The sequence below is a fragment of the Apium graveolens genome, chromosome 4 (assembly GCF_009905375.1).
Source record: "Apium graveolens cultivar Ventura chromosome 4, ASM990537v1, whole genome shotgun sequence".
In the NCBI taxonomy this organism is placed as follows: domain Eukaryota; kingdom Viridiplantae; phylum Streptophyta; class Magnoliopsida; order Apiales; family Apiaceae; genus Apium; species Apium graveolens.
Genome location: NC_133650.1, coordinates 189,661,121 through 189,733,209, shown reverse-complemented (window position 1 = coordinate 189,733,209; position 72,089 = coordinate 189,661,121).

Here is a 72,089-nt window from a genome sequence, read left to right as displayed (position 1 = left end):
TGCCTGGTTTGCATCTACATAACGCGTGCAATGTAAATCCCCATTCTATTTTGCTCAGCTTCGTGTATCAAAAGAAGGAAATGCAATTGTCTTGTTTAATCTGTTATGTGAATGGAACAGCACATAGTGGGGGGCGCATCCAATTTCTCTACTCTACATCATGTTAATGCAAATAAAAGAAGTGCAAGGCTCCTGCTACCTTGAGTTATTCGCAAGTAAACATAGCAATTAAATTCTCTAAGGCAAAACTATACTCAACAGTCGCAGGTAACCCCTTACAAGGGAGAATAAGAGGTCGCAACTAAGTTTGATCAGTGTTGAGAGGAAAATAAACTAAGTGAAATGTACAGGAAATATCAAGGTCGCAAGTAAATGAATATTCATAATTTTTCTAAGGTACATCTACTCCCTTTCCTGTGTTGTATGGTTGCAAGAAACTTGAATTGTTTTTTTGTTCAGATCGCAAGCAAGTATACTGTGTGTGTACAGGGACGCAAGTAAATAATTTTACAGGTTGTATAAATTCAAACATTTGGTCCTGGTTAAGCCACGTGTACATCTTCTCTCTCCAGCCTATCAATCTATATAATCAACAACGACAAATTGAATTGAGTATCTGTTGAGTTATCACGTAACTGTTCATTCTGGCAGAGATTTGAAGAACCAAGAAAATGAAGATGAAACTACTTGAAGATCAGTTCAGTTCTAGAAGAACAAGCATCTTTCATTTCAGTTACTCAAGAAATCTGGAAATGCAGTATTTGATCCAGAAAACCAGTAGCATTATTTACAAGTCCTGGTACATTACTTCTTCTAGTTGTTAGTTGAGTTTTCCTCTCTATTTAATTTGTTTGTTAAGTTTAACAATCAAATAGGGGGAGATTGTTGGTGAGACTGCGTAGCTGTATGAACAGTTACGTGATAACTCAACACAATAACAACACTAGAACCAGACAGGTTAATAATACTAAGTCTACACAAGAAATCAGGAAGAATGAAGACAAGGCAAATATGAAGAATCAGAAGATTAGAAGAAAGCCTGAAGTCTGTCTAGAGGTCACTGAAAGAAGTTTATTAATATGATCATGCCTCAGTGAAGAACAAAGGTTAAAGACTTTTGGTTTCAGAAAGGTTGAAGATTCAGTATACAAGTGCTACCGGAAGATTTCAGTGTATTGGCATTGATTGAAGATAGACAGTGTTCGAAGCATAGGAATCTGAAGAATTGAAGACAGGGTATAGACAGAGGTTAATGAAGATGTTGTCTAAAGTACCAGAAAGGATTCCAGTGAAAGTACAGTTATTTTTGACAGTCAGTGTCTGAAGCAATAAAGTTGAGGCAAGCTTAACAATGTAATCAAGGCTATAATAGGAAAACCTGAATCGGGGTTAGTCGTCTGTGAACCAGACCAGTTGCACTAGGCGTCAACAGCTCGTGAAAGGAATCTGGGTATTATTTATAGAAGAATTGTTAAGTTGAGGAACGTACTTGGATTGAACGTTTATCTGTTAAAGTACGAGAAGAGGTGCGCGGGGTATACAACTCAACAGCTCAGGGGACTGGCGAAGCTTAAAGTTTAATTGGTAAATTAAATAAATTTTTTTAAAGGACTTTAATATAATTTATTTAATAAACTTAAATTGATTTATCTTATAAACTTTAAATAATTTTATTTTATAAATCTAAATTAGTTTATTAATATAAGTTATATTTAAGTTTATTTTATAAATTAATTTAATTACAATTTAAACTTAAAAAGAAAATAGAAAAAGAAAAAGAAAGAAAATAAAACAAAAAAAGGGAAAAAGAAAACAAAAAGAAAAATAAAAGAAAAAGAAAAGGAAAAAGAAAACAAGAAAAAGAAAATCAATAAAAGGATAAACAAACAAACGTTTGTTTAATTTTGGTTTATAAAACAAGTACATTTACATGTACTTGTTATAGTGAATGAAGTGTGTCGCCACAGGAAACACAGGAGATTCCCCCTCCCCCCTTTGTCGCCACACAGCCTGTCACCACAAGGGAGTTAGATTAATAAAAATCAATTGCTGATGTAATAGTAGTATCCTTGTCGCCACAGAGACTCCTGTCGCCACAGAAAGCTTGGTCACCAGAGAATCCTCAGCCACACATTTTATTGATAAAGTCTACACTTTGCAGCAGATGAGGAAGAGCCATTCATTCTGAATTATTTACTGTTCATCTTCTCTCCCAAAAGAGAAGTGAAAATGGCAGCGGAGATTTACAGAGGAGTTCAAGCTACTTGAATATCCGTTTAACTTCTCACCGGAGTAATGTTATAATGCCCGATTTAATTCTTGTATATTCTTAGAGGCATTATAATCATTACCCGGTAATTAAATCCTAGTACAAATAAAAGCTAGATCATTGTATAGGATTTGATTTGTAAATCTTTGTAGTAGCTAGGAACTTTATTGTTCTTAGATTGTTGCCGGTTAATTTATTTACCGGAGTGTAGCAACACCCTCGAGGATTTATATACGAATATATATTTCCCCGAATATCTTGTGTTCCTCATTTTTATCGTTCCAAACACTATTCCTCTCAAGAACACGAAACACTAATCGAGCACTAAATATTTTATCCGCTAAAGATTCGAAAGAATTTTTAATTTAGTGATTATCGTATTCAACCCCCCCTTCTATGATAATTCGGGACCTAACAGTATCTCCTCCATTTTTACAACAGTGCGGAGCTCTTAAAAAATAAACTCAGCACTCTTGAAAGATTCATTTGACAAGGGGAGGTCATGTCCAATTTGTTCCATACCTAAAGCCTTACAAACTTGTAACACTCATTATTTAAAGCTCTCTTGATTGTATTTAATACCTTTTGATAGGAGCTTTTGATTTTAGAGTGATAATAAGAACCCTAGATTTATAGCTTATTGCTTTGGTTCTTTTTACATTTGTTGCTTTAGATCTTTGTTTTTGGAGTTGTAAGCAAACCTCCAGGTATTTATAATTTTGAATAAAAAGAATATTTACCCATAATCTCTTTGTGTGTTTAATTTATTTTAATTTTGATATTCCGCTGTAACTAATTTTAGAAGACAAAGAACATACATTCACCCCCCTCTCTATGTACCTTTTGGACCTAACAATTGGTATTCGAGCCTACTATCGATATACAGATCAGATCCGTAATATTAGTAAGTTCTATATTGGTTTTGGTTATTGCGGAGTCTGGGAGTGCTTCTAGTGTGTAGATCTGGTTTGGGTTGATTTGTGGTCATAGTGTTCTTGATTGTTGTGTATTGGTTGATTGATTGGTATTGGTGGATTTTGACTGTTTGGGTTATCGTATTTTGAGACGTTATATTGCAGATTTTTTTATAGATATGAAATTATGAGTACTCGTACAGTTAATGGCATCAAGGTTCCTTCCTTCATTAATGTCAGTGAAAACAACTATAAATTGTGGAAAAAAAAGATCACTCTATTTATTTCAGTAGTAAACCGTGATTATAAGTGAATTTTAGAGAGTGGTCCATTTGTACCAAGAAAGGACATTTCTGTAACTACAGATTCAGACAGTAGAGTTCCTCAAGAGTTTATCCCAAAGGTCCATCTGAATACACTGATAGGGATTAGGAATTAGTTTCTTTGAATGCAAGTCTTCGATCAATTTTAGTTGAGTCAATGGATTCCAACATGCGTCATCGAATTAAGGATTGTGTTAGTGCTAAAAACATGTGGGAAATCATTGGAGCTATAGCAGAGGGAACTGAAGACAAGAACAGATTGAATTTTCTGATGTCTGAGTACAAGGAGTTTAAATCTCTTTCCGGTGAAAGTATCAAACAGTTGCTTGGAAGGTACACCCAACTTCTGGATGAAATGAGTACACTTTGGAGGAAATACTCACAGAAACAGATAAACATAAAGTTTATTCTTACCTTGCCCAGTCATTTGAAAGATAAAGTGTCATCCAACCAAGAAGGGCTGAACTTAAACACAATGTCATTGGATGAGCTTTATGACAAGTTGAAGTCCTATGAAGCTGAGGAAAAGCAGAGAAATGTCAACCATAGGTCTAAGATAGTGAACACCATGAACAAGACCATGAAAAAATTAACATGTCCAGTAGCAGAGGAATACAAAATTCCTGAAGAAAATGTTGAAGGATCACTAAATCTGGAAGCTTCTACAAGTGGATCAAATCTGACTGGAAATGAAGAAGCTACAGATGACTACTATACTTTGGAAGAGCTTGAGAAATTAGAAGATCAAACTATGTTTAAGATGGCTTCTAAATGTAGTGCAATTAAATTCAGAAGAAATTCCAAATATAAGGTTAAGTCATCCAGTGGAGACAGTCTAGATCTTGAAAATGGAGAATCTACAGAGTCGGTATCCAGTGAATGCTACAAGGAATATTTGATTGGAAGAAGCACACAAGAATTGTGTTATGATAAAGAAAAGGGACACTCTAACAGTGAAATGGAAGAGTTCACACAAGCAAATGAGAAAGAAGCTTGTCTGAGAAGGAATGGAGACAGAAGAAGCATCAGGATAAAGATTTAGTCAATGATGAAAAACACTGGAATGGTAAAGATGTAGAGGAAGAAAAATGCAATGTTCCAACATCAATGGAAACCTCTTCATCGCAGGTATCTTTTGAGACCACTACTAATATATCCTGGCATGATTGCAAATATTGTGATAAGGATAAAAGAGTAGAATTGTTTCAACTTCATGCTAGTGTGATCAGCTTTAAAGAGGAAATATATAGAACAAAATCTAAAAATAGATTGCTGCTCACTAAACAAGAAGAACTAGGCCTACTTATTGTTGAATTAGATAAGCTTAAGAGACATAATAAATTCTTAGAGAACATGGTCAAATCCAGTGAGGATTTAGATGCTATCCATAGGAGTCAGATTGATGAGTTATAATCTAAATTGAAAGATTAGCAAGACTCTACTATTAGTGCAAAGAAAATTATTGACAACCAAATTGGTGGAGCCATAATTGACATTGGATCCAGTGATGTTGGACAAAATTATGTGATAGAATCAGAGAGTATTGATAATGGTAAATCAAACTCTTCAAATACATCACAAGCTTCTGAAAAGGCCAATAATTTCTTATGCAAAAAGGCCACTCCTGATTCTTTCAATGAAGATGAGGTGCTTGTTGAGGATTATGTCTCTACTGATGAAGAGTCAATTATAGAGTCATTTGAGGAGTCAACTTCTAGTGATGAACCCAAAATTCACTTAGATGATAGAGATTTTCACAAGGCTAAAAAGAAAAATAAACGCAATAGAAATGGGAAATTAGGTGTTTGAAATATAAATGAAGATTTGCTAAAACCTAATTCTTTTAGGAAGTTATGCTTTAAATATAATTCTGCTTCGCATCTTGCATATGCATGTACTGTGAGTAAAGTAGACAAAGGTAAAGTTCATAATAAGCATAACATGCCTACCATGCCTAGTTCTTATTCTTCATGTCATAAATCTAAATGTATGCCATGTTCTTTTAATACCTTGTCATCTTAACTTAACTTGATGCATTTTCCATCCACTACTTGTAAGCATAATGATAAGAACACGTGTATAAATCATGATAGGGCAAAAACTGTCAGTCCTCCTAAGGTTAGGAAGGAAACTCCTACTTGGAAGCCTAAAGGCATTCTTAAGGATTCTAAAGAAAAGAAGGAGTCAGTCGATGAGAAACAAAAGCATGTTAAATTTGTATCTAATATCGTTAAAACTGTGAATCTCTCTAAGTCCCCTGGACCCAATTCAGTTTGGGTACCAAAGAAAACTAGATCCATAATGTAGATAGGGAAAGCAAAAGTGAAGCGAACTATATGGATTTTGAACATTGGATGTCTAATACACAAGAGTTCGAGGATAGAGCCCTTCTATCAGAAATGGACAAGTGAGATGGCCCGGTAGTTACCTTTGGAGATGACAGCAAAGGATTCACTACGGGATATGGCGTGAAATAAGGAATGTCATCATTACCTCAATATTTAAATGCATATATATGTTGAATATCTATTACAGTTATTTGTTGAGTTTAGAAGGATCACACCTTTGATAATTTATTTTAATGGTTTGTGATGAGATTAGTAGCATTACACCTCTGATAATCTATTTCAGTGGTTTGTGATGAGTTTAGTAACATTACACTAGTGAGAATCTTTTTCAGTGGTTAGTGATGAGTTTTGTAGCACTATAAACTTCTGATAAATCTATTAATAATTCTTGTTGATAGTTTTATCACTAGTTAATGGTGAATTGTGTAGTACTACATACTTGGATAAATTTGTTGACAAATTTTGTTAATATTTTTATCATAAGATAGTGGTGAGATTTTGATAATAGTGAGATATTTTAAATTGCTTTTTCTGAAAAAACTCACTAAGATCAAAATCATGTGTGTCGCATAGTTGGACATAATTCAATTTTCATGTAGTCTAATAATTAATGAGTTCTTTGTTGAACATCACTATTGGCAGTAGACTTAGTGGATAGTAAATCATGTTTGATTATAAGATTTTATTTTTGTCATTATTAACACTTAATGACAGCAAGCTCCCAAGCAATCAGAAGGAAGACAGCTTAGAAAATCCAGATGTTGAAGATCTTTATGATGATGAAGACAAATCTGAGGTTGTTCCAAATGAAGATGTAAATGCAAATGATCTTGTCAATGATAACAATTCCGATTCAGACTCTGATGGGAATGGTCCTGAGACAAGAAAATATAGTCAAACTATTTCTGGAACTAGTTCTCAAGATTCAGATTCTGAAGGACGAATTGACATTGGTGAAGTGATAGTGGAAATGGTTCAGATGTAGTCAATGATAGTGGAAACTGAAAGAAGCACAGTCATACCATCTTTAGAACCAATCCACAAGCTTCAGATTCTATAGATCATGCTGACAACAACTCGGGGGAGCAAAAGAAGAAGAACAAAGATTTACTAGTCAAACTCAACATAATTCTGAAAATGCTGAGTCATCAAGAGCTAGTCTACCAAGATGTAATAATGGAATAAAAACCATCCTTGGCACTTGATACTTGGTGTTTTTTATACTGGAGTGAAGGCTAGAGGATCAGAATAAGGAAAAGAACAAGGATCTACTAGTCAGACTCAATATAATTTTGGAAATTCTGAGTCACCAAGAGCTACTATACCAAGATATAATAATGGAGTAAGAACCATCCTTGGCATATGGTACTCAGTAATTTAGATATTGGAGTAAAGGCTAGAAGAGCTGCTGCAAACAATTAAATAGATTCTGGTTTTCTATCACAAATGGAACCAAAGAAAGTAGTGACACTTTTGGAGATCCAGATTCACTGATTTCTATTCAGGATAAACTCAATCAGTTTGAAGATTAAATTTATGGAGGCTTGTTCCTAGATTCAAGGACAAATCATAATCTTTATTTAGTGAAGATCTTTCCAAGAATGAAAAGAAGTCTGAAGCTGTTTCTGAATATAACAGGGGTTAATCCAAATTCAGACTCTAGTAGTAGTTCAAGATTTATTCCCCTCAAAGTGCTAAATCTCAGATTTGATTCAGCAATAACTTAGGGGGAGAAAAAAAACAATATTCCACAAATATAAGTTACTAACATGGGAAAGTAAGTTTACATATCTAATTCATTATATTTATCCATGTTTATAAACTTGTTTTGAAGCTAACTGGTTACCATGCTTTACATGTTATATGCTAGTGGTAAGTAAGTTAGAGTTTCTGTTGCAATATATGAGTTGTTTGAATGTTTAGATGTTACATGTTCACTCTGATGCAAATACTCATGTTATTGATATTTATTTTAGCACACACACATCTCAATCTTATTTGCACTTTGATCTAAGACCCTGTAATCTCATTTGTGACCTTATCATAATTCTGATGTATAGGTTTAGATCATATTTAAGATCATATGCAACTAATGTGAGTACTCTGTTTATAGTCTGTATGATTGTATCATGTTTTTTGAGTAATTTTGTATAATTTTTGATCTTCAGACCCTAGGCACTCTGACAACAGATTCCTTGGTCACTGTGATTCTCTGTTTATACTAGAATAACTCTATTTATCTTGTGCTAGAATAAATATGCAGCATAACTAGTGATAGTTGTGATATGATTATTTTAGGAGTAGATTTTATTTGGTTTAGTCTTGTGATTGACTAATTAATTGGTGCATACATGTTGGATATACTCTTGGCATAATTAACTGGTTTTATGACTTATATGTTGATCCTATGTAACTCTTATGATCTTGCTATGCTTACTCTGTTCTGAATATTAGATCCTGATACATTTTTTATACTCTGATTACCTTATGCAAGCCTTATAAGTTTAGAACAATGTTCACTCTCTTTACTATATAGTATTGATCTGTATTGGAATAACTTTGAAATGTTTTGAGTTAATGAGATTTGATTGAGTAGCATTGTCAAAAGAATCAGAAAGTATGATCATCTGAGACATCCTTCATGAATCCATATTTTGGTAAGTAAAGGTAAAGTATCTCTGATTCTGAAATCACTCTGTTCTTGATCATTAAATTCTCTGATATTGCACTTCAGATGTTTGTGATCTTCAACACCCTCAGTGATTTTAGGAACTGACTAAGAGCCTATCAAACCTCATAGGGTCTAACCCACGTCATTAGAACTAAACACTTCTCAAATAGTATTCCACTACCTTACTCTGGTATATTCCCATATTTTGTTCTATTTCACTTATTTTTATTGAGATATCAACCCAGTAATCAGACAAAATTATCATTTGGTATTGGAGTTGTGTTGAGAATGAGGGAGATAGTGGCAAGAAGTACCACATAAGGAAGGGAAGGTCAACCCTACAGCTCCGTCTCTCACAAAGAAGTGGAGTATCTATAACCTGAGACATCTGTAAGCCCATCTGTATTCTCTCAAAAGAATATAGAGCTGAAAAAGGCATATAAACAGTTACTAGGTGCATTCTCCCAATAGAATATTATCTATTGAAAAATCGCCTGTCATCCAGGGCATCTGTATGAGAGTCACTACCCCTTGGTTAAAATGTTTCCTATGCACATGTGAGATTCACACAAACAAGGAAGGTATTGACGCAGCAATCGTTGTCAAACCATGTTAAGGTCAATGACAATGGTTGAAATCCTGGATCATGATTCTGCTCTTTATTTCTGATTTTGAATGAGAACTTATGATTCTGGAAGTTGATCGATCTTAATTCTCATATCCTAGTCTATGATATGTGAAATGATCATGGACTCTGATCTTTTGGGTTAAGATCTTGGAGACTCTGATAAGTCCTCATAGACTTTAGAAGAAATCTTTGATCCCTAATGGCGTATCATAATCATTGGTAATCTTCCCAGAATTCAAATCTGAAAATGATTTTGACTTTGTTAAAATTGCAGCTGGTAAATAAGGACTGAGATATCATCTGGTGAGTTTATGAGGTATACTTCTTCATGGAAGTTGAGGGATATCAGGAATTCTGCCACTTAAAAGAATCCTAATTTTCCCTCTCATAAGAAACATTTCTGAATCTCTTGACTGAGAGTTTCCATCCATGAAAGTGGAAGGGAAATTTTCTATAAAAAAGAGTTTCTCGTAGGTACACTTGGAGGTTTGAAGCTTTGAGTGAGTGACACATTTTGAGACTGAGTGAGTGGAGTGAAACACAATGTGAGATCACTAAATAGAAATCACACACTTGCACTATGAGAAATGGTTACTAAATAGTCTCTTCACTTGGTTGGTTGATCCTAAGGTTCTACTCTGAATACATTTTGAAGGATTACTCAAGTAAGGGGGAGAGATTATAAAGAGATCCTGAACTAATAGTCTTTCAGAAACTAAGGAGAGGAGTTTCTAACTTTATTGTACGAAGGAGGAGATTCTTCATCTTAAGGGGATAGATTATTGGGTTTCAATTCTAAGTTCCAAAAAGTTGTCTATATGCTTTATAGGAAAATCTGAAGGTTATTGAAGACAGTATTCGGAAGACGTATCTATCTGCAACTTTACATAAGGGAGAGAAAAATGTGTTCTCTGCTGAAGCTGAATGTATATAGAAGATGCGGTAGATATAAGATAGTATTATTGTAACAGCTCAAATTCGGGGTCAAGATTTGGTGTCACTAAAAAATCTTTAAATAATAGAAAATAATATACAATGACCCCTTAATTTTGGATCGTTTACAGGTTATGGTATGAAACAAGAATCTAACCTTCTAAAATTTACAAAGCAACTGAAATACAAGTTTAAATACATTTGTACTAATTCCCTTATCTTATTTTTCTAACATCTTCACCCTCTTGCGGCGGAGATCTTTCTAACTTCTGCTGTTTATTAAAAGCTATTCACTTTTATTTTCAAATTTTTATTGAAAGAAATAAGAATTTACAAAGCAAGAGTGAGCCAAAAATGCCCAGCAAGTATATAACTGATTTTCAGGTATCAATATTAAAGGAAATTTTCGGACAAAATCTTTTAAATAATTTATCAACATTTTTATTTATTTGAGGTAGTTGAGAGAATAACAATTGGTCGTTACCAGCCTTTAATTATAAATCAGAAGTGACGAGCAATTCCCAGATTCATCTCCTGAATCAGGGTTTTGTCCGGTTTTGTAATTATAAAACTTTTCAAGAAGGAATGCTATTAATGGAGATCAACAATAAATTAGACTGGACACTAGAACCAACATATGCACTATACCCTATTGATCAGTCAGGATACAGTGTGGATCTATACCCAACTGTATACAGCCACCAACATATAGGGTAGCCAGGCACTATGGCCTAATAATCAAGGGTCCGGTCCATCCCCGGCCCATAGGGTTCAGTTTATCACTGGCCCTTAAGAAAACCATCCAGCCCGTAGAGTATTTTGATGTCAAATCATTTTGATTTTGAAACATCCTGATTCAGGGTTCACAAATAACCCGAAATAATAGGTATTTGCTCAGGAAGTCAATCGATGATATAAGAACAATAATGAAAGGGACTTGCATAATTAAGAGTAATTACAGCGAAATATAAAATAGTTAACTATTATGAACTTAGAATAGGAATGAAGTATTTGTAGTATATTACGAGAAAGGTTAGGAATACTTGCCTTGATAAGCTTTAACCACTATTACTGGTTGACTTTGGTTCGACTTGAACATTCGGCTTTATCGTCAAACCCCTACCCTATTCTGGATATGATCCCAACACTCAGGTCCTTCGATTAGAACCTTGCTGAGCTTGACGACTAACGACTAGATCATTCTTAGTCCGATGTCAATCCCCGGGTCTTCCGACTAGGACCTACAAGGTTGAAATACCCTAATTCAGATAATCGTTTAAGCTTAACATAATATTAATATCACTTCTACCCATATGATTTCATATCCGGACTCATATTTATACGTATTATTGAAATACACATAATAATTATGGTTCATATCTTCACAACTCGGTTCAATATTTGTTTTCGGAAAGTATGTATACTCGTCATTTTGAAAAATAGGATAATCGATTGTTTATAAAATATTTTATCATGTCTTGTAATTTGGTTTCGTATAATATAGTTATATATATATTCTCGTTCGATGTCTCCGATAATTGTGGGTTACGTTCCCGTATTTTCAAAATTAATTTCCTGAATATCGGGCAACATTTCCTTTATTTATCGGACTAACCAGTTGAAACGATTCGACGTCAACCCAATCAAATCACAACAACCAACCACAATTCGCAAATCCCAATCACCGATACAATTCGGTTATTAATTATTATTATTCGTTTTCGTTTCGAAATTAACTTCAGGAACTAATTTATTTAATTTATAAATATAGGACTCAGATTAAAATCATCATCATCCACCGTCGGCTCGCCGAGGCTCATCGTCGACGGCGGCGAATCTCGGAGGTACCCGATTCGGATGCCAATCACGAGTTTCACCGATTAATTCTCGAGTAATAATATTAATTATTTGACTAATCATTAAAATTCATTCAAATTTTCCCCAAATTAATTCGAATAAATATCATAATAATACTCAAATAATTCATTCATATTTTTGCAACCGAACTTAGGACAATCACAAGGTCAATTCGAATTATTCGAATTAATCAAGCACGCATCAAGGCAACGCAACAAGGCATAACAGACGACAATACAACCGCTGAAGCATCAATTGGAAATACCCAGTGAAAGCACCGGAAAAATTGCCCGATCGGAACAAACACCAAACAACGCACACACACGGTACTCACACACACAGGGCAAACACACACACACAACACACACAACAACCACAGTACCCGCACGCATACGCGCCACCACCTCACCGGAAAATAGCGAACGGTGACGGCTGGAAAATAACGAACAGAGGTCGGTCTTACCGGAAAGAAAAATAGGGGAAAACAAGGACGAGGAAGGAGGAACAAAGTACGGGCATGATAGAAAGAAACCGAGAGATTGATTGAGAGAAAAATGAAGAGAGAGTGAGAGATAAGAGAGAGAGAAGACAGATAAGAGAGATCGAAGGGATAAGAAATAAAATGGTTATCTATTTCTGAGTTTGTTGTTATCCTGACGGCCCGATTATATTCCGCGATTAGTATTTATCTAGCAACTTGAGGGTAAAAATAATCCTAAAATTTATCAAAATAATTTTAAAAATCCCGGAATAGTTTAAAACTATTAAGATAAAGTTTTTAAAATTTTTAAATCATTTTTAGAACGTGCATCAAACCCGTATTTTAATGAATTAAAGAATAAACGATCGGGTGAATAAAAGCCGGAAAAATTTCCGGAATAATTCTAAAATTTTCGAAATATTCCAAACTTAAGAAAATATGAGTTTCATAATTTTTGATACATTCTGGAATTTAATATTGAATTTATACTTTATTATCATCATAAAATCATTTAGGGATATATAATTTATAAAATATAGTTTTCTGAATTTTATAAATCCCTAAAAATAATTAATAAAATTATAAAGCAATAAAATGATTTTCTAGATAGTCTCAATATTTATAAAAATAAATTCTTCATACAATCACTTTTAAAAGTGAAAATAAACCGATACAATTCACAATTAATCACACAATAATCATCTCACACCATCGAGTAATATCCAGCGAATAATAATTACAACACTTTGCTGACAGAATCATAATATATTTTATCCATTTAATAATTCCATAATTACACTTATATATCGGATCCAAAAATAGATTACTTAGCCGCTAAGTAACTATAAAAACGATGCAATTTAACACCAGATTTGGATATTCAACAAAACCGAGCTTCTTATAAAACACTTTATATGATATTAAAGTAATAATATCCTGTATTTCGAGAATATGAGTTTTATCAATTTATAAAATGATTATTGTATCGAAAATTTTACGTCGGGACTCATACGGGTCAAACCGTACCCCGGATCGAAAAAGTCAAAACACGGAAAGTGTTCAGAATCATCAGATTAGGTTAGGAAGGAGTTTTTCGAAGAGTTTCGGGTTGTAAAAACGCAAAAACGGTTGAAGTTGGAAGATTCCCAGTTTTGTAAAGTACTTTTATAATTACTCAAAAATAATAATTATTAATTCTATCAATCCTTATAAAATCATATAATAATCCAAAAATTGCCACAAAAATACCCAAATGTATCTATCTTTGATTCTGGATAATTAAAAATTAATATATCCTAATTTTATCATATATAAACACCCAAACATCAATATCAATCATCAGATAATTCACTAAAATTCACGTAATAATTACATAATAATTATTTAATAATAAAAATAATTACACGATATTTTCCGGATATTACAATTATTTCCAAGTCCGAGATTGAAAGTTGAAAGTTGATTGAAGATTTTTGGTTATGGTTAGTTGAGTTATCCTCCAAACTGAGGTTTCTCCATTATTATTTGACCGTTAGGTGTAACAGTCAAATAGGGGGAGATTGTTGAGCAAGATTGAAGTTGTATGTATAACTCAACAATACTGGTTTAGATAACTCAACATAGAACAAGGACTTTAAAATAATCTATGTTTCACCGGAATCAGTGCAGACTGTTTATTGGGCATATATACAAAATGTTTTATTAGCTGCAGTGAAGAAGACATCAACCGGAGCAACAGTGCTCCGTATGAGGTTCATTAATATGTTCAAGTATCGGAGGAATAAGGTTGGAGTCATTCAAAGCAGTTATCAGAATCAGTGTGAAGACCTCAAGGATTCCTAGTGTAGTTGGTTATATTTGGTAGAAGGCTTAACAGTGGTTTGTACGGTTATTATACGAAGGCCTGAGAGCGGAACTAGTCGCCAGTGAACCAGACCCGTGAACTGGACGTCAGTGATGCGTGAAAGGAAACGGAGTATTAGTTTTAGAAATACTGTTAAGTGGTTTTGGTACTCGAGTAGATTAGAAATATTTTAAGGTACAAAAACCCGGAGATTAGAAGACTTGCAGATATAGAGAAGTACAACCCGATGATTTACAAGATATATTTTTAATCAGTGGCTGATTTTTTATTAAATGAATAAATGGAAATCAATTCATTCATTTATTTAATTATTATATCAACAATTGATTTTAAATAAATTAATTAATATTTGATTTTTAATTTAAATAAATAAATATAAATCTAATATTTCATTTGTTTATTTATTTTTTAAACATCAAATGTTTCTTTATTTATTTAATTTTACCAGCCACTTTGCATGCATGAAGTCAATTGTGTTTGTTTATTTATTAAACAAAATAAATGCATTCAGCTATTCAATCAAAAGAAAGCAGTGTAGCTTTGTTTGTTTGGAAATAAAAGAAACCAGGCAGGTACAAAGCTTTGCTAAATAGAAAGATTGGCAGCCTATAGTTGATAAGCCGCGGTACCCGCACACAAAAGAAATAAGGAAACAAAGTGCAAAATCAAATGAAACAGAAATTGGCAGGGTTCTGTTTGATTGTTTACTGCCGCGTGTAAACATGCTAGGCACGTGGAGTGCACGCCAATTCCTGCTGCCTGGTTTGCATCTACGCAGCGCGTGCAATGTAAATCCCCATTCTATTTTGCTCAGCTTCGTGTATCAAAAAAAGGAAATGCAATTGTCTTGTTTAATCTGTTATGCGAATGGAAGAGCACATGGTGGGGGCCGCATCCAATTTCTCTACTCTAGATAGAGATGCACAAAAAGTCCGGATCCGAAAATCTGGTCCGGCCCGATCCGGTCAAAACCCGGTCAAGCCCAGCCCGGTCAAGTCCGGCCCGGTCAAATCCCGGCCCGGTCAAAACTCGGCCCGGTCCCGGTCCGGGCTTCGGGCCTCGACGGGCCCTATGTTTTTAGGCAAAGCCCGGACCGGCCCGGTTAAAAGCCCGGGCTTCGGCCCGGCCCGGTTAAAAGCCGGGGCTTCGGCCCGGCCCGGCCCGGCCTGGCCCGGCCCAGTTAAAAACCTGAAAAATCCCGGTTATAATATAATTATTCTAATATATTTTCTTATATATTTATTAATTCACATTTACTATAAATATAAATAATACTTTAAACACACATATATATTTACATATTTGTAATTATTAATATTATTTATAAACTTCGTTGCATAAATAATGAAAGAAGATATAATAAGTACATTATATATATTTGGATATCATTGTTTATATTTGGATATCATTGTTATCATAACAATGATAAAACATATTATTCTATAAACATGTTTATTTTTTGCCGAACTTAAATGTTTTCAACGAAGTAATGTTTTCATAAAGTATTTCATGTAAACTAATACATTTTTACGATGATCTAGTTGCTAACATATATATTTTTCGAAATCTCTAATAATTTCGATCCGATTTAAACCCAGAAAAAAGCCCGGCTCGATCCGGTCTGGCCCGAAAAAAAGCCCGGTTATGCCCATCTCGAGGGCCCAAACGGGCTCTGACATTTTTGGAAAGCCCGGCCCGGCCCGGTCAAAGTCAAAGCCCGAAAAATCCGGCCCGGTCAAAGCCCGGCCCGGTGGGCCTTTTGTGCATCTCTAACTCTACATCATGTTAATACAAATAAACGAAGTGCAAGGCTCCTGCTATCTTGAGTTATTCGCAAGTAAACATAGCAATAAAATTCTCAAAGGCAAAGCTAAACTCAACTGTCGCAGGTAACCACTTACAAGGGAGAATAGGAGGTCGCAACTAAGTTTGATCAGTGTTGAGAGGAAAATAAACTAAGTGAAATGTACAGGAAAATCAAGGTCGCAAGTAAATGAATAATCATAATTTTTGTAAGGTACAGCTACTCCCTCTCCTGTGTTATGTGGTCGCAAGAAACTTGAATTGTTTGTTTGTTCAGATCACAAGCAAGTATATTGTGTGTGTATAAGGACGCAAGTAAATAATTTTATAGGCTGTATAAATTCAAACACTTGGTCCTGGTTAAGCCACGTGTACATCTTCTTTCTCCAGCCTATCAATCTATATAATCAACAGCGACAAATTGAATTGAGTATCTCCTCCATTTTTTACAACAGTGCGAAGCTCTTGAAAAATAAACTCAGCACTCTTGAAAGTTTCATTTAACAAGGGGAGGTCATGTCCAATTTATACCACACCATTTAAAGGCTTACAAACTTGTAACACTCATTATTTAAAACTCTTTTGATTGTATTTAATACCTTTTGATATGAGCTTTTGATTTTTAGAGTGATAAGAAGAAACCTAGATTTATAGCTTATTGCTTTGGTTCTTTTTATATTTTTTGCTTCAGATCTTTGTATTTGGAGTTATAAGCAAACCTCCGGGTATTTATATAAAAAGAATATTTACCCAGAATCTCTTTATGTGTTTAATTCATTTTAATTTTGATAAGCCGATGTAATTAATTTTAGAAAACGTAGAATATACATTCACCCTCCTCTGTATGTACCTTTTGGACCTAACATAACTGATAACCTGTCAGAAGAAATTGATGATATCAGTATTTAAACTATCAGAGTTTATTGATCAACGTTTGATATTCGTATTTGACAGTGATGACGTTATCAGCATTTATCGATCAGCTTTTGTCATCAAAAATTATTCATATCAATATCTCTCGAGCTGGAAACAATGAGATATCAAAGAGAAAAATATTTGTAGAATATATGCCGATGTGACTTTACTTATTGTAGCAATCAATAGATGGATATGTTATAGGATTCTTTATTGTATTGTAATTGGATTCCTTATTGATTATGTAACTATGCAGTATATAAGCACAGATTAGGTTTACATTATATGTGTTATGAATTATTATATCATTCATATAACCTCGCAGCTCTAGGGATAATTATCCATCTTTTGAGAGAGTATTGTAAACATTTTTTATACAGCAATAATGAAAACCGTTGATTGAATTGTATTTGTATTTTGATTTTATTGTTTAACTATATTCACCTCCCCCTCTACAGTTCATTAAAGGCCTCACAATTGGTATCAAGGCTTACTGTTGATACACAAACAATTTAAGATCTATAGAACAATCACTGATGGAAGACAAAGAAGGACAATGGGTTCCCCCACCTCCACCAGCCACAAATCCAATCAACTACAACACGAATAGGTATGAGGCTATCAAGGTTCCAATTATGAAAATACGAGAATACCCAATCTGGAAAGTTAAGATGGCCATGTCACTACGCCATAGATGACCTATAGCAATAGCAAAAAAATGTCAAAAAAATGTTACCGTAGCCAGCCAAAGCCCTAAGGTAACATAAAAATGATGTTTTTTTCAAGTTAACTTTAGTCCCTAAGGTAACAATTCTTTTGCCCCGCTGCAACATTGAATTTTATGTTATAATAGGCTTCAAAGGTAACATCAAAGTATGTCTATAATATCACATTATATATGTTACCTCTACACTTAGAATTTGCAAAAAAAAATGGACCCCACATGTGAGCACCACCTGTGGGCCCAACATATGGGCCATAAAATCATTGTAACATTTTTCCCCTACTGTAACAGTTTTATAATGATTGTATGTATTATACCAATTTTTTTGTAACATTGAAGTACCTAATGTAACATATTTCTCAAAAATAATTTGACAGGATTTGTTTGTGAATTGAACATGCCATAAACCTGTTTTTCATACAAGTCAACAAAATAAACAAAAACGAGAATGGCTAGTTTTGGTATTAATTCAAAAAATACTGGACAGAGCTTAAGAGAAAATTTCTTGTGCGCTCTTGGGTGTCATCGTAACTTGTCTTGGTCTTGCAACAGTTTTTCTTTAGCCAGTTTCTTGAGCTTAGCCACCTCAAGATCTTTGCTCATCTTCCTCTTGTTCATTTCAGCAAATATAATAGGCTCTTCTATAATTGCATTCTCTCCCTCCCTGAAAATATAAATATGATAATGCTATAGATGAATGTCTGGATAAAAATGTAAACAACCTCAATGGCTACGTGTAGCATGGAAAAAGTTGGTTCTAAGAAAATGTTGATTCCGGAACCCAAAATTTAATCAAATTGTCATTAAAAAGCATATGTCATTGTACTCTGGATGCCTCAAGTATGACCAATACTGCTTCCACAAGCAAGCTTTATATTGAGTAAAAAGGGTTGTGAATATTGGGTCGGAAAATGCAAGTCCTTAGAGCTTGGTGCTTCATTGCTTAGTTCTTTAATGAGGTTTATATTTCTCGTGATTGAGAAAAATAGGCGCCTTTAAACATATGAGTAAAACTATCCGAGACTGCATTTGGTAGTTAAAGAAAACTACATACCTATACAAAACAGATTTTTCAAAAATTTCTACAAAGTCAACATCAAGTTTAGATTCCACCATTACAGAGCTAATTTCCAGCATCCATGTTGCTGGATTTTGACTGTCTTTACATTTAGGAATTCCTGAAATGGACTGCAACAAGTCTACCATTATTATTTTAATTTGAAAAAATATACATATTTGTACCAGTTGAGGTTGTAATTACAATCTAGAAGTGTAAAATAATAACCGGATGCTTGTTTGCTAAATAAATTAAACTAATAAGAAATTGAAAAGTGGGATTTAAGATGATAAAAAGCAATTTAGAAAACCATAAGTATCGCAAATCTATATATCACTCAGTATTGAATTGGAGGCCTCCCTGCAAAAAGAACAAGAAAAGAAAGAAAGAAAGAAAGAAAGAAAGAAAGACCATCAATGATTAGTTAAAAAGCCTCAAATAACTTGATTTAAACTTAGATATTTCCTGCACTTTAAATTAAAAAAGACACACATCCTTAATTCCATACATAAAAGATAACGGGGCTCCGCATATGCTGTGTGTGTGTATTTGTGTTTCTATGATACAAGGCACGAGTCATTTTTATTTACACAATGGAATTGATGGATCACTTACTGCTTTACCACTACAGGAAATGCTAGAGAGGCCTACCATGTAATAAATTCCCCCATATGTCTTGTAAAATGCTAAACTATTAACAAATAAACATCTCACTGATGCTATCAGCAATGATTGTATATGATAGAAGCAATCAACATAATGAGGATATTTATTTTAAATTATAGAAACTGATGCTAGTATAAAGAAGAGCCCTTAATTGAACAAACAGGTTAAACAATGACGCTCCAATTAGCCAGGCTAATAATATTATATATATATTTGTGTGTGATCCCGATATGCTAAAACATCTCAAGATACCATTCAAAGAGTAGATAGTTGGTTAGAACTTAAAATATAATAACTACCAAAGACCATAATGACAGGTATGTGTGCATAGAATAGACACATTAAAAGTAAAGAAAAACACTCCAACAAGCCAGATAAAAAAGACTAATTCGATAATCATCTACTATTATATAGACACAGAGGCGCAAATATTTATTAAGAGAGAGAGAGATGGAGAGAGGAGTGATATGTGCTGCACGGTGACACCAACCATGGAACAATCAACTAATGGTGAAAAAAATCAGAGATGGAAAAAATATATGGGGACAATAGTGAATGCATCTTGATGCCGGAAAAAAGCAATCATCTGCTATGTCCAGCCTAGATGTGAAATCCTAATTATGCATAATTTTTACTAGTCTATGCCTAATGATATCGAGTAAAAATAATACATTTTTTATTTATGCTATACAAGGACTAATGTTGAGTAATTGGTGAATTTTGTTCAACCATTTTTCTATAATTTTGAAACTTAATTCAATATTTCTTTCTCCATTATACATAACTAGTCACATGTGAAACATTTGTGCACAGTTAGATTCAGTCTCCTTCAGTTTTTTAGATTAATCAAAAAAATTGATAAATGGCTAGTTAAGTAGGAACTTCATATTGTAAGGGAAAAAATTGTTAAATAAAAGTACAGCTAGTTATCTGATACTAACATATAAGTATAAAACTACTGTAATGATAAATAATGTTTTCGGATTAACCATATAGGGTGCAAAATGGAATATACTCTCTTACATATGCATAGTCTTTTAGAATTTAAAAGGAAAAAAAGGATTGGGAAATAGATAGTAAATTGTTAGGTCACACAACACTGTAGAAGGGGGTTGAATACAGTGTTTATACAATCAAATCGATTTCAACACAAGTATGTAACAAAGATCAAGTATATTCAAATAAACTCTGTTACAATAGAACTGTTGTTCTCTCTCAGTGATGAACAAATATCACTAAGAGCTGCTAGGTTACAATGTATAATCTTCTCGATAATGATAACACATATAGTGTAAACCCTAAGCTGTGTTTATATAGTACACAGTTACAAGATATATTCTAATTGATATGGAATATAATTATGTCTCCTAAGATATATCAATCAGATATCTTCTACAAGTCTTCTAGTCTTCTAACTTTTTCCATGCATATCTTCTATTATTTTAGTCACGATCTTCTCCTGTAAATCAGCCACATTCCTTATCTGAAAGTCTTCCCGCACTTAAGTACTGATATGTATCTTCTGACACCTTAAGTTCTGATATTAAGTTCTGACTTCAGTAAGTTCTAATTTCAGTAGGTCCTGATATGTCCTTTTGTTAAGTTCTGAAAACTAAACACAAATCATATTAGACATGACATCTCAAATATATCTAACAATCTCCCCCAACTTGTAAATTATGTAAAATATACAAGTTAATAGATTTAATGATGTCAAAAACATTTTAAGTACAAATGCAATAAGAGTTTAATAAGACAACTAACTATAACTTACAGTCCATGTAGCTTTTACCAATCTCACTGAGTCAATCTGAATCCAAAGTGATTCTTGACAAAGTTTGATATCATCTTTTCTTCTTTATTCCTCAGGACTTGAGATAGTGTAGCTTTGACTTGCTTCAATTCTTCACCCTGAACTCCAATCTGGTAGATTGCAGTCCTTAGTCCAGAGATATGGTTTCTTTCTAAACCATCACCTAGTCTTATAACCCTTGGATGAGAAGAATCTTCATTGTAGCATAGACATTTCTCTTTCAAAATCACTTCAAGTTTAGCAGAATCCTTCTTCATTGGAATTTCACTTCCATCATCTTCAACTATGTTAGAAATGAATTCTGTACCTCTTGAACCAAAAATTCTTGCTTTATCTCTTATGGTCTTCAATATGAAATTTGACCATCTCCTGGTAATATCAGACTTTATCTCTAAAAGATAATAAAAGAATTGAAGTTCTTTCAGGGATTTGTTCAGCACATCTGATTCTGACATTTGATATGTCCTTCCATCTTCAAGAAATAGAATCAAATTTTCTTTGACATTATGCTTGTCATGAGCATCCAGTACCACTTGAACAGAGATAACCTTATCAAGGTGTTTCTGTGTAACATATTCAAGAGGTCTGTCAGTTAACAAAAATGGATCTCTAATAGCAATTTCAACTCCAGTCTTGATCTTAGCTTCATCAGAACCTAGCCCTGCTCTGTCTCTTGGTTCTCTAGCATTTAACCCAATAGTCATGAAATCAGACATCAATTGGCTTTTCTTTGGATCTGATGGTCTGACATTTTTCCATATAAATTTCTTTTTATCAGCTACTTCATCTTGTTTAAATCAACTTGAGCTATGTCAGAGGTTGATGTCTTGATGACTTTATCAGAACTTGCTGTTTCTTCTATAGCTTGCTGTTCTTCACTCTGAACAACTTGAGCTCTGTCAGAGGTTGTCTTGGATTCTTCAGTAATCTTCCTTCTTTTCAGAGTTTGAACTTTTTCATCTTCAGCAAGAGTATCATCATGAACTTGAACCATTTTGTACACAGGTTTCATCAGGATTTGAGGAATTTTCATCTCCTGTGGCTTTATTGGTTCATCAACTTTTCCTTTCCCTTTATCTTTGGGATCAATCTCAATTTGTGATCTAGTCTTGGGCTTAAGATGCCTCATTATTTGATTTCTCCTTGATCACAATGCCTTTTTCCTTAGGCCTTGGAGGTTTCCTTGCAACAGAAGCTTTAGACTTTAGATTTGTCTTATCAGCATTAAATCTAGCTTCTTCCTCCTTGAGATTTTCTAAATCCATTCCAGGATTATGTTTTAGAAATAATCTTCTAGCAATCTCTTCATCAAGTGTCTAGATTTTAGGATCTTTGTAGTAGACAGTAGTCTGCTTTCCCTTTAGCTTCAAAGTTGCAGAAACTTCTGAGAGTCTTGACTTCCACCTTGAATCAGAACCAGCCTTTGTCATCAGACTTTGCTTATCAGAATTTGATATCAGACTTTTAACATTCACCGCATCAGAACTTGACTTGTTCTGCGTAGAAGATTTGCTAACATCAGAAATTACTTTCTGTGAAGATTTTCCTTGATCTTTTCCTTGACCTCTACTCTTATCAGAGTTTCCCTGGTCATCACCTTTGTCATCCTTCTTCTTCAGTATTTGAGTAGGTGAGCATTTGGACTTAACTACCTTCTCCCCCTTTTTGGCATCATCAGGTAGTAAGAGAGAGAGAAGAAGTTCTACTGAAGATTGAATTTCATCCAGTTGAGCTTTTTGAGAAGCTTGATTATGCAGGACCTCAGTAATTTGGGCCTGTTGCTTCTCCTGAATCTTCTCAATTACTTCAACTTTTTCAGAAATAGGTCTGATAAACCTCTTTTTATCAAGCTTGATCTCCATATCCAGCTTTTCAGCTTTTTCCAGAAGTTTGTCAACCTTTTCATGAGTTGTAGAGTGTTGACCTTGAAGAGTCTTGACACTTAGAGCTGTGACTTTGAGTTGAGTCTTGAAATCAGAATTTGTCATCAGCTCATCAGCTTTAGCAATATGCTATGTAAGAACTTTAGAGCTTGGAATGAAATCAGTTTCATTCCACTTCTTGGTCCACTCCACTCCTCTGTGAGTATCTTCCCAAGGAATAGGAGCATTATGTTTAAAAAACTTTTGGATTAATGCCTCATTTCCAAGAATGTGAGCATTTACTGAAGCTGACTCTCCAGAACTTGCAGAAAATCCATCATCTTCTGACAACACAAGAGTGTGTGTAATAGAAGGAGAGTCTGTACCAACTTCATCTAAATTCTGAGCATCATAATTTATCTCCAGAATAGGAGTTGTTGGTATCTCAGCCTGTAAGATAGGAGAATTGACAGTAGATGGCTGAGCTGCTATTGGAGCTTCCAAATAAAGAACAGTAGGAATATTCAGCCTATGGATGTCAATTTTAGGACTTAATCCTGATTCTTCAACTGTTGTAGCTTTGACTGGAGAGACAGGAGGTGTGATCATTGTTTCCTGAACAGTGTCTTGAGCTTGAGTTGGGAATGGAAAAGCTTCAATTATGATTGGCTTTGAGATTAGAGATTCCTGATCCCCTTCCTCAGCTTCAGTAGTATCCTCAGATGGAGGCTTAGCCATGTTCCTTCCTGCCCTCATTTTCTTTAATCTCCTTGATAGTGAAGGAGTTGCTTGATCTGCATCAGAACTTACAGTTCTTTTCCTCTTCAAATTACCAGAAGCCTCAGCTTCAGTATTTATCTGATGGGTTGACCCTTCAGCTTATTTTGTCACAAGTTCTGATGCATGAACATGTGCTTCTTCTTTATCTGATTCATCCCTTAAAATCATCCTTCTTCTCCTTTGTGGAGATTTAGGAACAGATTTTGTTCTAGAAGGTTTGGATCTTGATGCTGTAGCAGATGGTTGTTGTTGTTTGGAATGAGCTGGTTGGAAGTAAGTTCTGATGGTAGGTTGAGGTTGAGAAGTGGTAGGTTGTGTAGGTGCTGATGGAGGTTGGGATGGTTGGACATCAGGATATAAGGTAGTATAGGTGTTTGGGTCAAAGTTTAATAAGACCTATTTGACTGATTTTGGAATTTACAGGGGTCTTAGAACAGTTTTCTTATTATCAATGGATAATAAGTCAGTATGTTAGATATATTTGATAATGTTATGGCTAATGTGATTTATGTTTAGTTTTCATATCTTACTTAAACAGGATAAATCAGTACTTACTGGAAGTCAGGACTTAAGGATATCAGTACTTAAATTATCAGGAGATAATCATCAGAAGATGGATATCAGAACTTAAGTACTGAAGGACGTTCAGATAAGGAAGGCAACTGGTTAAAGGAAAGAAGATTGAGACAAACATAAGAAGAGATATGCATGAAGAAGGAATTCTATGAAGAATAGAATACTTGGAAGAAAAGATATCTGATTGATATATTTTACGAAGCAGAATTATATTCCATATCAATTAGCGATTATCTTGTAACTGTGTAGTATATAAACACAGACATAGGGTTTACACTATAAGTGTTATCACAATCGAGAAGATTATTAATTGTAACCCTAGCAGCTCTTGTGATATTTGTTCATCACTGAGAGAGAACAGTTCCATACTGTAACAGAGTTTATTGTTTCAATAAAGTTTGTTTTCTGTTATTTGAGTTATTAAAGTTCGATTTGATTGTACTATACACTGTATTCACCCCCTCTACAGTGTGTGTGTGACCTAACAAGTGGTATCAGAGCCTATCTGTTAACACACAAACAGTTTAAGATCCAAACACAATCATGTCTGACGCAGAAACTCCAACTTAGCCCACCAAAGCCGAAGAACCTCCAAAGACATAAATTCAAAGCCGATATGAGACTATTAGAGTTCCCATATTGAGACCATCTGAATATGCCATATGGAAGGTGAGGATGACCATGTTTCTGGAAGCTGCAGATCCAGAATATCTTGATAGAATCAAGGAAGGGCCTCACAAACCAACCAAGCTCGCTGTTACAGTTACAGGTGAAGCAGCAATGTCTATACCAAAGGAGAAGAGTGATTACACTGCTGAAGATATCGCATCAATTTCTAAGGATGCTAAGGTATGACACTTACTGCATAGTGCTATTGATAATGTAATGTCAAACAGGGTAATAAACTGCAAAGGAGATATGGGATGCTTTGGAAACAAGATGTCAGGGAACGGATACGATCAAGAAGAACAGGAAGACAATACTCACTCAAGAGTATGAACACTTTGACTCAAAGGCTAATGAGTCATTGACTGATTTATATGATAGATTTGTCAAACTCTTGAATGATTTATCACTGGTTAATAAGGAGTATGATCTTGAAGATTTAAACCTTAAATTCCTGTTAGCTCTTCCTGAATGCTGGGATTTGAAGGCAACAACAATAAGAGACAACTATAATCTTCATGAAACAACTCTTGATGAAATTTATGGAATGCTCAAGACTCATGAACTTGAGATGGAACAAAGAAGCAAGAGGAAAGGAGGAAAGTCAAGGACAGTTGCTCTTAAGGCTGAAGAAGAATCCCCCAAGGTAGCTACCTCAAGGAAAGATAAGGGTAAAGCTCTCTTCACAAAGTCTAATACTGAGTCATCAAGTTCTGAAAGTGATGATGACTCGGAATCTGAAAGCTTGCCTGAGACGGATGCTGATGAAGAGATGATGAAGCTGTGTGCTCTTATGGTAAAAGGGATCACAAAGATTGCATACAGGAAGTTCAGGAAGGGAAAGAAGTTTTCCAGGAAAGGCACAAGTTCTGATAAGAAGAATTTCAGAAAATCTGAGGGAAGAGGAGGAAAGTCTGACAGAGGAGATTATACAAATGTCAAATGCTACAACTGTGGTGAGAAAGGCCACATATCTCCTGATTGCAAGAAAGTGAAAAGTGACAAAGGCAAGGCTCTTGTCACAAAGAAGGAAAGCTGGACAGACACCTCAAATTCTGAAAGTGAGGAGAATTATGACTTGATGGTAAATGCTGATAAGGCAAGTGCTGAAAGCAGTTCTGAAGCTGCTGAATTAAAGGTACCTCAAACTACTTATGCTTTTCATACTGATGATATTAATGAGTTGAGAAGATATCTTAAAACCATGTTCATTAGTTATAGAGATCAAACTTTAACATGTGAAAGATTAACTTCTGAAAATCTTGCTTGCAAAAAGAGGAATGATTATTTAGAAAAAGAGTTAGTCATGTTCCATCAAACTCAAAAAGACAGAGATGATGCTTTCTATGTTAGGGATGAAATGCTTAAAATGAATGAATCTCTAAAAGCTGAGTTAGAAAAGGAAAGAGAGATTATCAGGACTTGGACTAACTCTGGCAGAACAACTCAGAATTTGTTAAGTAGTGAAAACTGGAAAGAGGGTTTAGGTTATGGAGAGGATAAGAATGATAAAGGAACTGTAGATATTAAGCCTGTAGTTGTTAAACAAAAGCCAAAGTTAAAACCTGTTAAGTTTGTAGCTGTAAAGTCTAATAATGAGAAATCAGAAGTTAAAAAGGAATTAATTTCTGACAAACTAAAACAGGAAAAGACAACTGAAGTAAACGTATGCTTAATGACTAAGAAGCAGCTTAAGCATAAGCTGAAAGATGTTAAGAATGCAAACAAGGCAAAATCACCTAGGAAAATTAGGAATGGAAATGAAGGTGTGAATAAAAGCAATGATTATAAGCCTGTTCCTGAAGCTCCTAGGAAAACGTGTCATAACTGTGGAAGTTCTAACCATCTGGCTTCTTTTTGCAGGAAAAATAAGAACATAAACTCCTTACCTGCAAAGTCAGGAGTTAAGAGTCAGTCTGTTAGATATAAGCCACAAAATCCTTGTTTTCATTGTGGTAGTTTATGGCATTCCATTTATACTTGTAAGGAATATCATAGTCTGTACTATGATTATTATCAAATAAAACCTTCTTTAAAGAAAGTTACCATTGTTCCTTTTAGTGTAAGTTCTGATTCAAAGTCTGATAGTGTAAATTCTGATAAGAAAAATGTTAACATAAACTCTGATGCTAAATCCGCTGCAAATGTTAACAGACTTGATAAGGCCAAATGATCCAAGCATGTCTGGGTCCTTAAAACTAATCATTAGTGGTCTTTGTGATTGCAAGGCAACAGGAAAAATATCCTAGTTCTGGACAGTGGATGTTCAGGACATATGACTGGAAATAAAGCCCTACTATCAGACTTTGTGGAGAAGGTTGGCCCAAGTGTTTCCTATGGAGATGGCAACATTGGAAAAACATTGGGATATGGAAATATCAATCTTGGAAATGTCATCATTAAGGAAGTAGCTCTGGTCTCAGGACTTAAACACAATCTGCTGAGTGTTAGTTAAATCTGTGACAGAGGTTATCATGCGGATTACTTTGAAGAACACTATGAAGTTGTAAGTAAATCTACAGGAAAAGTTGTTCTGAAAAGATACAGGCGTGGTAACATCTGTGAAGCCAAGCTTTCAACAAGTACTGATGGTTCTGCAATCTGTCTCATGAGTAGAGCATCAATTGAAGAAAGCTGGAATTGGCATAAGAAACTCTCTCATTTAAATTTTAACAATATAAATGAGTTGGTCAAGAAAGATCTTGTAAGAGGAATGCCAAAGTCAGTATTTGCTCCTGATGGTCTTTGTGATTCTTGTCAGAAGGCCAAACAAAAGAAATCTTCATTCAAGAGCAAGACTGAATCATCAATTCTTGAGCCTTATCACCTACTACATGTTGATCTATTTGGTCCAGTAAATGTCATGTCTATTGTAAAGAAGAAATATGCTATGGTTATAGTGGATGAGTTCACCAGATACACATGGGTGTATTTCTTGCACATAAAAAGTGAAACTGCATCTATCTTGATTGATCATGTCAGGCAACTGGATAAATTGGTCAAAGATTCTGTGAAAATAATGAGTAATAATGGTACTGAGTTCAAGAATTTGATAATGGAAGAGTTTTGCAAAAACCATGGAATCAAGCAGGAATTTTCTGCTCCTGGAACTCCACAGCAAAATGGAGTTGTTGAAAGGAAGAATAGAACTCTCATTGAAGCTGCACGTACAATGCTTGATGAAGCAAAGCTTCCAACCTATTTCTGGGCTGAAGCTGTGCAGACTGCTTGTTTTACTCAGAATGCAACACTAATTAACAAGCATGGAAAGACATCATATGAGATGGTGAAGAAAAAGAAGCCAAATCTGAAGTATTTTCATGTATTTGGATATAAGTGTTTTGTTCTTAAGACTCACCCTGAACAGCTATCCAAATTTGATCTAAAAGCTGATGAAGAAATCTTTGTTGGATATCCACTTTCCACAAAAGCCTTCAGAGTCTATAACTTGAGAACGAGAGTGGTCATGGAATCTATCAATGTCTCTTTTGATGATAAGAAGATTATTGGACTTGAAGATTTTATTGATCATGAGCAGCTGAGATTTGAAAATGAAGACTTAAATTCTGATACTGAAAATCCTGACAATCTAAATCCTGATACTGCAAACTCTGATGTTATTAAAACTGTGGTGACTATGCCAAAGGAAGATGCACTTATGCAGGGGGAGCATACTCAAGATCTTACCACATCTCAAGAAGCATCAAAACATACATCTGGCTCTTCAAGTTCTTATTCGTCAAGTTCTGATAAGCCAAGTTCTGATAGTTCTGAAAATCTAAATTCTGAAGAATCCAACTCAGAGAGCATAGTTTCAGGGGGAGCATCAGAAAATGAAAATGAACACAGCATTGATCATGGGGGAGCATCCAGTTCTAGAGAAAACCTTCCATCTACAAGGAAGTGGACTAAATCACATACACCTGATTTGATAATTGGAAATCCTGATGCAGGTGTCAGAACTAGAACAGCTACTTCAAGTGAATGTCTTTACAATTTTTTTCTTTCTCAGACTGAGCCAAAGAAAGTGGAAGAAGCTCTTCAAGATGCTGATTGGGTGCAAGCAATGCAGGAAGAGTTAAATGAATTCGAAAGAAACAAAGTCTGGACCCTAGTGCCAAGACCAAAGAACAGATCTGTTGTTGGTACAAAATGGGTATTCAGAAACAAAACTGATAGTGATGGCATAATTACAAGGAATAAGGCAAGGCTGGTTGCAAAAGGATATTCTCAACAGGAGGGAATTGATTATGATGAAACATTTGCACCAGTTGCTAGATTGGAATCCATAAGGATATTTTTGTCTTATGCTGCTCACAAAAAGTTTACTGTCTTTCAAATGGATGTGAAAATTGCTTTTCTTAATGGTGAATTGGAGGAAGAAGTATATGTTGAACAACCGCCAGGCTTTGTAGATTCCAAATATCCAGATTATGTCTACAGGCTTGATAAAGCACTTTATGGACTTAAGCAAGCTCCAAGAGCATGGTATGAGACTTTAGCTCAGTTTCTTCTGGAAAGTGGATTTAACAGAGGAACTATAGACAAAACACTGTTCTACCTCAACCATGGAAATGACTTACTTCTGGTCCAGATTTATGTTGATGATATCATCTTTGGTTCTACAAATGACAGACTTTGCAAGAATTTTGCCAAACTAATGCAGTCAAGGTATCAAATGAGTATGATGGGGAAACTTAGCTATTTTCTGGGCCTTCAAGTCAAGCAGAATGAAGAAGGCACTTTTATTTGTCAAACTAAGTACACCAGAAATTTGCTGAAAAAATTTGGAATGCAAGATTGTTCAGGTGCATCCACTCTCATGGCCACTGCAACAAAACTGGATAAGGATACTGGTAAATCAATAGATATTACTGATTACAAAGGTATGATTGGCTCTCTACTCTATCTAACTGCTAGTAGACCTGATATCATGTATGCTACCTGTCTTTGTGCAAGATTTTAAGCAGATCCAAGAGAACCTCACTTAACAGCTGTGAAAAGAATCTTCAAGTATCTTAAAGGAACAGCTGATCTGGGATTGTGGTATCCCAGAGAAACAGATTTTAAACTAATAGGTTACTCAGATGCAGATTTTGCAGGTTACAAAATTGACAGGAAAAGCACAAGTGGAAGCTGCCAATTTTTTGGAGGCAGATTTGTTTCTTGGTTTAGCAAGAAACAAAAGTCAATTTCCACATCAACTGCAGAAGCAGAGTACATTGCTGCAGGAAGCTGTTGTGCACAGATTCTTTAGATGAAGAATCAGTTACTGGATTATGGGTTAACATATTTTAAAATCCCTATTTACTGTGATAATCAAAGTGCTATTGCTATGACAGGTAATCCAGTTCAACACTCAATGACAAAGCACATCAGCATCAGGTACCACTTCATAAGGGAACATGTGGATGAAGGTACAGTGGAATTGCACTTTGTTCCAACAGATCAACAACTAGCAGATATCTTCACAAAACCACTGTGTGAAGCTACTTTTACAAGATTAGTAAATGAACTTGGAATGGTTTCAGGTTCTTTCTCTAAATCTGCTTAGTTTTGTTCTGATGCATCAGACTTTATGATCAGTATTTACAGAAATTACTCTCTTTGTGTATTCTGTGATTAATTGAAAATTGCTTAAGTACTGACTGGTGTCTGATGTGACTTTCTAAACTCTGATAGTGATATGTCTGTTTAAGTAACTATTCTATCCTATGAAGATACCCGTGCTAGATGCTGACCTAGTAGTCTTCAATAAACTAGAGATCCCATGTTAGAAGTAATTATTTCTGTGGAAATCTATTGACACAAGCAAATTCTGATATTGAGCTTAGTTGAGTTTACTTTGTCTATCTTATTACTAAGTCACAAACTAGAATAATGCTTCTCATCTGTTATGTTCTGATGCTAGTACATCTGTTGAATGTACTAAGTGCTGATAAACCTCACTTATCAAAAGAAAAAGAAAAAGAATCAAGGAATTAAAATCAGGTACTCCTTTGAGATCTAGAGTAAAAATGTGGAAGGGACGACCCAAGTGCATTGCTGGTATTAAGTAATATGCATCAGAAAAGCAAAATATTTTCTTGGTGACTTTTCACACTCTATGATTACTGGAGAAATACTCTGCTAATAGCATAAATTCTGATAAGCAGTCGTGACTCACTTACACTGAGAAGCCACTGTAAAATGGAATTTAAAAAGATGCACAAAATTAGCACAAAACAGTTGAGGTGGACTCAAGCATGAACTCATTCAATAATAGGCTTCAGAATAATGACAGATTTTTAGTAAAGTTTTAGTTGTGCCTTATTTCTAAGATGTACTGAAGTGAATCAGACTTTACTCTTTGTCTGATATTTAGCTTAATGCACACACTAAACACTCCATATGAATGATGAAAATTACTGTGGTGATCTATGTTATTTTAGATTAACAGTTTATGTGTCGCATTGCATAAATTCTGAGGACAAGTTCTGTTGAACGTTCTGATGATTAAGTTTTGAAGAATCTATATCAGAATTTGTGTGAAGAATTACAAAGATAGGCATTCATTTTTTGAGTCAAGAAATCATGTTCTGATAACTGTTAAGTTCTGATATTAGTCTAAGTTCTGATATTAAATTCTGATCCTTTACTTGACTTATTTGTGGATAAAATCTAAAAATAGTCTCATTTTAAATCAGAATATGTTGGGGCGGAATATTAACAGTCAATATAATTAGGGATAGTGGTACACGTACATGCACAGTAATTCTGACTTGTTTCTTGTGCGCATTAAACCCTGTTTTACCTTTCCAATGACTGTTTTTCTTCTTCCAAGTCTAGGGAGACGAGGTAGAATTAATTCTACCTGTCAGCATTAAACTTCCTTGCGTCTCCTGGTATTCTCTTGCCTATATAAACAAACACTTCACAATAGCCTACACATCAACTCTTTTCTCACAAACTCACCTTCATTTTCTTCATACCAACAAAACCATGGTCAACTACAACATGTTTTTAAACTATGAAACATTCAACATGGAGCTGAGCTGTGAAGCCTGGCAGCAGGAATGGCACGTCACTGCCATTCCTGATGAGATTTGGGACTCGGTTCTCCAGGAGGTTCTCACCCACCTCATGTTCTTTTACCTAGACTACCATCGCCATCTGGAGCGATTGGAGGAGGAAAGGATGGAAGCTCTCCGCCAGCAAGAGCGAATCATCAGACTCGCTATTCTTTTTGTCGAGAGTAGGAAGAAGAAATAACTTTTTTTCTTCTTCCTATTTTTCTTCATCGTCAGCCTTGCCCTGCTTCTTGAGCTAGGACTAAGGCTGTTGATGTTAGGTTTAGAAGCTTAGGACAATCTTGTAAAGTTCTGATGTAATTTAAATTTCATGAATGTATTCTCTTAATATATTAATGGAATTTCTACTTTTTGCAAGTTTTTGTCTCTGAGATGTTTGTAATTTAAATGCACTGATAAATCCTGATATATCCATATTCTGATGACCATTTCCATTTTGATTTAAATTAAATTCTGATCTTACAATATCAGTACTTATTTACTTGATTTAACTTTGGTCATTCTCATACTTGAATTTCTTCTCAGAATATTGGTGTTGCAATGAAAAATAATTGAATAAGTGGGAACAGTTTCAATTTTGAAATAAAACTGATTTACCTCGATTAATGGAATTACTGGGTAAGTGGAACGGTTTTTCCTACCCGTGCCTTGGAGTGAAACTCCTGCAGGACAGGAGTGGACTAAGGAATGGAACTCAGTTACCTATGTTCCATAGGCAAAGAATCTTGCTGAGCACTTGACAAAAGCTGATGAGATGTTAATTACTGATGATTTCAAAACACAGCTTCGAGTCACTGCATTGAGTACTAAACATCTACAAGGTCTCCATTCAACTACTCATGCAGAGATACATAAACTTCGGGAAGAATTAATCAAGCAAGACTAAGTTCAGAAAATTGACAAGAAAAAATTCTTCCAACCTACCTTTGACAGATTTCTTATAGTGAGAAGACTCAAGAGAAACAACAATCTCAGATTGATGATATTTTGAAAAATCAAGCTTCTCAGTAATCTCAACTTGATGAAATCCAAGCCTCAGTGGAATTGCTTGTCTCTCTTATGTTACCTGCTGATGCCAAAAAGGGGGAGAAAGTAATTAAGTCCAAATGCAAAACTGATAAGACACTGAAGGGGAAGGATGATGAAAAAGATGACCAAGGAAACTCTGAAATGGGTGGAGGTCATAGTCAAGGTAGAGGTTTCTCATCAAGAAAAGCTGAAATCACAAGTCACAGGACAAGTTCTGATGCTGGAAAAAGAATTACTTCCGCTACTGGTAAAAGGATAAGTTCTGATGAACTTTTAGATCTTGATGAAGAAATGTCAAGACAGTTATTTCTTAAAGAAAATCCAGGAATGGACTTGGAGAGTCTGATGGAAGAAGAAGCCAGACTTAAATCAGAAAAAGTCAAATCTAAATCTGAAGCTTCTAGTAAAAAGAAACTTCCAAAACTCAAAGGCATTGTGATAAAAGAAAGGACAAATCCTGAAGCAACCGAGGCTAAATCACAACTGCAGATAGATCCAAGGTCCAAGGGCAAAGAGAAAGTTGGTGAACCTATCAAGGTTTATGTGCCTCCTGTGAATGAAGAAATTACTGATGAAGATGCTGATCTTGCTCTGACTTCAAGAAAAGTTTTTAAGACAACCTCTGACATGGCTCAAGTTGTTCAGAGTCAAGAAATAGTTAGTTCTGATAAATCAAAGACACTCCTACCATGATTCACTAAAGCCAAACAGACTCAACCTTTGAAGACTGCTGCAAGTGGTTTTGAAGTAAGAGTGGTTACTGGAAAGGAAGCAAGAGATAAAACTGGATTGGGAAGTGCTAATGAAAGAAGAATACAAAACACTACCAATGATCCAACTTCCTTAAGTGAACCAGGTATTGGAGCAACTCCTGAGAGATTGAATCAACTAGAATCTGTACAAATGGTTTACCATACCTACTTGAAAGAACACATCTTGTTGTACTTCATGACAGATGGTAGGGTTTATCATATAAGGGAAAATGTCATTCCACTGAAGTATTTTGAAGAACTGGAGCATGTATTATTCTTACTTCAAGTGAATGATAGAATAACCAAAAGTGCTACAAATTATTTGAAGAATCAGATTCAGAGACAGAAAAGGCTTTATTCTGTTAAGTCTGACAGCACATATCTTCCAAAGTACAGAGATCACAAGGGTGATATTGTTGAGATGAAACCTAACACTGCCAAGATTATAACTACCTTTCTGGGTTACAGGGCTGTGGAATTCAATCTTGAGTCTGACAAGGCATATTTGATCAGACTGGATCAGGATATAAAGAAAGCTAAAATTAATGATCTCAGGGTTACAATCTTTCAAATTGGTGAAGATACTGCAGAACTTAAAGATGCTAAAAGGAGGATGATTGATGAACTCAGATATGCTGAGAGATGTTTGTTGAAGAACTATCTCAGAACAACTCCTGACATCAGAGAGATCAGAAGATGAAGCCAAGTCAAGATCTACAACTACTTAAATTCTAATATGAATACAGACTGAAGTTGTTATCAGAAGTTAAAGATTGGTAAAGCTTTAAGGACTATAAGTTGTAGTTATCTAGTCTAATTCTCATGCATTTATACTTAATGTTTTTGACATCATCAAATATCTGTTAAACTTGTATATTATGCTAATTTACAAGTTGGGGGAGATTGTTAGATATATTTGATAATGTCATGGCTAATGTGATTTATGTTTAGTTTTCAGATCTTACTTAAACAGGATAAATCAGTACTTACCGGAAGTCAGGACTTAAGGATATCAGTACTTAAATTATCAGGAGATAATCATCAGAAGATGGATATCAGAACTTAAGTACTGAAGGACGTTCAGATAAGGAAGGCAGCTGGTTAAAGAAAAGAAGATTGAGACAAACATAAGAAGAGATATGCATGAATAAGGAATTCTATAAAGAATAGAATACTTGGAAGAAAAGATATCTGATTTGATATATTTTAGGAAGCATAATTATATTCCATATCAATTAGTGATTATCTTGTAACTGTGTAATATATAAACACAGACATAGGGTTTACACTATAAGTGTTATCACAATCGAGAAGATTATTAATTGTAACCCTAGCAGCTCTCGTGATATTTGTTCATCACTGAGAGAGAACAGTTCCATACTGTAAAAGAGTTTATTGTTTCAATAAAGTTTGTTTTCTGTTACTTGAGTTATTAAAGTTCAATTTGATTGTACTATACACTGAATTCACCCCCTCTACAGTGTGTTTGTGACCTAACACAGTAAAAGCTCTTTTAGCAATTTTAAATGGTGGAATCAACTCACTAGCTAGTTGGGGTGCATCAGAGCTACAAAAACTATATAAAAGCTGACAGAATCTAGCAAAATAAACTATATTTCTATCTTTTGTCATTCTATCACCAATGAAACCTAGTACAACACTAGCATAATCAAAATGAGATTGAGTAATTAGAGCATACCCAATTTGCTGACTTAGGATTGGAATTACATCAAAGTTTGAACATTTGTTTGCAAAAGTTTTGGTGATGCAGTCAAAGAAGAAACTACATTCCTTCCTTATGTATGGCCTCTTCAATTATCCCAGCTTGGACAATGATTTTTCATAACCCAGATTAGCCATCATCTATTGAAGAGCTGGCTTCTCAACTGTGGAAAAAGTGCAGTCTTCTGGCAGATATAGAGCTTGGAGAACTGTAGACACAGTTACCACATGTTCATCCTCCCCTGTTGTGAAAATAATACTAGGGGACCCATCTCTTCCACCATCATCATAAACCTCACTCCTCCAAAACTCCAGTATCTGAGTTCCTGAGAGGGATTGAGGTTGGGTCAATGCATACCCAATCTCGTTGTTAGCAAGGAAGTCCTGAACAAAGTGAAGATCTGATGGGGCTTCATCCTTGCTAAGAATATCTAAGTAGTTGTTAGGAACAAACTTAGGTCTATTGAAAACGATGTCTTTTGGTGCCATTTTTGTGAAAAATCAAGTGAGAACAGTGTGTACACAAAGTGTTTGATAAAATGCCTGTGAGAAAATAGAGCTTCAGAGAATATTAGTGGGTGAGAGAAAATAAGAGAGATGAGAGAATGAGAAACGTAGGTAAAAGATTAGAAAATCTTTTAACTTTCTTATTTATACAGCCCACGTGACAACAGCTATATTTTTGAAGCATGGCAGAAAATTTACACCTGGCAACTTGTGAACAGTCAGTAAATAGTTAAAGCAGTAATTAGTGGGCACGAGAAATAAGCAGTAATTATTGTGCACATGCAGTTTTTCAAGACAACCACGTTTCCCACTAAACAAATGATTATGACTATTTTTATCTCACTTAAATATATTCTGATAAAATATGACCGTTCAATATTACCACAAATAAGTCAAGTAAATAAATAATTCCATGTAAGCATTAGAGTTTTCATCAGGATTTAATATCAGAACTTGACTATTATCAGATTTTAACGGTCATCAGAACATGGCTTCTGTACTTAAAAATTGAATATCTGTTTCTGTGATTCTTCATACAAATGCTGACTTGTTTCTTCAGAGTTTAAGCATCAGAACTTCTATCAGAACTTGTCCTCAGAATTTATGCAAATGACACTTAACTGGTTGTTTGAAACAATTTAATCACCACAGTTATTTTCATCATTCATATGGAGTGAGAGTGTGTGCATTAGCAAAATATCAGATAAAGATTAAAGTCTGATAAACTTCAATACATCTTAGAAATAAGGCATAACTAAAAAAAGTGCTTAAAATATGTCATTAATAATGAAGTCTACTATAGAATAAATTTATGCAAGAATCCACCTCAACTATTTGTGCTTATTTTATGCATCTTTTGTAATTCCTTTTTACAGTGGCTTCTCAGTGTAAATGAGTCACAACTGCTATCAAAATTTATGCTATTATCAGAGTATTTCTCCAGTAATCAGAGAATGTGAAAAGTCACCAAGAAAAAATTATTTGCTTTTCTAATGCATATAACTTAATACCAGCAATGCACTTGGGTCTTCCCTTCCACATAATTACTCAAGATCTCAAAGGAGTACCTGACTTCAATTTTCTTTTCTTTTCTTTTCTTCAGATAAATGAGGCTTATCAAGCATGTGGTTCATCCTTAAGATTTACTAATATCAGAATTTGACAGATAAGAAGCAAGAATCTAGTTTGTGACTAAGTAATAAGATACACAACGTAAATTTGACTAAGCTCAAAATCAGAATTTGCTTGTGCTAATGGATTTTCACATAAACAACTAATTCAAACATGGGATTTCTAGTATGTTAAAGACTATTAGGTCAACATCTAGCACAATAATCCTCATTGGATTGAATTGTCATAGAACATTCAAAACACTATCAGAGTATATAGAATCACATTAGATAATAATCAGTATTTAATATATTACAATTTAAGCACAGATTACATAGAGATAAGACAATCTGTAAACACTGATCATAAAGTCTGATGCATGAGAACAAAAACTAAGTAGATTTTGAGAAAGAACCTGAAACCATTCCAAGTTCATTTACCAGTCTTGTAAAAATAGCTTCACATAGTGGTTTTGTGAAGATATCTGCTAGTTGTTGATCTGTTGGAACAAAATGCAATTCCACTGTACCTTCCATCACATGTTCCCTTATGAAATGGTACCTAATGCTGATGTGCTTTGTCATTGAGTGTTGAACTGGATTACCTATCATAGCAATAGCACTTTGATTATCACAGTAAATAGGTATTTTAGAAAATTCTAACCCATAGTCCAGTAACTGATTCTTCATCCAAAGAATATGTGCACAACAGCTTCCTGCAGCAATATATTCTGCTTCTGCAGTTGATGTGAAAATTGATTTATGTTTCTTGCTAAACCAAGAAACCAATCTGCCTCCAAGAAATTGGCAGCTTCCACTAGTGCTTTTCCTGTCTATTTTGCATCCTACAAAATCTGCATCTGAGTAACCTATTAGCTTAAAATCTGATTCTCTAGGATACCACAATCCTAGATCAGCTGTACCCTTGAGGTACTTGAAAATTCTTTTCACACCTATTAGATGAGGTTCTCTTGGATCAGCCTGAAATCTTGCACAAAGTCAGGTAGCATACATGATATCAGGTCTACTTGCAGTTAAATAGAGTAATGAGCCAATCATACCTCTGTAGTTAGTAATATCTACTGATGCTCCAGTATCTTTATCTAACTTGGTTGCAGTGGCCATGGGAGTGGATGCAGTTGAACAATCTTGCATTCCAAATTTCTTGAGTAAATTTATGGTGTACTTAGATTGACAGATAAAAGTACCTTCTTCATTTTGCTTGACTTGAAGTCCCAGAAAATAGCTAAGTTCTCCCATCATACTCATTTGATATCTTGACTGCATTAGCTTTGCAAACCTTTCACAAAGTTTGGTATTTGTAGAACCAAATATGATATCATCAACATATATCTGTACCAAAAGTAAGTCCTTTCCATGGTTGAGGTAGAACAGTGTTTTATCAATTGTACCTCTGTGAAATCCACTTTCCAGAAGAAATTGAGTTAAAGTCTCATACCATGCTCTTGGAGCTTGCTTAAGGCCATAAAGTGCTTTGTCAAGTCTTTAGACATGATTTGGAAATTTTGGATCTACAAATCCCAAAGGTTGTTCAACATATACCTCTTCTTCCAATTCTCCATTGAAAAAAGCACTTTTCACATCCATTTGAAAGACTTTAAACTTCTTGTGAGCAGCATAAGCCAAAAAGATTCTTATGGCTTCCAATCTAGCAACTGTTGGGAACCACAGACTTAGGGTGTTACTATGTTTTACGATAAAGATTACGAAAAGAGGATTACCTTGTTAATGGTTGATTCCACGCTCTTCTATTGTATTTCCAAATTCCCTTGAGCGAAGTGTGGCCTCCGTCTTCTCAAGTTATCCTCTCTTCTTGCTCCTTGGTGGCTACAATATGTTTTCACACAATTCCAAGCAAGAAGAGAATAAGAATATATATATGTTATAATAGGGACCATGGATAATTAGGTTGGGCCTTCTAATTACATCTTGAGCCTAGCCCAATGTAATTAAATATTAATTCAATCCACTAAAGAATTAATATTTGCACTACCTTTCCTAATACCGTAAATTAATTAATTCGGTTCCAATATTATTTGCTTATTAAATTCCCCATGTTTAAAATATCATATGTCCATTAATTAAATAAATTACTGATAATTTATTTAATTAATATCTTTTATCCTTGATCATCCACTCAACCTTTATTTAATTATGCCAGAATAAATTTCACCTGCAGGGTTTCACATAATTAAATCTTTTTGAGCTTTCAAGGGGACATCATTAACCCGAATATTATCAGGACATAGATTCCTTCGATAAATAATATCCACCATGTATATAATTCCATCACCCAAAATATAATGATATAATTCAAAAGAATTATTTCATATATAAATCAAAGCATGTAAATAATATACACGTGTCAATTACTATTTCCGGATTAAGAACCTAAGCATTAATAATAACATAGAATCTTAGTTCTCCTTCTTAATCAGTATTAAGGGAACAATTCTAAATTTGATCCTGTTCAATATACACAAAGTATACTAGCATTATTTATTAGTCAATATAAACTAATCTAAATAATACTACAGCCATACCAGTGGATTGTCCAACACCACATGTGTTGTGAACCTTATTATATTATATAACCGTATTTAACAATCTAATATTCTGTATCCCATTTGATACTAGATTGTTCACAATATATAATATTAGACAACATGTAAACATTCAAATGATTCTCAAATAAACTGGCCAGAAATAAATGTACATACTTCAAATAAATATTTTCAGTATACACTAACAATCTCCCACTTATACTCAAAATATTCTATGTGTACATCAGTGTTTATTTAATCCACTATTACATAAAAATCTATGTGTCCATCCTTCAAATAAATATCAGCCATACCTGTTAAGTTATGCTCTATGAGACTTCAGAATTTGAGTGGGATCCTTCAGGATTTGAAGAATCAGAGTTTCCAGAATTATCAGAATTTGGCTCATTAGAATTTGATGAATCAAAACTTGAAGTACTAGTGACGGGTTCTGATGCTTCTTGAGAGTCTTGAGTTATGGTAAGATCTTCAGCTTGCTCCCCCTGAACAGGTGCATTTTCCCTTGAAGTAGTTACCACAGTTTCAATGACATCATAATTTAACCCGTCAGAACTTACAGGATCAGGATTTAAGCCATCAGAATTTACAGGATCAGAATTTAAATCTTCATTTTCAAATCTCAGCTGATCATTATCATTGAAATCTTCAAATCCAGTAATATTTTTATCATCAAAAGATACATTGATAGATTCCATGACAACCCTTGTTCTTAAATTTTAGACTTTGAAGGCTTTTGTGGAAAGTGGATATCCAACAAAAATTCCTTCATCAGCTTTTAGATCAAATTTTGACAGCTGTTCAGGATGATTCTTAAGAACAAAACACTTACATCCAAATACATGAACGTATTTCAGGTTTGGCTTCTTTTTCTTCACCATTTCATATGGTGTTTTTCCATGCTTGTTTATGAGTGTAGCATTCTGTGTAAAACAAGCAGTCTACACAGCTTCGGCCCAAAAGTAGGTTGGCAGCTTTGCTTCATCAGGCATAGTTCGTGCAGCCTCAATGAGAGTCATGTTCTTTCTTTTTACAACTCCATTTTACTGTGGAGTTCCAGGTGCAGAAAATTCCTGCTTAATTCCATGCTCTTTGCAGAACTCTTTCATAATTGAATTCCTTAACTCAGTGCCATTATTACTTCTTATTATTTTAATAGAATCTTTGACCAACTTATCCAGCTGTCTGACATGATTGATTAGAGTAGATGCAGTTTCATTCTTCCTGTGCAAGAAATACACCAAAGTGTATCTTGTGAACTCATCCACTATAACCATAGCATATTTCTTCTTTGCAACTGACATGACATTTACTGGACCAAATAGATCAAGATGCAGTAAGTGATAAGGCTCAAGAATTGAGGATTCGGTTTTTCTCTTGAATGAAGATTTTCTTTGTTTTACCTTTTGACATGAATCACAAAGGCCATTAGGAGCAAATACTGATTTTGGCAGTCCTCTCACAAGATCTTTCTTTACTAGCTCATTTATGTTATTGAAAATTAAATGAGAGAGTCTCTTGTACCAGTTCCAGCTTTCTTCAATTGATGCTCTACTCAACAGACAGATTGCAGAGCCATCAGAGTTTGTTGAAAGTCTGGCTTCATAAATGTTACCATGCCTGTAACCTTTCAGAACTACTTTGCCTGTAGAATTACTTACAACTTCACAGTGTTCTTCAAAGAAATCCACATGATAACCTCTGTCACAGATTTGACTCACACTTAGCAGATTGTGTTTAAGTCCTGATACAAGAGCTACTGATTCAATGATGACATTCCCAAGATTGATATTACCATATCCCAGAGTTTTTCCCATGTTGCCATCTCCATAAGAAACTCCTGGGCCAGCTTTCTCCACAACATCTGATAGCAGAGCTTTATTTCCAGTCATATGTCCTAAACATCCACTATCCAGAACGTGGATGTTTTTCCTGTTTCCATGCAATCACAAAGACCAATATTGGTTAGTTTTAAGGACCCAGACTTACTTCGATCCTTTGGCCTCTTTAAGTTTGTTAGCATTTGCAGCGGATTTAATTTCAGAGTTTATGCTAACATGCTGTTTATCAGAATTTATATCAGACTTTGCATCAGACTTTACACTAGAAGGAATAATACTAACTTTCTTCAAAGAAGGTTTTATTTATTAATAATCATAGTATAAACTATGATATTCCTTACAAGTATAAATGGAACACCATAAACTACCACAATGAAAACAAGGATTTTGTGGTTTAAACCTAACAGACTGACTCTTAACTCCTGATTTAGGAGGTAAAGAGTTTATATCTTTATTTTTCCTACAAAAAGAAGCAAGATATTTAGAGTTTCCACAGTTATAAGATTTCTTTCTAGGAGCATTAGGAACATACATATAATTATTGCTTTTATTCACACCTTCCTTTCCATTCCTATTTTTCCTAACTTCCTTTACCCTGTTCACATTTCTAATCTCTTTCAGCTTATGCTTAAGCTGCTTCTTAGTGATTAAGCCTAAATTTACTTCAGCTGGTTTATTTTGTTTTAATTTGTCAGAAGTTGACTTTTCTTTGACTTCTGTCCTAGATTCTTTCATCTTTTCAGAATCAGACTTTACAGTGTTTGCTACAAACTTAACATGATTTACCTTTGGCTTAGCAGTCTGTTTAACAACAATTGGCTCAATTTGCACAGTTCCATTCTTTCTTTTATCATCTCCATAACCTAAGCCCTCTTTCCAGTTTCCACTACTTAATAAATTCTGAGTTGTTCTGCCAGAGTTAGTCCAAGTTCTGATAATCTCTCTTTCCTTTTCTAAGTCAGCTTTTAGAGATTCATTCAATTTTAACACATCATCTCTAACATACAAAGCATAATCTCTTTCTTTCTTAGTTTGATGAAGAAAAACTAACTCATTTTCTAAATAGTCATTTCTCTTTTTAAAAGCAAGATTTTCATATGTTAATCTTTCACATGTTAAAGTCTGATCTCTATAACTAATGAACATGGTTTTAAGATATAATCTCAACTCAGTAATATCATCAGTATGAAAAGCATAAGTTATTTGAGGTACCTTCAATTCAGTTGTTTGAGTACTGCTATCAGCATTTTCCATCAAGGCATAGTTCACCTCATTTTCAGAATCTGATGTGTCTGTCCAGCTTTTCTTCTTTGTGACAAGTGCCTTGCCTTTGTAACTTTTTCCTTTCTTGTAGTCAGGAGATATGTGGCCTCTTTCACCATAATTGTAGCATTTGACATTTTAGTTGTCTCCTCTGTCAGACTTTCCTCCTTTGCCTTCAGACTTTCTGAATCCTTTCTTATCAGAACTTCCACCTTTCCTGGAAAATTTCTTGCCCTTTCTAAATTTCTTGTAGGCTATCTTTGTGATACCCTTCACCATAAGAGCACACAGTTGCATCATCTCTGCATCAACATCCATTTCAGGTAAACTTTCAGTTTCTGAATCATCATCATCATAATATGATGACTCTGAATCAAACTTTATGATGAGAGCCTTTCCTTTGCACCTCTTTGCGGCAACCAATTTAAAAGATTCCTTTTCAGCTTTAAGAGCAACTGTCCTTGACTTTCTTCCATGCCTCTTGCTCCTTTGATCAATCTCAAGTTCATAAGTCTTGAGCATACCATAAATTTCATCAAGAGTAGTTTCAGTAAGGTCATAGTTGTCTCTTATGGTAATAGACTTCAAATCCCAATTTTCAGGAAGAGCTAAAAGGAATTTTAGATTTGAATCTTCAAGATCATATTCCTTGTCCACGAGTGACAGATCATTCAAGAGTTTGACAAACCTGTCATATAAGTCAGTTAATGACTCATCAGCTTTTGAGTCAAAGTGCTCATACTCTTGAGTGAGTATAGTCCTTCTGTTCTTTTTGATTGCATCAGTTCCTTGGCATCTTGTCTTTAAAGCATCCCATATCTCCTTTGCAGTCTTGCATCCAATTACCCTGTTTGACATGACATTATCAATGGCACTATGCAGCAAATGCATTAGCCTTGCATCCTTGGCAATAGATGAGATGTCTTCAGCTGTGTAATCACCTTTCTCCTTTGGTATGGACTTTGTTGGTTGATCAGCAACTGCAACATAGAGCTTGGTAGGCTTATATGATCCTTCATTAATCCTATCAAGGTATTCTGGATCTGTAGCTTCCAGAAACATAGCCATCTTCACTTTCCATATGGGATACTCAGAAGGTTTCAGTATGGGAACCCTAATAGTCTCATATCGATTGTGGGTTTAAGTGTTTTGAGTTTCTTGAGTTTTGGTGGGCTTAGTTGGGGTTTGTGTTTCTTCAGACATGATTGTTTGGATTTTTACTGTATGTGTGTTAACAGATAAGCTCTGATACCACTTGTTAGGTCACACAACACTGTAGAAGGGGGTTGAATACAGTGTTTATACAATCAAATCGATTTCAACACAAGTATGTAACAAAGATCAAGTATATTTAAATAAACTTTGTTACAATAGAACTGTTGTTCTCTCTCAATAATGAACAAATATCACTAAGAGCTGCTAGGTTACAATGTATAATCTTCTCGATAATGATAACACATATAGTGTAAACCCTAAGCTGTGTTTATATAGTACACAGTTACAAGATATATTCTAATTGATATAGAATATAATTCTGTCTCCTAAGATATATCAATCAGATATCTTCTACAAGTCTTCTAGTCTTCTACTCTTTCCATGCATATCTTCTATTATTTTAGTCTCGATCTTCTCCTATAAATCAGCCACATTCTTTATCTGAAAGTCTTCCCGCACATAAGTACTGATATGTATCTTCTGACACCTTAAGTTCTGATATTAAGTTCTGACTTCAGTGAGTTCTGATTTCAGTAAGTCCTGATATGTCATGTTGTTAAGTTCTGAAAACTAAATACAAATCATATTAGACATGACATCTCAAATATATCTAATATAAATGGATCATTATAATCTAAAAGGTGCTGGCCGTTGAGATCCCCGAGTAAGAACAAGAAATGTTTAAGTGTGTTGAGGATCCGAGTGACAATCGTTATGAAGTTTCAGAAACTTGATAACGAGAAAGATTGGTTTTGCTAAAAAAGAAAAAACTAACACCCTCTAGTCTATAAGTGAAATCAGTTGATTAGTTTTTTGTTTTTTTTTAATTTAAGATTTATATCTATATTATATTCACAAACAACTAGCACATTTGTATACGTTTGAGTAAATTCAAAAGTGTTAGAGATTTATACTCTCACAAATGCAAACAGTAATTCCTAAAATTCTATTAATATCCAAAGTGATAAGCATTTACAAAAATAACATAATAGGAGAAATAGATATTAGTGATAAAATAGATAAGTTGGAAGATAGACTTACTTGTAATCAGTTGGGCTTGATTTTAACAAACACGATCCTAAACTTTTCAACTGGTAGGGAGATAGATGTACGCACATTTGTTTGAAAAATATTGGTATCCTTATCACTCAAGGAGGCTTCAAATATGATATTGTAAGCCTGACCCCAACAAATATATTTCATTTCTCTGAGCACTTTACGTTACCAAATTTAGTATCCAGTATGTAAATGTAGTGTAAAAGTTTAAGATAGGAACAATAACAATTGTTGTTAGTTTAATCGGGAAGGGAAGAGTGGTTATACATTAACTAAACGCACTAATGACGACAAAGAATTAGAGATAAACCTCCTTCATATTATAAAAGCAAAGAGCCAACTGAGAAAGATGAAATAGCCTATTCAAACTATAGGCAGGAAGAGGCTTGTTTTCAATGTCGTAATGTTTACTTATCCAAGTACCACTAATCACTGCCCGATCCATCAACGAGTAGTATCCAACCTCCCTCTAGCAATTATAGACATAAAGAAACAAATACTAGTCAATCATGAAAATCAAAATAACACATTCAACTATAAAATAGTAACAGTTAGCCATAATAAAATATAATAAATATAATGTACCCCACTGTTTCCCATATCAGTTTTGAAACATTTAACACTACTTATAAGTGTAAAACTACTGTTATGATAAATGTATATTCCATTTTGCACCCTATCTGGTTAATCCGAAAAATATTGTTACGATAAAATGGCAAGGGATTTATAAATTTAGCAACATGCAAATTATTTATAAACATCCAATCTCTGAAAACTACTGTTACGATAAAATGACAAGGGATTTATAAATTAGGCAACATGCAAATTATTTATAAACATCCAATCTTTCATAATCTTGAACATGTACAAACTTCAAATAGTCAGAAAACCTAGAATTCAATTGGAAACAATAAATTAACTTGAACTACAATCCCAAACAATGTACCAAAACCCAAAAACTCTAAATAATATTAGCATTTAATTAACGAGTCGAGAAAACCATCAAAAATTATAAAATACCTCTTCTACTTCTTCGTAACCTTATTCCCCTTCTCCATAATTTCCACAGCTCTCACCTCATCCGGAGAATCCAAATCATTTCGAATCAAAATCATTACCTACATTAAAGTTGAAGCACAACCTAAGCTAAAGTTGATTCGACCCCAAAGTTGCTTCGACCCTAAAGCTAATTCGACCCCAAATTAGCACTACATAAAGAGATAAAAACAAAATTAGTACTGGAACAATATAAATTAACAAAGAAAAAAAATACCCAATTCAAACATAAAACCCTAGTTTTGTTTGAACTCGAATCGGTTGAAGCAGTTTCCGTTTCCATCGACCTGTTTAAGTTTAGCTTTAATTTACCTTTCAATTAGAAAAGAGCCGATAGAGAGAGTAAGCTGCTAGAGAGAAAGACAGTAAGAAAAATGTTTAGAGAGGGTAGGTAGAAAGTAAGTTTTTGACTATTCTGAAATTTTAACCCGCCCGGTAGAAAAAGAGATCGCCCGCTTGTCCAAAATTTAAGAGCATTTTTAGCCCGCCTGAGCCCAACTAAAAATTGATAATTTGACTTTTTTTATTTTATCAAATTTTTAATTATATATATTATTCAAATTTTTATTAATAAACGAAATTAGTTACTTAGTAAGATTTATAAAATTAAACAGAAAAAACTAATTTATCAAAATTTGCTAATTTTTAAACTAAAATATAATGATTATTTATAATATTTTTATTTTAAAAATGGCGTATTTAATAATTCAAAACTTATATTTACTTTAATATTTAAATAATTACAGAATTATTCAATTATTTTATCTGAAACTATATTTTAATATTATTGCTTAATAGTATTATCAAACTTGATTAATTTTGAAGTCAAATAATTGTATATATTTTATTATTTGTAAAATGTTATTTTTTAAAACCATTAATACCCTGTTGTAACATAAGTTTCCACATGTTACAGTATGTAACACTTTATAGCTATAGTAACATGTTGTAAAGGATATGGTAACATCAAAAGTACTATGTTACGGTAGGATAAAATGTACATACTGTAACGACCGAGAATTTTGCGTCGTAATTAAGAAAGTAAAGTATGTGTTATGTGATGAGATTATGTGATTAAGTGGTGATTATTTGTCTTATCTGTATACTAGAGTTAAAGAGCGTGGATAAAAACGTTCCAATTTAAAGAGTCAGCTTAAAAGTCAAGCTGTGGTTTCGGGCCGTCAGGTAGAACGGAACCCGTCCTAGTATGAAAATTAAATGATGTAAAATGTGAATTATATGTGAAGTAAATGAAAGAAGTATTTCGTCTTAAGAGACGTGTTGATTGGCAAAGGTAATGAGAAGCGTATTCGAAACGCTGAGCGTCGGGCCGTCAGGCTGAACGTGACCCGGTACGCGTAAAAAGGGAATAAAGATTAAAGAGGGATAGATTCTATGATCAGACCTGAGTCGTTATGTGACTATATGCGTGTGATTGCTTGACTGTGTGCATGATTATATGTTCTGTGTTAATTTCTGTGAATTTTAAAGGAATTATGTGATTTACATAAGGGTTTATTTAACCTTCGTGCATTTTTATAAAATCATCTGAGATGGATAAAAACATGGAATTTGTTCTGTTATCTTCGTAGAGGTCTTAAAGACTGTTTAAAAATGATAAGTGAATTTAATTGTGGGTCTTGGCATTTTTTAAATTGATTTTATGTGGAAAAGGTATTTATTAAGGCAAGTTTGCGAAATTCATATAAAATCAACCGCTCGCTCAAATTCTTATTATGAGTAATGGATGAAAAGCTAATTTCGAGACCTACGCGTTAAAAATGTTATTTTCAATAATTCTCGACTTTCCGAGAGAGATATATTTTGTATTTGAATTTTATCGCATTTAAGTAAAAAGAAAAGGAATGAGTGATTAAAAGGAAGTTGGTAAATTACTAGATTGCCCTTGCTTCTAAGTGCTATATATAATCCACCTTTCTTTCTTTTCTTTCTTTTTTTGTGCTCTCACTTTCTCTTCTCTCCTTTCTCTCTTTCTCTCCCGAACTCTCACTCTCTCTCTCTCTCTCTCGGCAACTCTCTCTCTCTCTCTTTGATTTCTCTCGGTATTCCTCTCTTTTCTTTGATCAAACACACCAATCATCCCTAAATCTTCTTGTTAAACACTTATTTGTAGGTAGAAGTGTTTGCATATGTGTGATTAAGCTTGCATGTCGATGTGTGGGTGTTGTGTGTGTTCGGTGTGTGTGTTCACCCGAGAACCACATGGTTCTTCTTGTTGTTGATTGATGTTATCTTGTTTAAAGCTTGATTCTTTGCAAACAAATGATAGAAAAGATGTGCATGTTAGTTATTTTGCGTAATTGACGGAAATTGGGGGTTTCGTGGTTGGACACCCTCGAATGAGGGCACCACCGTGAAGCCACCGCCACCGGTGATGAACTCCGGTGAACCGGTGGTGAGTTGTGATGTGAAAACTGAACTCTACACAAAGTACACTTAAATTTTCGTAGATGCATGTGGTTTTTTTCTATATAACCGAATGGGTTTATGTTCTTAAAGTGATAAAGTTGATTTTTGACCATGAAATCAATAGTTGATAGTTGTTAATAAAAGTTGTAATTTATAAACTTGAAATGATGCATGCATGTTAAGATTTCTTGAAAATTTGGAAAAAGGGTTTTTGGCTTCTTTGATAAAAATCGAGTGGGTGTTTGATTAACTGATTCCTTTGATTGTAAATGAATGTGTGCATATGATTGTGCTTAGAAAAATCAAAAATTGAGGTTGCATGTGAATCTTTGCTTCGGGTTTTGTGGACTTTTGCTTCGGCTTTTGTTAATAAAGAAGAGGGAATCGGTTTTTGCGGGTTAATCTTGTTGAATACTAAGTTTATGTGGCTAAAATGTGATTGCATGATAGTTTTAAAGAAGATCAATTAGTGCATGTTAAATGATTAGTCTTTGAGTTGAAAACCATGTTTTTGCCGAATGAAAACAAGATAAAAGGGGGTTAATTATTGATTGAGCAAATGCATGTTGGTTGAATGAGTTAGATGTTGTATGGAATGATCTTGTTAAAAACTAAAATAGGTAGAAAATGTGATGTATTGCCTTGTATGTCGATTTATGGAAAAAAACTCGAATGGATTCTTAGGAATAAAAAGGCGAAATTATGTTGATTTAATGGCTAAGTAAGATTTTGATTGCATGACAAAAATTAAGAAGTGTTATGTTCGAATTTTGGTAATTAAACGGAAGTGTTGATCTCGATCTTAATAAAAGTAAGATTCGGATTTTTTGGTTAAAAAGGGATGAATTTTAAGTGCTAAATGATCCTTGTGAATTGCATTAGTTGTGCTTGCTTATATGAGATTGAAAATGAATATATGTGGATGTGTTTTTGTATGTGTGGTTCGAATTAAGGAACAAAGGAAAAGGTAATTAAGTTGATTAATATAAGCGATAGTATGCACGTAAATGTTTGGTTTAAATAAGGTCTAGTACTCGTAAAAGAGTCGTGTTAGTGTAATTTGAGAAATAGCCTAGGTCAAGCGAGTACGCTTTGATTGCTAGGTATATAAGGATATAAAAACTACGAGAAAGAATTGTGCTATGTGCTATGTGCTGTGTGCTTATTTGTATAAGCTATACTCGTATAGTTCGAGTCAAGAATATAATAGAGTTATCGTATAGTGTGATCGTTCCGGGAACGAGAGTTGGGAATCTAATTAAGGTTTTGGTTTTTATTGTAGAATCGGAGCGTGAGGGTATTCGGGCTAGGAAAGGGAAAAGTATATTAGGTGACAGTAGTTCAACCCTCAGGAAAGCAATTTCAGGCAAGTAACTCTGATTACTTGTGTAAATGATTATAAAGGAAATGTTGTTCATACCATGTAGAGTATTGAACTGTTAAAGTATGAAACCCTTGCTTTATGAAACCCTGATATTGATTTGAAGTACCCTTTGTTCTTGATAACCTGTTATTGATAAGCCTATTGATTTCACTCATTGATAACCTAACCTTTCTGTTCAAGTTACCTATAATGCCATGATCATATTGAACCTTTAATTATCTTGGTTAACCTTGTTTAATGATATTCTGTTTCTTTTGTTCACCCTATTGATCTCTAAATCAATGTTTATCCTTCTAGTTTAGTGTCTTGTTATCCTTGATATAGAATTCTTGAGAATTGTTCCTTGTGTATCTTTGATTCACTCCCTGAACTTTGTTTTATTTAAATCTGAATGAAGAATGAGTTTCGACTTGAAAGAGTCCGAATGATTTCAAAGGCTTGGTAATGATAAAATGAATTTTAGAAAACCTATTTGTTTTTTTTTCCAACTCAAGGTTTTCCGAATGAATTCCTGATGGATTGGATTGAGACGTCAGAGGCTAGTGGGACTAGTCCAGTCATGGTAAGAGGCTAGTGGGACTAGTCCAATTTAAGGCTGAAATTATGCCGAATGGTACCTTAAAGACCGGAATGGAGGTCGATACGGGCTGATCACCCATATATAATGAAATGGAAAGATAAGTGATCCAATCAAGGGTTCTAAATGATTATTTAAAAGGGAACTGAAACTTTTGTTCAGTAAATGGATTTTTGGAAATGAAAATGGTTTATATTGTTTTGAAAAGAGTTGATTATGTTATTGTGGAGCTTAAAGCTCAGAACCCTGATTCCTGAAATTATTGATCATATGAATGATTCTATATCTTGAAATACTGTTGCTTTCCTCTATCGAAAGATCTATTTTGATCCTATAATGATTTATGTTGAATGTCGGCTTTCATCCTGTTTCGAGCCTTATTTCTTGAAAGCCCAACTATTCTTCGGATACCTTTCCTTATCCCAAAGAAAACAAAAAAAAATGAATATACGGAAATCTGCCACCTAGATTAGCCAGAGTAGAATGCCCTAGTTTATTCAAAGTATATTGAGATTTGATATTGTAGAACTGCTATATAGTTACTTGCTGAGTTTTATACTCATTGTTTTGTCTTAATCTAACCATGGCAGTTAAGCAAGAAGATGGCCAGGCTTAGGCGCACTGCTCGTAAGAGCGTACCTGGTGGTCCCTACCGTGTTGAGGGCTTCCAGTTGCCAGAGCAGGTAGTACAGGTTATGAGTGAGCTCGCGCCTAGTAAGAGGTATTTAAAGATACAATGGGTTATCTTTCGGTTCCCAGCCGGAATCGATATGGATTATTCAATAATATTTTGGGTTTGTAAGTTATATTCTATGATTGGTAGTTGTAATCTTGTCTCATACTTTATCCTGTTGATCCTGTTAGTAGTTAATCGGGGTTTATGCATATTTAATTAGTAGATTAGAGGTGTGTGAGTCCTCATTTCCTAACCCCGAGATTGAGGGCGTCACAAGTTGGTATCAGAGCTATAGGATCTAGTCCCTGAGACAAGTTAGGTTTTAAAAAGGGGTATTTTGGGAATATATCTATATCGCGAGAGAGTTCGACTCATGTAGAGTTGAGTTAGACTATTAGGTATAGTCTAAGGAAAGTGTTTGATTGGTAAAGCAGAAACTAGAGTTAGGGTGTGAGTTAGCTGGAAGCTTTATTTGACCCTAACATTGTTTCTTGGTTGTTGTTTTATGTTTTCTCTCAGGATCCTAGTAGTGGTAGTGACTCAGACTCTGAGATTAGCTTGACTGGTACCCCCGTGGACCCTATTCCACCCTCTCCAGAGGAGCCTGTATATGTTAGTTCAGACCCAGAGGAGGACCCTTCTGAGAGTAGTGAGATCCCCATGCAGATTTCACCCTTGAGGCTTGATTCAGAGACCCCTGCCCCTGAGCCAGAGTCGGAGATGCCTAAGACTGTTCCTGTCAGTATTGGTGGCAAGTTAGCCCAGGACCGAGACTTTGTGTACTCCCGCATTCCTGAGTTGGGAGCTTTGGTAGATAGGTTGATTTGAGAATCTAGGCAGAGGACCTCAGTGGTGGTGGAGGAATGGAGAGCTAGGATTCAGTTGGTGGAGCAGGTTGCCAGGAGGAGATTGGATGAGGGACCATCCACTAGTGATGCTGATGCTGAGGCCCGGAGGCTGCATAAGATCATTCGCTGGATATTGGTTGTGTTGAGAGAGATCCTAGATGATTAGACGGGACTGTTGGTTGAGCCCGTAGATTGTTGTTGTTGTTTTCAGCGCCGGTAGGCTTTGGGATACTTGGTCAGATGCCGGGATCCCTTTTTCATTTATCTTGTTGTATTTCAGACCAGTATAGTAATAGTAGTTGTTGGAAGTTAGGGGTAGATAGGGGGATGTTTTCCAGTTTTTCCTCTGTTTAACCCTGCTATTTATTGTACCTTGTTTCAGAACCTTAAAATCCAGAATATTTCCTATATAACCCTTGATTTAAATAAATCTATTATCTTGCTTTCCTTTGTGCACCTTGTTTATCTTATAAACTGTTCTCAATGCCATGTTTTTTGTACAACCATGTCTAAAGACCGTAAAACCCTATTCCGTGCCATGATAAAACAACACTGATATGAGAATTATGTAGTAATAGGATTGCATGTGCAAATTGGGTAAAACTTAAAACCCACAAAAGAGATTTCATAAAAATTGTTGTTGTATGTATGCCATGCTATCGTATTGCTAAATAATTGCTCAATCAGGTTTGTAAGAAATGGCCAACTCACCAGATCACCAAGAAGAAGAAATTCCCACCCAAGATCCAGAAATAAACCCGGAAACCACTTTGGTGAGCAGACTTGCTCAGCTTTTGCAACAACCTGTGACCCCAAAAGTTGGAAATTTCAAGCACTTTCAATCTGTTCACCCTCCAGAGTTCTTAGGTTTGCCAGATCCGATTAAAGCACAGTCATGGTTGAGAGAGATGGAAAAAGCCTTTGAGCTAGCCGAAGTTAAGGACGACAAGAAAGCTCAGTACGCAAGTTATTACTTGAGGGATGAAGGAAGTTTCTGGTGGGAGTCTTCTAAGGCGTTGTTGGAAGGCAAAGACTTATCTTGGGAGAAGTTTACTGAGATGTTTCTGGAAAAATATTTGCCAAGTTATATGCAAGATCAGTTGGAGATGAAATTTTTGGATCTTAGACAAGAGGAAATGTCGGTAGGAGAATATGAGGTGAAGTTTTCGGAGTTGGCGAGGTTCGTGCCAGAGTACGTGAATACTGAAGCAAAGAAGGCTAAGAGGTTCCAGCAGGGACTTAAGCCGTGGATTAGGAGTCAAATAGCAATGTTGGAGATCAAGAACTATGCTGCCTTGGTTCAAAAGGCAATGATAGTGGAAGGTGAGCGGGAAGCTGCTCGAAGAGAAAATGAAGGAAGAAAGAGGAAGTTTGAAAGCTCTGAGCAAGAGCAAGGAAGTTCAAAGTTCAGAGGAAAGTTTGGAAAGAATGGTGGAGGTCAGAACAAAAAGTTTCAGAAGTTTAGACCCGGGAATGGAGCTCAGAAGAACCGTTTCCAGAAAGCTGGACAACCGGGAAAGGATAGCAGGCCCCAGATGCAAGAATACAGGAACTGTGGAAAGAAACACCCGGGGAGGTGTAATAAGCTGGATATAACATGTTTTAAGTGCAACCAGAAGGGGCATTATTCTTCGGAATGTTCAAATGAAATAAGGAAGCCTGATTTGGCTTGTTTCAAGTGTGGCAAGGTAGGCCATATGGCTAGAAATTGCAAGGAGCCTGTGCAGAAGGCTAATGTTCTCAGAATTGCTGGACCGCCGTCTCTCCCAGCACCATCAGCTCAACCCAGAGCTAGGACCTATAACATGTCAATGAAAGATGCGGTGCAAGATGTGGATGTGGTAGCAGGTATGCTTGTCTTAAACTCAGTAAAAGTAAAAGTTTTGATGGATTCTGGAGCGACCAGATCTTTTATTTCTGAAAGCATTCTTGATAAGTTAAATTGTATTGCGTACCCTCTAGAGCCTAATTTGATTATAGAGGTAGCAAATCAAGAGAAAGTTGTTGTTAATAAGATTTGTCCCGATTGTGATGTGTCTATAGAAGGTCGGCATTTTTCTGCTGACTTAATTCCTTTTAAGTTAGGAGAATTTGAGGTTATTCTAGGAATGGATTGGTTGTCAAATCATGAGGCGCAAATAGAGTGTAAAAGTAAGAAAGTGAAGTTAAAAACCAAGGATGGTGAGGAAGTGATATTTAAGGGAAAGAGGCAAGAGAAGAAATTTCTAACGGTTATTGAGGCGAGAAGATTAATGCGACAAGGATGCAAAGTTTATTTGGCTCATGTTATGGACGTGGAGAAAGAATCTGTAAGGATCGACGATATTCCGGTAGTAAGAGATTTTCCGGACGTGTTTCCTGATGAATTGCCTGGACTACCTCCAGACAGAGAGATCGAGTTTACGATTGAATTGGCTCCTGGTACGGAACCAGTGTCAAAAGCTCCCTATCGCATGGCGCCGGTTGAAATGAAGGAATTGGCAGCTCAGTTGCAAGAGTTGTTGGACAAAGGAGTAATCCGACCGAGTGTATCCCCGTGGGGCGCACCGGTGTTATTTGTAAAGAAGAAGGATGGAAGTATGCGATTGTGTATCGATTACCGTGAACTGAATAAGTTGACGATCAAGAATAAGTACCCTCTACCGCGGATCGATGACTTGTTTGACCAATTAAAAGGAGCTTCGTGCTTTTCAAAGATTGGTTTAAGATCTGGGTATCATCAACTAAAGATCAAAGCGGAAGATATACCCAAGACAGCGTTCCGAACAAGATACGGACATTATGAGTTTTTGGTGATGGCATTTGGCTTGACGAATGCGCTAGCTGCATTTATGGATCTTATGAACAGAGTGTTCAAGCAGTATTTGGACAAGTTCGTGATTGTGTGACGATATACTTATTTATTCCAAAACGGAGGAAGATCATAAGGAGCATTTGAGGATTTCCTTGGAAATTCTGCGAAAAGAGAAGCTGTATGCAAAGTTTTCAAAGTGTGAATTTTGGCTAAAAGAAGTGCAATTTCTTGGTCATGTAGTTAATAAAGAAGGAATTAAAGTGGACCCAGCCAAGATAGAAGCTGTAATGAATTGGGAAAGACCCAAGACTCCGACGGAAGTCAGAAGTTTTCTGGGATTAGCCGGATACTATAGAAGATTTGTGCAAGATTTCTCAAAGATCGCAGTTCCATTGACAAAATTGACGAGGAAGAATGAGAAGTTTGTTTGGACAGAAAAGTGTGAGGAAAGTTTCCAAGAGTTAAAGAAGAGATTGGTAACCGCCCCTGTGTTGGTATTACCAGATGATAAAGGTGAATTTGTGATATTCAGTGATGCTTCCTATAAAGGACTTGGATGCGTGTTAATGCAACACGGGAAGGTGATAGCATACGCGTCAAGGCAACTCAAACCGCACGAGCAAAAGTATCCAATGCACGATTTGGAATTGGCAGCAATTGTGTTTGCCCTCAAGATTTGGAGGCATTATTTGTACGGGGAAAAGTGCGAGATTTATACGGACCATAAGAGCTTAAAGTATATCTTTACTCAGAAAGAACTGAATATGCGACAAAGAAGGTGGTTGGAATTGATCAAAGATTATGATTGTGCGATAAACTATCATCCTGGAAAGGCAAATATGGTAGCTGATGCTTTAAGTCGAAAGGAAAAGTTGAATATGTTAACGTCATCAGAAGAATTAATCAAGGACTTTGAAAAGATGGAAATAGTGGTGCAGACTCCAGAATGTGGAGGTGAAGCCATTTATGCAATGCTGTTTCAACCTGAAATTTTGGAAAAGATTAGATGCTGTCAAGAGCAAGTGATGAATCGCGAAAGGAATAAGTTGACGGGAGAAGAAATTAAAGCTCAAAAGGATGGAAAAGGGATATACCGTGTTAACTCACGTATTTGGATACCTGATGTTGTGGAACTAAAGCACGAGATTTTGCAAGAAGCGCATAACTCAAGATTTTCAATTCACCCTGGAAGTACGAAGATGTACCGGGATTTGAAAGAAAATTTTTGGTGGCCAAATATGAAAAAGGAAATTACAGAATGGATAAGCAAATGTTACACGTGCCAAAGAGTTAAAGCGGAACATCAAAGGCCAAGTGGATTGCTTCAGCCACTGGACATACCTGAATGGAAATGGGAACATATCGCCATGGATTTCGTGGTAGGATTACCTAAAACCAAGTCTAATCATGATACGATTTGGGTGGTAATTGATCGACTGACAAAGTCAGCACATTTCTTGCCGATAAACGAAAGGTTTTCATTAGAGAAGCTGGTCAAAATGTATCTGGATGAAATCGTGATGCGTCACGGAGTTCCTGTATCTATCGTGTCTGATAGAGATCCAAGGTTTAATTCAAGATTTTGGCGACAATTCCACGATCATTTGGGAACGAAATTGAAAATGAGTACGGCATATCATCCGCAGACAGACGGACAAAGTGAAAGGACAATTCAGACAATTGAGGATATGTTGCGAACCTGCGCAATAGATTTCAAAGGAAATTGGGACGATCATTTGCCCTTAATTGAGTTTTCCTACAACAACAGTTATCACGCAAGTATTGGCATGCCGCCTTATGAAGCGTTGTATGGAAGAAAGTGTAGATCCCCTACTTATTGGGACGAAGTTGGTGAGCGCAAGTTAATTGGCCCCGAGCTAGTGCAGCAAACGAAGGAAAAAGTTGAAATGATACAAAAGAGATTAATTGCAGCTCAAGACCGACAGGAAAAGTACGCGAATCAAGAGCGGAAAGATGTGCAATTCAAAACTGGAGACAAGGTCTTGTTGAAGATATCTCCTTGGAAAGGTTTAACTCGATTTGGAAAGAAAGGAAAGCTAAGTCCAAAGTACATTGGACCATTTGAAGTATTGCGACAAGTTGGGAAAGTGGCGTATGAATTAGCGCTACCGCCGCAAATGCAACATCTGCACAATGTATTTCATGTATCCCTCCTGAAGAAGTATAATGCTGATGCGAGTCATGTGATCGAGTTGGAATCAGTAGAAATCCAACCAGATTTGTCCTATGTGGAACAACCAGTGCGAATTTTGGATCGAAAAGAAAGGACGCTTAGAAATAAAGTTGTACCTCTAGTTAGAGTGTTGTGGAGAAATCCACTAGTCGAGGAATCGACTTGGGAATTAGAAAGCGAAATGAAAGAAAAGTATCCCCATCTATTTGCTTAGATTAGATTCTGGGGACAGAATCCTTTAAAGGAGGGTAGATTGTAACGACCGAGAATTTTGCGTCGTAATTAAGAAAGTAAAGTATGTGTTATGTGATGAGATTATGTGATTAAGTGGTGATTATTTATCTTATCTGTATACTAGAGTTAAAGAGCGTGGATAAAAAACGTTCCAATTTAAAGAGTCAGCTTAAAAGTCAAGCTGTGGTTTCGGACCGTCAGGTAGAACGGAACCCGTCCTAGTATGAAAATTAAATGATATAAAATGTGAATTATATGTGAAGTAAATGAAAGAAGTATTTCGTCTTAAGAGACGTGTTGATTGTCAAAGGTAATGAGAAGCGTATTTGAAACGCTGAGCGTCAGGCCGTCAGGCTGAACGTGACCCGGTACGCGTAAAAAGGGAATAAAGATTAAAGAGGGATAGATTCTATGATCAGACCTGAGTCGTTATGTGACTATATGCGTGTGATTGCTTGAATGTGTGCATGATTATATGTTCTGTGTTAATTTCTGTGAATTTTAAAGGAATTATGTGATTTACATAAGGGTTTATTTAACCTTCGTGCATTTTTATAAAATCATCTGAGATGGATAAAAACATGGGATTTGTTCTGTTATCTTCGTAGAGGTCTTAGAGACTTTTTAAAAATGATAAGTGAATTTAATTGTGGGTCTTGGCATTTTTAAATTAATTTTATGTGGAAAAGGTATTTATTAAGGCAAGTTTGCGAAATTCATATAAAATCAACCGCTCGCTCAAATTCTTATTATGAGTAATGGATGAAAAGCTAATTTCGAGACCTACGCGTTAAAAATGTTATTTTCAATAATTCTCGACTTTCCGAGAGAGATATATTTTGTATTTGAATTTTATCGCATTTAAGTAAAAAGAAAAGGAATGAGTGATTAAAAGGAAGTTGGTAAATTACTAGATTGCCCTTGCTTCTAAGTGCTATATATAATCCACCTTTCTTTCTTTTCTTTCTTTTTTTATGCTCTCACTTTCTCTTCTCTCCTTTCTCTCTTTCTCTCCCGAACTCTCACTCTCACTCTCTCTCTCTCGGCAACTCTCTCTCTCTCTCTCTCTCTTTGATTTCTCTCGGTATTCCTCTCTTTTCTTTGATCAAACACACCAATCATCCCTAAATCTTCTTGTTAAACACTTATTTGTAGGTAGAAGTGTTTGCATGTGTGTGATTAAGCTTGCATGTCGATGTGTGGGTGTTGTGTGTGTTCGGTGTGTGTGTTCACCTGAGAACCACATGGTTCTTCTTGTTGTTGATTGATGTTATCTTGTTTAAAGCTTGATTCTTTGCAAACAAATGATAGAAAAGATGTGCATGTTAGTTATTTTGCGTAATTGACGGAAATTGGGGGTTTCGTGGTTGGACACCCTCGAATGAGGGCACCACCGTGAAGCCACCGCCACCGGTGATGAACTCCGCTGAACCGGTGGTGAGTTGTGATGTGAAAACTGAACTCTACACAAAGTACACTTAAATTTTCGTAGATGCATGTGGTGTTTTTCTATATAACCGAATGGGTTTATGTTCTTAAAGTGATAAAGTTGATTTTTGACCATGAAATCAATAGTGGATAGTTGTTAATAAAAGTTGTAATTTATAAACTTGAAATGATGCATGCATGTTAAGATTTCTTGAAAATTTGGAAAAAGGGTTTTTGGCTTCTTTGATAAAAATCGAGTGGGTGTTTGATTAAATGATTCCTTTGATTGTAAATGAATGTGTGCATATGATTGTGCTTAGAAAAATCAAAAATTGAGGTTGCATGTGAATCTTTGCTTCGGGTTTTGTGGACTTTTGCTTCAGCTTTTGTTAATAAAGAAGAGGGAATCGGTTTTTGCGGGTTAATCTTGTTGAATACTAAGTTTATGTGGCTAAAATGTGATTGCATGATAGTTTTAAAGAAGATCAATTAGTGCATGTTAAATGATTAGTCTTTGAGTTGAAAACCATGTTTTTGCCGAATGAAAACAAGATAAAAGGGGGTTAATTATTGATTGAGCAAATGCATGTTGGTTGAATGAGTTAGATGTTGTATGGAATGATCTTGTTAAAAACTAAAATAGGTAGAGAATGTGATGTATTGCCTTGTATGTCGATTTATGGAAAAAAACTCGAATGGATTCTTAGGAATAAAAAGGCGAAATTAAGTTGATTTAATGGCTAAGTAAGATTTTGATTGCATGACAAAAATTAAGAAGTGTTATGTTCGAATTTTGGTAATTAAACGGAAGTGTTGATCTCGATCTTAATAAAAGTAAGATTCGGATTTTTTGGTTAAAAAGGGATGAATTTTAAGTGCTAAATGATCCTTGTGAATTGCATTAGTTGTGCTTGCTTATATGAGATTGAAAATGAATATATGTGGATGTGTTTTTGTATGTGTGGTTCGAATTAAGGAACAAAGGAAAAGGTAATTAAGTTGATTAATATAAGTGATAGTATGCACGTAAATGTTTGGTTTAAATAAGGTCTAGTACTCGTAAAAGAGTCGTGTTAGTGTAATTTGAGAAATAGCCTAGGTCAAGCGAGTACGCTTTGATTGCTAGGTATATAAGGATATAAAAACTACGAGAAAGAATTGTGCTATGTGCTATGTGCTGTGTGCTTATTTGTATAAGCTATACTCGTATAGTTCGAGTTAAGAATATAATAGAGTTATCGTATAGTGTGATCGTTCCGGGAACGAGAGTTGGGAATCTAATTAAGGTTTTGGTTTTTATTGTAGAATCGGAGCGTGAGGGCATTCGGGCTAGGAAAGGGAAAAGTATATTAGGTGACAGTAGTTCAACCCTCAGGAAAGCAATTTCAGGTAAGTAACTCTGATTACTTGTGTAAATGATTATAAAGGAAATGTTGTTCATACCATGTAGAGTATTGAACTATTAAAGTATGAAACCCTTGCTTTATGAAACCCTGATATTGATTTGAAGTACCCTTTGTTCTTGATAACCTGTTATTGATAAGCCTATTGATTTCACTCATTGATAACCTAACCTTTCTGTTCAAGTTACCTATAATGCCATGATCATATTGAACCTTTAATTATCTTGGTTAACCTTGTTTAATGATATTCTGTTTCTTTTGATCACCCTATTGATCTCTAAATCAATGTTTATCCTTCTAGTTTAGTGTCTTGTTATCCTTGATACAAAATTCTTGAGAATTGTTCCTTGTGTATCTTTGATTCACTCCCTGAACTTTGTTTTATTTAAAGCTGAATGAAGAATGAGTTTCGACTTGAAAGAGTCCGAATGATTTCAAAGGCTTGGTAATGATAAAATGAATTTTAGAAAACCTATTTTTTTTTCCAACTCAAGGTTTTCCGAATGAATTCCTGATGGATTGGATTGAGACGTAAGAGGTTAGTGGGACTAGTCCAGTCATGGTAAGAGGCTAGTGGGACTAGTCCAATTTAAGGCTGAAATTATGCCGAATGGTACCTTAAAGACCGGAATGGAGGTCGATACGGGCTGATCACCCGTATATAATGAAATGGAAAGATAAGTGATCCAATCAAGGGTTCTAAATGATTATTTAAAAGGGAACTGAAACTTTTGTTCAGTAAATGGATTTTTGGAAATGAAAATGGTTTATATTGTTTTGAAAAGAGTTGATTATGTTATTGTGGAGCTTAAAGCTCAGAACCCTGATTCCTGAAATTATTGATCATATGAATGATTCTATATCTTGAAATACTGTTGCTTTCCTCTATCGAAAGATCTATTTTGATCCTATAATGATTTGTGTTGAATGTCGGCTTTCATCCTGTTTCGAGCCTTGTTTCTTGAAAGCCCAACTATTCTTCGGATACCTTTCCTTATCTCAAAGAAAACAAAAAAAAAATGAATATACGGAAATCTGCCACCTAGATTAGCCAGAGTAGAATGCCCTAGTTTATTCAAAGTATATTGAGATTTGATATTGTAGAACTGCTATATAGTTACTTGCTGAGTTTTATACTCATTGTTTTGTCTTAATCTAACCATGGCAGTTAAGCAAGAAGATGGCCAGGCTTAGGCGCACTGCTCGTAAGAGCGTACCTGGTGGTCCCTACCGTATTGAGGGCTTCCAGTTGCCAGAGTAGGTAGTACAGGTTATGAGTGAGCTCACGCCTAGTAAGAGGTGTTTAAAGATACAATGGGTTATCTGTCGGTTCCCAGCCGGAATCGATATGGATTATTCAATAATATTTTGGGTTTGTAAGTTATATTCTATGATTGGTAGTTATAATCTTGTCTCATACTTTATCCTGTTGATCCTGTTAGTAGTTAATCGGGGTTTATGCATATTTAATTAGTAGATTAGAGGTGTGTGAGTCCTCATTTCCTAACCCCGAGATTGAGGGCGTCACACATACCTAATGTAACATTTTTTTGTAACATTGATAATTAAACCATTTGATAGGCTATTTATGGCGTAGTGTCTGCTTGGAAGCAACATATCCTGAATATCTGAACAGGATTTATAATGGTCCTCACAGGCCAATAAAACTAGCAGTTGTTGTTGCTGGACAAGAAGAAAAGATGGTTGATAAGATAAGAAGGACTATTCTCCTTAGGATTTTCATCTATTATGAAAGATACAAAAGTAAGACATATTTTTCATAGCAGTCTTGATAATGTCATGTCCAATAGAGTCATTGGATGCAAAACTGTCAATAAAATTGGGATACTTTGGAGGTAAAGTGTCAAGGTACTACTTCTATAAAAAAGAACAGAAGAACAATACTAACTCAAGAGTATGATCACTTTGATTCAAAGTCTGATGAGTCTCTGGCTGAAATCTATGATAGGTTTCAAAAGTTGATGATGACTTGTCACTAGTTAATGAATAATATGATCTAGAAGATTATAACTTGAAGTTCTTCTTGCACTCGCTGAAAAGTGGGACTTAAAAGTCACATCAATAAGGGACAATTATGATCTTGATGATACATCTCTAGATGAGATCTATGATATGCTGAAGACTCAAGAATTGGAGATGGAGCAAAGAAGTAAGAGGAAAGGACCAAAAGTAAGACATATTGCACTTAAAGTTGAAGAGAAACCAAGGGAGAATGCTAAGAGAAAAATCAACTCTAAAGGAAAGGTTATGATTATAAAGTCTAATACTGAGTCACCAAACTCTGATGATGACTTAAACTTTGAAAGGGATAAGACATTGAAGGTGATCATGATAACAATAAAGATATTGAGCAAATGGCTATTTTTTTAATTATAATCTTCAAAAGGATGATCCACAAGGACTTCAAGAAGGGAAAAAGGTTTTCCATAAAGGGCTCTAGTTCCACAAAAACTGATAAGAGGAAATACAGAAGAAACTCTGATAAGAAGGAGTCAAAGTCTGGGAAATTTGACAAGTCAAATGAAAAGTGCTACAACTGTGATGGTGTAGGACACTTTGCAGCTGACTGCAGGAAGCCAAGGGATAAGAAGAAATAAGCCTTGATAATTAAGAAGAAGAATTGGGATTATACATCAGAATCCGATGGTGGTGTTTGTTGGGAACCACGGACTTAGGGTGATACTACGTTTTACGATAAAGATTACGAAAAGAGGATTACCTTGTTAATGGTTGATTCCACGCTCTTCTATTGTATTCCCAAATTCCCTTAAGCGAAGTGTGGCCTCCATCTTCTCAAGTTATCCTCTCTTCTTGCTCCTTGGTGGCTACAATATGTTTTCACACAATTCCAAGCAAGAAGAGAATAAGAATATATATAGGCTACAATAGGGACCATGGATAATTAGGTTGGGCCTTCTAATTACATCTTGAGCCTAGCCCAATGTAATTAAATATTAATTCAATCCACTAAAGAATTAATATTTACACTACCTTTCCTAATACCGTAATTTAATTAATTTGGTTCCAATATTATTTGCTTATTAAATTCCCCATGTTTAAAATATCATATGTCCGTTAATTAAATAAATTACTGATAATTCATTTAATTAATATCTTTTATCCTTGATCATCCACTCAACCTTTATTTAATTATGCCAGAATAAATTCCACCTGCAGGGTTTCACATAATTAAATCTTTTTGAGCTTTCAAGGGGACATCATTAACCCGAATATTATCAGGACATGGATTCCTTCAATAAATAATATCCACCATGTATATAATTCCATCACCCAAAATATAATGATATAATTCAAAAGAATTATTTCATATATAAATCAAAGCATGTAAATAATATACACGTGTCAATTACTATTTCCGGATTAAGAACCTAAGCATTAATAATAACATAGAATCTTAGTTCTCCTTCTTAATCAGTATTAAGGGAACAATTCTAAATTTGATTATGTTCAATATACACAAAGTATACTAGCATTATTTATTAGTCAATATAAACTAATCTAAATAATACTATAGCCATACCAGTGGATTGTCCAACACCACCTGTGCTGTGAACCTTATTATATTATATAACCGTATTTAACAATCTAATATTCTGTATCCCATTTGATACTAGATTGTTCACAATATATAATATTAGACAACATGTAAATATTCAAATGATTCTCAAATAAACTGGCCAGAAATAAATGTACATACTTCAAATAAATATTTTCAGTATACACTAACAATCTCCCACTTATACTCAAAATATTCTATGTGTATATCAGTGTTTATTTAATCCACTATTACATAAAAATCTATGTATCCAACCATACAGCCTCCTTGGCAGCCTAAGAGGCCGCCACGTACTCGGCCTCCATGGTGGTGTCTGCAATGCATTTCTGCTTTACACTCCTCCATATAACGGCTGCACCTCCCAAAGTAAAAATATATCCCGAGGTTGATTTCCTCTTATCCCTATCTGATTGGAAATCTGAATCAGTATATCCCAAAGGAAATAGATCTGAGGCCTTGTAAATTAACATATACTCCTTAGTCCTTCTCAGGTACTTGAGTATAGTTTTTACTGCACTCCAATGTTCCTGACCTGGGTTTGACTGATATCTACTAACCATGCCTACAGCAAAGCAGATGTCAGGCCTCGTACATAACATAGCATACATTAAGCTTCCACATGCTGAAGCATAAGGAACTGCTTTCATGCTCTCTATATCCTTAGGTGTTGAAGGACACTGCTTCTTAGATAGAGCAACTCCATGCTTAAAAGGTAGAAAATCTTTCTTGGAGTTCTGCATGTTAAAACGAGCTAATACTTCATCAATGTAGGGCTCTTGAGATAAAGCCAACATCCTTTTCTTGTGATCCCTTATAACTTTGATCCCAAGGATGTATGCCGCTTCACCTAAGTCCTTCATGTCAAATTGTTTGAACAACCATGCCTTTACTGATGACAACATCTCAACATTGTTTCCAATGAGTAAAATGTCATCTACATATAGTACTAGAAAAACCACTGCATTACCTTCACTTCTCTTATACACACACGATTCGCTTGGACTTTGATCAAATCCATATGACTGGACTGCCTGATCAAAATGAATATTCCAGTCTCTAAAAGCTTGTTTAAGTCCATAAATAGACCTCTTAAGCTTACATACCAGATGCTCTTGGCCTTCCTTAATGAATCCTTTTGGTTGCTGCATATAGATGGTTTCTTCAAGACTTCCATTAAGAAAAGCTGTCTTGACATCCATTTGCCAAATCTCATAATCGAGATGAGCTGCTATAGATAAAAGAATACGGATTGACTTAAGCATGACTACCGGTGAAAAGGTTTCCTCATGATCGATACCTTCTTTCTGAGTATACCCTTTCGCAACAAGTCTTGCTTTCCAGGCTTTCACCTTTTTATCTAATCCTCTCTTTTTCTTGTAGATCCACTTACATCCAATAGGTTTTATACCTTTGGGTGGTTCCACGAGCTCCCATACCTGATTAGAATACATTGATTCTATCTCAGATTCCATCTCCTTTTGCCAAAGATCTGCATCTTTGTCTTGTACTGCCTCTTCGTATGTACGGGGATCATCATCATGTTCACCAGAGACCAAGTCTGAAGACTCTCCCAAAAACATGAATCTATCAGGCTGTTGAACAACCCTCCCACTATGACGAGGCACTGGTGCGGTAATAGTGACAGGTTGTACATTATGTTGTGGTTGTTCTACTTGTACTACAGCTTCATGGGTATTATTTATCCCTCCCACTAATTCCTCTAAAACGACAATACTCATGGGTTTGTGATTCATTATATATTTCTCCTCTAAGAATCTTGCATTGGTGCTAACAATGACATCCCGATTCTTCGGACTATAAAATAAATATCCTTTCGTTCTCATGGGGTAGCCTACAAACTGAAAGGAATATGTCCTAAGTCCAATCATGAATTAGGATTTAGGAATAACTTCCTGTGTAATCTGTTTTGATTTCATTGATATTAATAAAAGACTTGTTTTGTTTTTTATTACGGGCTCTATCTATTTAAGTGTTTAAATAAGATATACCATAGTTTAGAGTAAAGCTTTTTATGGATAATGATGAGATCATAATAGTGAGACCTAAAAGATGATAACTCTAAACTTAAATAGTTCCTGGTCGTAGGATTACTAACTGGTAATTAATAATCCGCAGAGATCAGTACATACTATGCTTGCTTCATTATGAAGGATGTCTGTTCTCATAGATATTTGTGTGGTGACACTATAGCTAGTATGTAGGTTCTTATTATAGAATAAGTTCACTGAACATGACTCGCACAGCTGAACAACTGATGGAGTTCACTCACGTGTCAGCAGTTGTTCACATAGTGATAGTTGTACAAGTATCCTTAGATTTGATGTCATCATAGTCATCTTGTGTACACTGAACTATGCTTTGGTTTAGTTCTTAGTCTCCAGGGACAATTATTAGGGCTCTACTGGGTATAGGAATTTGTACACGAAGATAGTGTATGATCAATAAAGGATCTACCCCTTCCAGTGAAGGAAGCGAATGTTCAAGGCTGATCCACTTATGCTAGTTCAGGAATCTCTGGCCAGAGTAAATGAAATTAGAAAGGAGTTTCTAATTTGCATAGAACTACGCATAGTAAATGGTAAGCAAGTGATTGAATTAGATAGGCTTGACACGAGATCCATATCTTATATTTAATCGGGACATTGTAGGGTAGAAGGAGTTTATTGTACGGTAACTATTCACTGAATAGGTTCTTGGTATTCTAAGCAGTGAATTCATATTATCCGGATAGTCGCGATATGCTGAGAAGTATCCCTCACGATGTAGAATAAATGTGATTAATTAATTAATCATATTTAATAAATTAGAGAATTTATATAAATAATGATAAAATAGTTTTATTATTATTTATTTCTACTACCGGCTTAATATTGAACCTACAGGGTCACACCATAAAAAGAGAATGATTTAATGGTGGAGGAAATAATTAATAATGGCTAATAATTATTTATTTGAGAAATGAATAATTAATTGGCAAATTTAATAATTGATTAAATGAGATTTAATTGATTATAAATTAATTAAGAAAAGTTCTTAATATTATTAATTAAGAATTTAATTTTTGGAAATTAAATCAAGAGAGAGAATTATTTCTAAAGTGTTTAGAAAAATGATTAATAATTAAAAGATGTTTTAATTATTAATGAGAATAATAAATGGGATAATAATAATAATATTTATGGGAAAATTTCAGCTGAAAATTTTGCCTATAAATACACTATTATAGACCCTATTTTTATTTGAACCCGAAAAACCCAAAAAGTTTGGAAAACCCAATTCTCTCCACCTCCTTAACATCGTTTTCTTGGTGGATACCGGTGGAGTGCTTCACACTTGAGGAGCAACTGCTAAGGATCTCTGATCGTTGTCTCCGAATTATTTTAAAGGTTAGATTCGATCCCTATGTTTTTATCACGATTTATATGCTTTTATTTGGATTTTATATGTGTAAAAGTGTTTTGCCATGCCCCGCTGCGATTAAAAATCCAACATTGGTATCAGAGCATATGTTGTATGTATATAGATCTGTGGTAAAAATTTCAGAATTTTATGTGATTGTATGAATTAATTATGATTTTTACAAGTCATATCATGGATTAATTTTGTCTGATGAGAAATCGTTTCTCAGAATAATTTTGAATGTAGATCGTCTAGGTATTTTTTTCATAATATTATGATGTATAGATTTTTTATTATGAATTTTTGAAATTTTTGTAATTAAATTCGTAATTAAATAAGTAAATATATGTATATATAGTATATATATATATGTTTGTATTGCTTGTCTGCATAATCTGTGAGGCTTCTACTGTTGAATGCATGGAGAAAGTGAAGACAGACACGGCAGAAAAGGACAGGCACGCTGATCGAGAACGTCTGTCAGGCGGCGAAAAAAAAATAAAATAAAATAAAGGGGTGTCGCGCATTCCGGGAATGCGTTACACCCTGTGGTGCTTTCACGGAATACGTTACACCTTTTAATGGTTTAAAAGGGCTGTAACGCATTACCGGAATGCGTTACAGGACTTGTAACGCGTTCCTGTAATGCGTTACAGCCCGACTGTCCAGATTAAAATTGATTTTATGGGAGTTTCGTAACTCCGTTTTAGGCGTGCAATATACCGTTGGATTCGTTTTTCCGAGACGGATCTAATGGAGTAATCAATTTTAGTTTATATAAAAGTTTTGAACTGTTTATATTTCCGAAAGTGTTTTAAAGCTGTTTTTAACTATTTTTAATTGCTTTTAAATGCTTCATGTGATACATAGAGATGTATAATGCTTAGACTAATGTGCTAGATGATGTAACATGCCTACCTTGATGTTTATTCATGTTTATATATGTGATATATGCTTAGTTTATCATGCGATGATAGATTTAAGTGAACTTAAATGAACATAAGGCGTTTGTTAGACAACCTAGTATAGTGAAATTGTTTCATAACCTTTAGAATAATATTATGAATACAATCATGAGATTCTTGTGTTTATGAAACACGTAATTGAATATGAATTTTCGATATGAGAGAAAGGATGATTCTGTCAACAACATATTTCTATCTATAAGAAAGGGTTATTAAGTGACGCCTCTTGACAATGCTCCACCCGATCTGGGAATCATCTGATTATTGATTATTGATTGAAATATTTAATTTAAAAGGAAGAATCTCTTTATAATATGATTATGATTGTAACGTAATATAATCCCTCTAAAATTAAATAATATCAAGTAGTAATTGGCCAATGACACAACGGGTTTGTGTCGGTCATAGCCTTCCAACATGATAGAAAAGTAGTTCTTATTTTTGAATCATTGTCGGTTCGTGCTACAGCCGAGGGCTTTGATTTCGAAATAAGAAATACTTGTCTATTACATAGATATGTGTACATTGAATAAGAATCTAAAGGTTGGTACGTGCTACAGCCGTGGGCCTTTGGGGACTGATTCAACTGTACAGAATGTTGGGTTTGACTTGACTTAGAATATTTAGTTTGTCGTGCCACAGCCGAGACTCAATTATTCAAGAGGCTAAAGTTTGATTAGGGAATAACGTAAGATGTAATTGACAAGAGTTGTCTGCATATTGAACATTACATGGCAGTTCATGCTACAGCCGGGGTTGTGTAATGGAATGTAGGATCCCTATTCCCACTAGCATTATGAATGCTTAATTTTTCACGTAGGGGGTTGAATAAATTAGATAAACTAGTGGGAGCCACTTATGAATAAAGACCCGATTCATATAGTGTTTTGAAATGAAATCGAATATTTGCTAAGTGTTGTTATGTGTTTATCATTTACAGATTTACTTTGTACGTTATGTCTTCTGCACTATCACTTAGGAGCATACTAGATGCTCACAAATTGACTGGTCCTAATTATGCTGACTGGCTTCGAAACTTGAGAATTGTTCTCAGGATTGAGAAGCTGGAATACGTGATTGACTCACCTAAGCCTACTGAACCTGCTAGTGATGCACATAATGATGAAGATGTTGTGTATCGTAAGTGGATAGATGATGCAAATGTTGCTCAATGCATCATGCTAGCTTCCATGAACATTGAGCTACAGAAGCAACATGAGCATATGGATGCTCACACTACCTTAATGCATCTACAAGAGTTGTATGATGTGGCGGGGAGGACAGCTCGATATGAGATATCGAAGGAGTTGTTCGGTTGTAGGATGTCTGAGTGATCATCTGTGAATGACCATGTACTTAAGATGATCAATTTGATTGAACGTCTTGGATAACTTGGTTTTGCCATGGATGGGGAGCTGAGCCAAGACCTGGTCTTGCAATCGCTTCCGAGTTCGTTCTCGCAGTTTGTTGTGAACTTTCACATGAATACGTTGGATGTCAGCCTGCCTGAACTCCACAACATGGTGAAGACTGCGAAATCGAATTTTCCCCCTAAGAAGAGTTCTGTTCTTCTAATTGGTGAAGGTTCTAATCCTAAGAAAAGGAAGAGGAACTCTTCCAAGAAGAAGAAAGTAGGTGAGAAAACGCCGGTTCCACCAAAAGCTGAAGACCCCGAGAGCAAAGTTGTTTTCTTTCACTGTAAGAAGGTGGGGCACTGGAAGAGGAACTGCAAGGTTTACCTTGCAGAATTGAAGAAGAAGAAGGGTAGTGAGACTACCGCTTCTGATTCAGGTATGTTCATGATAGAAGTGAATATGTCATTAAATCAAATTTCTACTTGGGTATTAGATACCGCATGTGGTTCTCAAATCTGCAATTTGTTGCAGGGACCAAGGAGAAGTAGGACTCTTGAAGAAGAGGAGGTGATTCTACTGATGGAAATAGAGCAAGAGTTGCTGCTGAAGATGTAGAATCATTTCATTTACATATGCCTACGGGCAAGACTATTATTTTAAATAATTGTTATTTTGTTCCCTCGATTGTGAGGAATATTATTCCAATGTTAGACTTGGCTGGATTTTCATTTATTATTGAGAATAATGAATGTTCTATTCTTAGAGATAATATTCTTTATGGACGTGGTACTTTAAATAATGGTCTGTATATATGTGACATAATTTACTTCAGATTGAACAAACTAATAAAATAAAAGGGATGATGAAAATCTCACTTCATTATGGCACTGCAGTCTCCATTTAGTAGACATGGAGAGAGGGCTGCAAATTTGCTAGGAATGGTACATACAGATGTATGTGGACCAATATCTACGCAAGCCATGGATGGATTTTCATACTTCATTACTTTCATAGATGATAGATCTGGATTCAGATATATGTTTGATGAAACACAAGTCTGAGGCCTTTGAAAAGTTCAAAGAATATAAGTATGAAGTGGAGAAACAACCAAACATAGTATTATAACTCTTCGATCAGATCGAGGTGGTGAATACTTTAATGGAGTGTTTCTAGATTATCTCAAAGTAAATGGTATAGTCTCCCAGTGGACTCCTCCAGATTGGTATCTGAAAGGAGAAATTGAACTTTGTTAGACATAGTTCGGTCCATGATGAGCTATGCAAATCTTCCAGTATTCCTATAGGGTTATGCATTGGAAACCTCAGCATATTTACTGAATAAGGTGCCTTCCAAATCTGTTCCTCAAACTCTGTATGAGATATGGAAAGAAAGGAAACCGAGTCTTAAACACGTTAAGATTTGGGGATGTTCAGCTTATGTCAATTAAGTTGACCCAGATAAGCTGGAATATCGATCCGTAAAATGTAGTTTTGTGGGATATCCTAAAGAGACTTTAGGGTATTACTTTTACACCGATCATCGGGTGTTTGTCTCCAGACATGCTACCTTCTTGGAAAAGGAGTTTATCCTTGAAGGAAACAGTGGGAGCAAAATTGAACTTGATGAAGTTCAAGAAGCACAAACTACTACGGATCAAGTGGAAACACCTGTTCTGACTGAATAACCTTTTGTGGAATAGCCTATTCATAGATCAGGGAGAGTGTCTCGCCAACCTGAGAGGTAATATGGCCTTGTCATTGAGAATGACAATGAGTTGTCGATCATTGATGATGACGACCCTATGACCTATAATGAGGCTATGAGTAGTGTTGACTCAGAGAAATGGCATAGTGCCATGAAATCCAGAATGGAATCTATGTATACGGTATACAAAAGATAGATTATAGCAGATGGCCAGGTGGAGACCTTTAAGGCCAGGCTTTTGGCAAAAGGATTCAAACAAAGGCAATGGATTGACTTTGATGAAACCTTTTACGCCCTGTTAAAATCAGTTCGGATTTTGCTTGCGATTGCTGCTTACTACGACTATGAGATCTGGCATATAGCCAGATGGTTTTCTTTCCAAGGGAAATGAAAGCCTAGTGTGTAAGCTACTGCGAACCATATGTGGTTTAAAGCAAGCTTCTCGAAAGATGGAACATTCGTTTTGATGAGACAATCAAAGAGTTTGATTTTATCAAAAATGTAGATGAACCATGCGTTTACAAAAGGGTTAGTGGGAGCGCGGTAACATTTCTTGTATTGTATTGAAATAGAGTTGACACACATAACAATATAGCAGACCCACTCATAAAGCTACTTTATGAAAGTCACTTTGATCATCATAAAGACTAGATGGGTATTGGATACCAGAGTGATTGGCTTTAGTACAAGTGGGAGATTGAAAGGAATATGTCCTAAGTCCAATCAT